This window comes from Momordica charantia (assembly GCF_013281855.1).
Source record: "Momordica charantia cultivar OHB3-1 chromosome 5 unlocalized genomic scaffold, Mcharantia_2.0 BLBB01000005.1, whole genome shotgun sequence".
Taxonomy (NCBI): Eukaryota; Viridiplantae; Streptophyta; class Magnoliopsida; order Cucurbitales; family Cucurbitaceae; genus Momordica; species Momordica charantia.
In genome coordinates this window covers 13,650,244-13,721,592 of record NW_028275163.1, presented here as the reverse complement: position 1 = coordinate 13,721,592, position 71,349 = coordinate 13,650,244, and the positions used below count along the sequence as shown (strand labels likewise).

Genomic DNA, 71,349 nt, shown 5'->3' with positions numbered 1-71,349 from the left:
ATCCTAAAACCCCCTGAATTTAAGATTTAACTAAAAATCTCCTACACAGGTCGAGAACTTAAATTATCTTAATCCAATGAAATTAAGCTTAATTCTAATTTAGCCAAAAATTAGAATTTCAAAGTTAGAAGATCCAAGAATTAAAGTTATCAACTTAGGGAAAAATTCAAAGACATTATTTATCTCTTAAAATAAACGAGTCAGAGAACGCAGGGCGTGACATGCAAATTCTAAAGACACAAGAAATTGCACAAGAAATGGGAGATAAAGCTCTCAACCAAGCTAATGAGAAAACTCACTTTTCATTAAACTTCAAATTGTATTTACAACAAGACATCTCAAGGCTATATATAGCCATCCTAGCAAGCCATATGAAAGGTCTTAAGAAAATAGAAAGACTCATAACTTACAAGAAATGAAAAGACATGTAAATGTAAAGACATAACCTACAAGAAATGAAAAAGACTTGCAAATGAAAAGTCAAAACTTAAATAAATGAAAAGGCAAGCAAATGAAAATGTTAAGAACATGGAGAGTTTAACAAAATAAATTGCAATCCCGTCCATAATGAATGATGTGAGTGTTTGACTTGGTTTTTGAATTGAATGAGTTGACTTTGACTTGTCTTGATGGAGCTGACTTTGACTTGCCTTAAAAACACTTAAACATTCATAACTTGCACCAAATTGAAGTGAATAATTCCAGCTTCTTGCACTGTAAGAGCAAAGGAAGGAAGAATACCATATAGAAAAAATATGTTGTGTCATGGAACCCGCTGCCTTGAAAGCAAAATTCGGCACGACCACAGTGCTAAATCGTCAATTGCCGGTTGCTTCCCAAGGTTAACACAACACCTGAATTCAAGCGTGCACTCGCCGGAAAACGGATTGGAATCAGCTAAGAACAAAAGTTTGAAAACAGAGAATGGATTAAGAAAAATGAGGAGGAGAAGAATTTTTGGGTGTATCTCAAATGAGAGTGGAGATGGGTTTATATAGCATATGAAATTTTAACGTTTCTTCCTAAAAATTGATTATAAAACCATTTGCATTAAAATTATTACAAACATAAATTGCAAACGGTAAAGAAACGTTCAATGTAATAATGTTAAGAAACGTTTCTGCATGGCTCAAAACCAATCAACCCACCAAATTTATATGAGTATGTTATAAGCCCAACATCATCCCACTCCAAAGCAAGACAAAATGTGGGTATGTTCTGGGCCCAACACATTTAGTAATAAACTGGTTGTTATTTATTTCCAAAAAAATTCTTTTGATAAATCTTTCCATACGAGACAATAAAGGATATTTTGTTTAAAAAACAAAACTCTCTTTTGATATTCCTAACAGTGTCCCCCACGAATGACAAAAAGATGAAAAATAAAACAAAATTCTGAGCAAATAAAGGAATAAAACTTAAGCATTAATATCCTACGATTTGAATTAATGCGTAGTGAAGTGAGGCAACAACCTAAGTAGTGAAAGTGAGTTGCCTCTTAAACTTTCAGTCGTTTTGGTTGAGACCCCCACAACACATTTTAATCCTTCATTTTTATTCTGCGATATACAACATGTGCTTTTAAATGGCCATGCACATAGAACCTTGGGTCACGTGAAAGCTCTAGAAAGAGACCCTCAACTCTTTCATAGAAGGCGCCTCACCTTCACAATCACGTCAATGCTTCATCAAGTTTATCAAAGATAAACCACTCAAAACTGAGCTATGAAGACTTTGTAACTAATCCATCAAGTCTATGAATAGACCACCCAAAGACTGGGCTATGGATTTACATTACTCATTAATGATCCATCAAGTCTACTTATTGACAACCCAACAAGGGCTATGGATTAACAATTGATGTATTAGAGTTTTAGCCCCATACATGCTGAGGACTCAAGAATTACTCTCCTTGTTAGGCCTTTCATGAAACGATCTGCCAAGTTCCTCTCAGTCCTCACATATTCCAAGGAGATTACCCCGCCTTTTAGCAATTGTTTCACAGCTCCATGTCTCAAGCGTATATGCCTCCTCTTGCCATTGTACATACTGTTTTTGCCAATCCCTATGGCAGCTTGTGAGTCATAATGTAGGGACACTGGCACAGATGCCCCCCCACAGTAGTACGTCTCAAAGAAGACTTCTAAGACATTCAGCTTCTTGCCTTGCTAGTTCGAGTGCTATGTGACTGAGGTTATGCTGAACGCACGCACTAAGCGTGGTAACAATTCTATAGATGCAAGCGCACACCTGTCAGAGTAATATAAAATGGATGGAGTATCCAAGTATCGATCCTCAAAGACTTCTAAATAATTTCCAAACTCTAAAGTTTTAATGAATAGTGAACATTGAAATGAGTGATTCTTGTACAATGGGAAGTGATCACAAATAATGGTTTTGGATTTGGGATTTGGTCTTATAATGGTAAAACCTAGCTCAAATTACTTCAAGTTAGCCAACAAAGAATCAAGGATACGCTAAGAACGATATGCATTTTACTTTAGGAACCAACGACTACGCTTTTCACCTGACTTATGTCTAACCAAGTTCAAAGTCCTAAGACATCCCTAATATGTCTATTATGAGAGATATCTTAGTTTTAGGATGGAAATAGTCGCAACCTCGGGTTAAGGTCCAATGTCTAGGCTACTTAACCGGAACCCTTATGTCTAAGGCGCTCCTCTCCTCGGTTTAACCACTCAACAATGCAAATAAGCAACCTTTTCAGTATTGACTTGTTAAGACTTACAGTGGCCTTCTCTAAATCCTAACTTTTTGGGAAAACATGTTGAGCAATGAGTGGAAAGCAAAAACACTACTTCTTAGCAACCCTTTTTAGAAATAAAAGGCTAACTATCCATAACTAGACTAGAGATAGAAATTTAGAAAGACATATTGAAGAAAATACAGCAAGTAAAATGGTTGAAATTGAAATGCATGTGTAAAAAAACAAAGTTAACTAACGGAGAGTTTTGCTCAGGATTGAGAGCTTCGCCCTTCTCTTTCAAGCAAGGGGGAGTGTCACGTGCTCTTTCCTCCAAAAACACAATTCTCTTAACTAAAAATAAAGTAAAGGCAAAGTAAAGATAAGCTAAATGCTGGATTTTTATAGATTTGAATAGGTAGAAAATAACTAAGTAACAACGGAAACAAAACAAAGCTCAATAAAGGAACGTAAAGTGCTCGGGATTAAAAAACTAAAAGCAACTAATGAAAGCAAACTCAAAAGTACTTAGAAAGCAACAAAGAAACACTAAGAATGATCAAGAGAAGGAAGCAAGGCGTGATGAATTTGGTGGAGAAGCTGCTGGAATTTATAGTTGTGCAGAATTGGTTAGGTAGGTCCTAAAACGCTGGTGGATCACCCATTTCCAACTCCTTTGACTGACCAAATCATGCTCAAACTGATAGTGGAACACTTCTTCTACACGTATGGATCGGTTGGAACCACCAAAACGCATTGGAAGACGCATTTCATTATGGGCAAAGTTGGAAGAAAACCAAGATTTCTGCAGCCTACCAGGCGCCTGGCGCCTCTAATGAAGGTTTTTCCGTCTTTTTGCTTCTTTTGATTAATTTGCACTCCCAAATGGTCCTAAAATGTCATAAATACAATATAAGCCAACTACAAACCTTCATATATGAATTTTGCATGAATTAGAACTCAAACGACCGAGAAAAAGTTCGAAACAAAGTTAAAACATAGTAAAAACAGCATCTAAAACCTTCTTTTTACGCATGTAAACAAGCGTAATCACACCCCCAAACTTAACTTTTTGCTTGTCCTCAAGCAAAACTTAGCAACTTTAATCAGCTTTCTAACACATGGACAAGGTAAAGCAAAAGTAACCGAGATGTTCAATCATAAATTGTCTCAGGGAAAAGATGTCAAAGCCTACCATTATATTGCCTTTGTAAGCTTAGTCACTATAAACCAAGTTTGAAATGATAAAAACTTTCTCTTTCAAAATCCTTTTTCCTTTCAAAAACAGAAAACGTTTTCAAATACCCCTAAGGAATCTGCACACTCCCTTTTTACATTTAGACTTTTACATCTGAAAGACCGGCTACTAGCCCTTGAGGTTTCCACACACTAACATCGGTTTCAACCACAGCTACTCGTAGAAAGACTTTGAAACTAACAGCTAGGTCATAAGACGACGACAATGAGAAACACGAAGTCACTTATCACCATCCTTACTGCTATTTTCAAAATCAACACCCAACCTAAAACTAAATGGGTGTCTACAGTAGGACTCGGAAATCATAAATACATTTTCTTTAAGATTAATGCTAGCGCCTAGATCACATAATGCCCTACCTAAGTTTTTCCCTCCTATGGAACATGGAATGGTAAAACTGTCAGGATCGTTACATTTCATGGGTAGCGGGCTGCCTACAGCTTCACTACTACATTTTGTCATGGCTACCAGTTCATGCTCTCCTATCTTTTTCTTCCTAGAAACTATATCTTTCAATAACTTAGCATAATTTGGCATCTGTTCTAGAGCATCTACTAATGGTATATTTATATGCAATTGTTTTAAAATATCTAAAAATTTTCTAAACTAGGAATCATTATTTTTCTTAACTAATCTTTGTGGAAATGGGGGAGTAGGGGTAAAAGAAGGTTGTACCTGTGGAGGAACACTAGGGGTGTCCTCATTACCTTTTCTAATATTTTCTTTTTCTGGTGTTGTTGGATTCTCTGGTATCTTTACAGTTGGTTCAGTGGACGAAATCTGTATATCTGTTGTTGGCATTGTTGGTCCATCATATGCCAGTCCACTCCTAAGGGTGACAGCTTTGCACTGTTCTTTCCCTTTTCGTTTTGGTAATTCAGTATGGCCTGGAAAAGAACCTTGTGGTCTATTCTTCAATTCATTGGCGAGCTGTCCCAATTGGGTCTCGAAATTCCTCATTGATGCCGCTTGGGATTGTATCACTGCGTCGGTTCGGGCCATGTACTCCTTCATCATATTCTCAAGCTTTGAGTTGTTATTTTGAACTGGTGGAGTCTGTGTTCTCTAATTGTACTGCTGTTGCGGTGGCGGGATGTATTGCTATGTAGGTGGAACATAGGGCTGCTTGTTCTGCTGGCTCTGCCCTTGATTAAAACCGCTCGAACCTCCTTGACCTCCCCATGAGAAATTAGGGTGGTGCCTCCAACTTGGGTTCTAGGTGTTCGAATATGGGTTAAAGTTCCTATTGTTCCCATGTCCTACATAAAAAACGGAAGCAGGATTATGTGGACAATTATCATAAATATGGTTTTCACTGCAAAATGAACAAATGAGATCGTTGACTTGGCAAACAGGGGCAGGAGTGCAATAATCTGACTACACAGGTTGTATCGGCGTGGCTAATGGATTTTTTATTCCCAACGCCATCTCTTTCAGCCTCTGGTTCATTGTAACCATCTCTTTTTGCATCGAGGTCGCAATGTCCAGAGCCAAAACTCCAGCTGGATCTTGCTTCTTTGGTGCTGCCCTAGATCTTTGCGAACACCATAGTTCGTTGTGTGAAGCTAAGTCATTTAGGATGTCGACTATCTCGTTGAATGTCTTCTTTGTAAAGGCTCCGTTGGCAGCATTGTTTAGCATCATCTTAGTAGGATGATCTAAACCTCTGAAGAAATGTTCTATCTGGATGCATGCCGGCAAGCCATGGTTCGGACATTTCCTGATTAGTTCTTTAAATCTTTCCCACGCCTCGTGAACAGGTTCACGATCATACTGTCTAAAGGAGATGATCTCCTCTCTGATATCAGCGTGGCGAGTAGGTGGGAAGAATTTTGTTAAGAACTTCTCCACTAACGACCTGATACGAATCCATTTGTGACCAATTACATATATCAAAGGAGCAATTATTACAAGAAAGGCAAGGAAGATTCAAGAGGCTTTCACACTGCACCTTCAAAAGCTTGTTAATGCACAAGAACCAACAAAGAGTTTTGAGCCCGAATTTATTCATAATATTACTTCAATGAGTCAAGAAGAGAATGGAGCAAAGATGACACGGGAAAAGTTGTCTATTTCGAGAGATGGCACGGAGGACAAAAAAAGTGTGCAGATTCGTGAACATGTGCCTTTGCAGATTGCACCTCTTTGGAGTTTGTGAAGTCAAAAGTTTTCAAACCATATCAAAATGTGAAGCGCCTCCTACAGCACATAGATAAGACCATTTGAAGCATGACTACGTTTTCTGATCCGCATTTAAGTGTCTAGAATGATGTGCAATCAAGTTTTAATTTGCATGTCTTATTTTCTACAATTTGCATTAAGTAGTATTTTGAAAAACTTTTGGTGTTCTTATTTTGAACGACCATTTGGCCTATTTAAAGGCTTCTAATGCTCTTGTTATGGAGAACTTAAGATTAAAACATATTGAAATTCAAGAACTTTTGTTCCTTAACACTTTTGGTGTTGCTTCTTTCAAATCTTGCTTTAGGTTTGATGTTAAACCGATTCATTGGATTAGTCTCGATCAAGCTAATTCTGGAGTGAGTCGTCTTAGGATCTAGGAGTGACCATCGTAGATTCTAAGTCCGATCTAAGAGTGATTCATCTTCTAACCTTACTCTTGGTTGGAATCATTCGGTAAGTTAGTCGTTTTTGTGAATGTTTGCAAGGATCCTAGAAGGACCTCTAGCTTTGTAAACACGAGCAACCTTGGTGCTTATCATTTGGTATCAGAGCATTGGTCGACATCCTTTGGCTGGCTCTAGAGGTGAAATATCTTTATTTTGTCTAATTTTATATTCTGTCATTTTTTTCTTTTTTCGAAAGTAGTTCTTACAAAGTGTAACAAGACATACTACAACTTACCTTGAAATTCTTGTATTTTTGCTCTCGGATTATTAGCAAAGAAAAAAAAATAGAAGCAAAAGAGAAAAAAAAACAGAAGCAAAAGAAACAAAAATCAGTAGCAAAAGAAAGAAAACAGTAGCACAAAAAAAAAGCATTCGAAGATCCGAGGCACATGAAAAGTTCTTTTCATTATGTTGTGTTTTGTTTAAATTATCAAGTTTTTTTATCCTAAGATTGAGTTGCTGTAGTCTTAGTTTGTGAGAGTTGATCATTGAATTAGTTATATCAAGCTTTAAGCAAGATTGCACCAAAATTTAAGCCAACCCTTACATCTTTGACCTAGTACCAAAAGCCTACCCTCGAGTGATAAACACGAGTGTCCTTGAGTGAAATCCTAGTGAGAGGAGTGGAAAGGTCCTTATTTTGTTATTTTATTTTTCTAACAAAATGTCACAGGAAGTACCGCAAGATCCTACTATGGCCATTCTTCAATCAATTCAAGGTATGGTGGAAATGATGAGGGAAGATAGGCAGGAAAGAAGGGTGCAACAACGAAGAGAAGAACGAGTCTTACAGGAAGATGAAGGTATGTTTGACTTCGATGTACAAAAAGAACAAGTTGGGAGTAGAGGAAGGAATAACTTTGCCAACATTATGCAACCGAGGAGATGGGAAAGAGTAAATGAAAAGAGAGATGGTGGAGCTAAACTCAAAATTCCACCATTTAGTGGAACGGCGGACCCCGATGCTTACTTGCGATGGGAAAGGAAGATAGAACGTGTATTTCATTGCTCTACATATAGTGAAAATAAGAAGATGAGACTTGTCATTGCCGAATTCATCAATCATGCTAATGAATGGTATCAACATCTCAAATCCGAGAAAAGAAGGAAAGATGAGGATCAAATAGAAACTTGGGAAAAACTCAAAGAAGCCATGAGAATGAGGTATAGTCCCAAACATTATAAAAATGATTTGAAAACTAAACTGCAAGCTTTGAGGCAGGGAACAAAAAGTGTTGATGAGTATTATCAAGAGATGGTGATTTTAATGGAAAAAGCACACATTCGAGAAGAAGAGGAAGAAACCATGTCTAGATTCCTTGGAGGTTTGAATCTGGAAATTGTTCATCATATTGATAGAAATCCACCACCTTACTTGGAAGATATGTATCACCATGCTATCAAAATTGAAGATCAATTGAGGAAAGAAGAGGAGCATTCCAAATGGAATGAATTCATGCAACCAAAAGGGAAGTTTGGTGCTGTCAAAAGAGTGAAGGCCGAGAGCTCCAATGCCAAAAACAATGAAGTTCCAAAGGAGGTAAGGGAGAAGACTAATTCTCTCAAATGTTGGAAGTGCAAAAGGTTTGGACACATGAGCAAAGAATGTGTCAATAAAGAAGTCATGGTAATAAGAAATGGTGTCATTGATTCAAATGATGGTTGTGAGAAATATGATGCAAAATTTGAGGAAGAATCTAAAGCACATGTTGATGAATTTATTAAACAAGATAGCAAACATTCAGATGTTGATGAAAGTGAGTTGAAAGAAAAGAGAGAAAGAGAAGAGTTAAGAGAAAGGAATTCAAAGGAGAAAGAAGAGGACAAGAGAAAGATCCAATCCATTTGCCAATATAAGCCAAATCTTATGACATTGTTGCATAAGGACCCTTACTATCAAGCTAACATACTTTATCCTAGTGTTTCTACTTTTCTAAGATTTTTGCAGGAAGTTCCAACTCTTCAAATCAAGTGTGGTCGAACACAAGTAACGATGGAAGCTATGATGGAGCCAACGAGAGTTATCCTATCATCTATTCATGATCTAAAGATTGTATTACAAGGTAAGTATAAAATAGATCTTGATTTTGAAGATACTAACTTGCTTCCTTATTGTGTAGGTAACCATGAACAAAAGAAACCTAAAGTGAAAGGCATTGTGGAAAAGTATTTGTCTAAGAAGTCGCATAAAGAATTCCATGGCCGAGAACGCAGAATTGTATGTTGGAGAATGCAAATGCAAAGTACCAAGTGGAGGAAAAATAAATCCGAGCACAATTTCAACAAACCAAGTGATTGGGTTTGGAAGCACTTTTGGAAGGAACGAAGAATTTGTCCAAGTCCAAACATAAGAAGACTAAGAAGGATGATATTACATGAAGACTTCAAGATTGCACTTCAAGGAAGTCAAAAAGTGGTGTTAACTCAAAGAAGGCAAACAAGAAAGGGCCATAGAAATTTTCAAGAAGAAAGAAGTGACATGTCCAACGAAGAAAATCATAAATCTTCAAGCTCCAATATACAACTCACAAGGTAAGGAACAAGTTGTTAAGGCTTATCATTGGACTAACTTGATTCGTTTTGATGAAGGAAATGAAAACCTTGATTTGAGGACAAATCCTTTTAAAGAAAGGGGGGATGATACGAATCCATTTGTGACCAATTACATATATCAAAGGAGCAATTATTACAAGAAAGGCAAGGAAGATTCAAGAGGCTTTCACACTGCACCTTCAAAAGCTTGTTAATGCACAAGAACCAACAAAGAGTTTTGAGCCCGAATTTATTCATAATATTACTTCAATGAGTCAAGAAGAGAATGGAGCAAAGATGACACGGGAAAAGTTGTCTATTTCGAGAGATGGCACGGAGGACAAAAAAAGTGTGCAGATTCGTGAACATGTGCCTTTGCAGATTGCACCTCTTTGGAGTTTGTGAAGTCAAAAGTTTTCAAACCATATCAAAATGTGAAGCGCCTCCTACAGCACATAGATAAGACCATTTGAAGCATGACTACGTTTTCTGATCCGCATTTAAGTGTCTAGAATGATGTGCAATCAAGTTTTAATTTGCATGTCTTATTTTCTACAATTTGCATTAAGTAGTATTTTGAAAAACTTTTGGTGTTCTTATTTTGAACGACCATTTGGCCTATTTAAAGGCTTCTAATGCTCTTGTTATGGAGAACTTAAGATTAAAACATATTGAAATTCAAGAACTTTTGTTCCTTAACACTTTTGGTGTTGCTTCTTTCAAATCTTGCTTTAGGTTTGATGTTAAACCGATTCATTGGATTAGTCTCGATCAAGCTAATTCTGGAGTGAGTCGTCTTAGGATCTAGGAGTGTCTATCGTAGATTCTAAGTCCGATCTAAGAGTGATTCATCTTCTAACCTTACTCTTGGTTGGAATCATTCGGTAAGTTAGTCGTTTTTGTGAATGTTTGCAAGGATCCTAGAAGGACCTCTAGCTTTGTAAACACGAGCAACCTTGGTGTTTATCACGACCCCCATGTGGTGATGGATTCCGGTGGAAATGCATTGAGCCATGCTCTAGCTTGGTCCTTCAAAGAAAATGGAAAAAGTGTTAGTCTAAGAGCATCGTCTGTTATACCAGGTAATCGAAATGCATTTGCAATTTGAATGAATGATTTCAGATGATCATGTGGATCCTCATGTTCCTGCCCTACAAAATGTCCAATTGTCTGCAACATTTGGAACATCATTGGCTTAAGCTCAAAGTTTGCGTGGGCTGGAATAGGGTTGACTATCCCTGAATCAAAGTTCTGAAAAGCCGTGGCGGCATATTCTCGCATTGCCACGTCTCTGTTGTCCGCCATCTGGATATGGTTGAATTCATTATTTATTGCGTGATCCCTCATATTACCGTTAACAGCAGATGGATCAATCGGATCACGAGGTGGAATATCTGCCATTGATGTGCTCGTACTCTCTACCTCACTTTCAGGACTGATTTCACCTTCTCTCTCTTTTTGCTTTTCTAGTTGTTTTCGAAGTCTTTGCTCCTTTCGAGTTTTTCGAAGGGTCTGCTCAATCTCAGGGTCAAGGGGTAGAACAAAAGATCTTGTGCTCATGCACCTTAACTTACCCTTGTGAGATAAACAACAAAAAAATATAGAACAAAAATGGTGGATGGAAATTATACCCAACAACAATTCACAAAAATAAAAACTAAAAGAATTTGAAAATAATTTTAAAACTAAAGTCCCCGGTAACGGTGCCAAAAACTTGACTGAGGTTATGCTGAACGCACGCACTAAGCGTGGTAACAATTCTATAGATGCAAGCGCACACCTGTCAGAGTAATATAAAATGGATGGAGTATCCAAGTATCGATCCTCAAAGACTTCTAAATAATTTCCAAACTCTAAAGTTTTAATGAATAGTGAACGTTGAAATGAGTGATTCTTGTAAAATGGGAAGTGATCACAAATAATGGTTTTGGATTTGGGATTTGGTCTTATAATGGTAAAACCTAGCCCGAATTACTTCAAGTTAGCCAACAAAGAATCAAGGATACGCTAAGGACGATATGCATTTTACTTTAGGAACCAACGACTACGCTTTTCACTTGACTTATGTCTAAGCAAGTTCAAAGTCCTAAGACATTCCCTAATATATCTATTATGAGAGATATCTTAGTTTTAGGATGGAAATAGTCGCAACCTCGGGTTAAGGTCCTATGTCTAGGCTACTTAACCGGAACCCTTATGTCTAAGGCGCTCCTCTCCTCAGTTTAACCACTCAACAATGCAAATAAGCAACCTTTTCAGTATTGACTTGTTAAGACTTACAGTGGCCTTCTCTAAATCCTAACTTTTTGGGAAAACATGTTGAGCAATGAGTGGAAAGCAAAAACACTACTTCTTAGCAACCCTTTTTAGAAATAAAAGGCTAACTATCCATAACTAGGCTAGAGACAGGAATTTAAAAAGACATATTGAAGAAAATACAGCAAGTAAAATGGTTGAAATTGAAATGCATGTGTGAAAAACAAAAGTTAACTAACGGAGAGTTTTGCTCGAGATTGAGAGCTTCGCCCTTCTCTTTCAAGCAAGGGGGAGTGTCACGTGCTCTTTCCTCCAAAAACACAATTCTCTTAACTAAAAATAAAGTAAAGGCAAAGTAAAGATAAGCTAAATGCTGGATTTTTATAGATTTGAATAGGTAGAAAATAAATAAGTAACAACGGAAACAAAACAAAGCTCAATAAAGGAATGTAAAGGGCTCGGGATTTAAAAACTAAAAGCAACTAATGAAAGCAAACTCAAAAGTACTTAGAAAGCAACAAAGAAACACTAAGAATGATCAAGAGAAGGAAGCAAGGCGTGATGAATTTGGTGGAGAAGCTGCTGGAATTTATAGTTGTGCAGAATTGGTTAGGTAGGTCCTAAAACGCTGGTGGATCACCCATTTCCAACTCCTTTGACTGACCAAATCATGCTCAAACTGATAGTGGAACACTTCTTCTACACGTATGCATCGGTTGGAACCACCAAAACGCATTGGAAGACGCGTTTCATTATGGGCAAAGTTGGAAGAAAACCAAGATTTCTGCAGCCTACCAGGCGCCTGGCGCCTCCAATGAAGGTTTTTCCGTCTTTTTGCTTCTTTTGATTAATTTGCACTCCCAAATGGTCCTAAAATGTCATAAATACAATATAAGCCAACTACAAACCTTCATATATGAATTTTGCATGAATTAGAACTCAAACGACCGAGAAAAAGTTCGAAACAAAGTTAAAACATAGTAAAAACAGCATCTAAAACCTTCTTTTTACGCATGTAAACAAGCGTAATCACTATGAACTCTGACTCCATGGTGGAGCGTGCTATGCAAGTCTGTTTGGCTAACTTCTATGATATAGCTCTTCCACCGAAAATGAACACATATCCATTAGTGGAGCTTACCTCGTCGTTATCTATAACCCAGTTTGCATCACAATAACCTTCTAACACAGCAGGAAATTTGTTAAAATGCAAAGAGTAATCCATTGTACCTCTCAATTATCTCAATAAACGATGAAGAGCATTCCAATGTTCTTTACAAGGACTATGTGTATATCTACTCAATCTACTTATAGCATATGCAATATCAAGTCTAGTGTAGTTCATTAAAAACATGACACTACCTATGATCTTTGCGTATTCAGATTGAGATACACTTTCACCCTTATTTTTCTTAAGACTTATGCTTGCATCATAGGGTGTTCTAACAGGTGGTTTGTCAAAGCAATCAAATTTCTTCAACATTTTCTCAATATAATGTGATTGACATAAGGAGAAACCATTATCATTTTTCCTTATTTTAACACCAAGTATTACATCAACCTCTCCTAAATCTTTCATTTCGAAATGTGAAGAAAGCAATAACTTGGTATTATTAATAACATCTATATTTGTACAAAAAATAAGCATGTCATCAACATACAAGCATATAATCACACATTTAGCTCCAAACATCTTCGAATAAACGCACGTATCACAACAATTTACTTTATAGTCATTGTTTACTAAAGTACCATTAAATTTTTCATACCACTGTTTAGGAGATTGTTTTAGATCATAGAGTGATTTTTTAAGCTTGCATACTTTATTTTCTTGACCAGCTACTACAAGACCTTCAGGCTGTGTCATATAGATCTCTTCTTTTAAATCTCCATTAAGAAAAGGTATTTTTACATTCATCTAATGTATCAGCAGGCCACGAATAGCGGCCAGAGCAATTAGAGATCTAATAGTGGCTATTTTGGTTACAGGTGAATAAGTATTGAAGTAATCAATACCAAATTTCTTTGTGTAACCAACAACTACTAATCTGGCCTTGTATTTTTCTATTGAACCATCTGGTCTAATTTTCTTTTTGAAGATCCATTTGCTCCTAATAGGTTTATTTCCTGCAGGTAGATCTACCAAGTCTCAAGTTTGATTCAAAATTATGGAGTCTAACTCACTTTTAATTGTATCTTTCCATAAGCTAGAATCTATTGAATTTATTGCTTCTTGATAAGTTTTAAGATCTTCATCTATTAGATACATGCAAGCAAAATGATCATCTATCTTATCACAATTTTCAATCAAGAAGGTAGTTAAGAAGTCAGGCCCAAAACTTTTGCTAGTCCTCTGCCTTTTACTTTTCCTAGGTTCAGGATTCATCACATCAGTCCTAGGTTTTATCATAGTATCACAGGTAGAAGGAACAGACATAGACACTTGTTCTAAATTTCCACTAGATTCACTAACAGATTTTATCATGGGAAATATATTTTCAAAGAACACAGCATCTCTATATTCACAAATTGAATGATCACTTAAGTTCATGAATCTATATCCAGAACTATTTTGAGCATACCCAATAAACACACAGTCAAAGGTTTTAGATCCTACCGTGGGTTTTTTAAATTCTGGAAACGCTACCTTTGTCAAGCACCCCCACACTCTCAGGTAGCTTAAGTTAGGTGGATATCCTTTCCAGAGTTCATATGGTGTTTTATCCAATTTTTTGTGAGAAACCCTGTTAAGAATGAAACAAGCAGAAAGTGCAGCTTCTCCCCACATACAGTCAGATAAACCAGAACTCAAAAGGATAGCATTCATCATTTCTTTTAGAGTTCTATTCTTACGTTCAGCAATTCCATTCTGTTGAGGTAAATAAGGTGCACTAGCTTCGTGTATAATACCATGCAATTCACAAAATTCTTTAAGTGAGTTGTCACTATATTCACCACCCCTATCAGATCTTAGCCTTTTTATCTTTCTATCCAATTGATTTTCTACTTCAGCTTTGAATTTAAAAAACATGCTGCTTGCTTCATCTTTAGATTTTAGAAGATAGATTTTTGTGTATCTAGAAAAATCATCTACAAATGAAATATAGTACTTTTTGCCGCCTTTACTAGTGGTGTTTTTGAAATCCGCTAAATCAGAATGAATTAATTCTAATAGTTCAGTGCTCCTAGTTAAGACAGGTTTAAACAGTTTTCTAGCAAATTTTGCTTCTACACAAACATGACATTTTCTAGTTTCATGCAATTCAGAAGCATTGATTAATTTTAAACTTTTAAGTCTTTTAATCGATGCATTATTGACATGACCTAGTCTACCATGCCATATATCAATGGATTCAACGATATAAGCAGAACGAGATACAATTTCATTTATTGTACTAGAAGCAGACATAGTGTTAAGAACAAATAGACCATCAGCCAGATACCCCTTACCAACAAAATCACCATTTAGTGATGATAACCTTGTCAGCTTCAAAGACAATCCTAAGCCCCGCCCTGTTTAGTAAACTTCCAGATACCAAGTTCCTACGTAGAGAAGGAACGTACAAAACATCACTTAAGGATAAAATTTTACCAGATGTAAGTTTTAGAAGAATCTTCCCTTTACCAAGGACTCCAGCGGTAGCTGAGTTACCTGTAAAGACGCACTCACCGTCAGTGGAGTCTTTAAACTCATGGAATAGGTCTCGGTTTGAACAAAAGTGTCTGGAAGCTCCAAGAATCCAGTCTAACTTGTTTTCCACCAAATTTGCCTCCACTACCACAGCAGCACTGACTTCGTCAGTCTCTGCAATGTTGGCTTGTGGAACATACTTTTGTTCTGGCTTTCCTTTCCTTTGGTTACACTGGTAGGATTTATGTCCAGGTTTTCCGCACACGAAACATACTATCTTTAATTTTTCAATTCTTCCACTGGAACTCTTGAATTGAAATCCTTTCTTCTTTTGGATTCTTTCCTTGGCAACCAGGTTTCCTTTACCTTTGAACCTGTCTTTATTTGCAACAGAAGATTCAATTAAGTTAGCATTAATTGAATTGACAAACTGAGAAGAGAGCTTATCCTTTTGTCTATTGGCTTTTTCTGTGTGTATATGACTGATCAATTCTTGTAATGTTAAATCTTTCTTCTTGTGCTTCAGATGATTGCGATAATCACTCCAGGAAGGGGAAATTTCTCGAGCAATACATTTGTGATAAGGCAATCCTAATTCTCAGCCCAATGATCCAAGCTTTTGTTGAGCAAGAACCCTTGAATCAAAGAAATTAACACCTCCTTAAACAAGTTAGAATCAACCAAGAGAAATGCTAGAAATTGATTACCTCTATGATCAAAGATCTAGAAGCAAGAATGGAGATCTTGTTCTAGAATGAGTCATTCCACAATCAAACTTGATCAAGGCTGGATTGAATGGCTCAAAATGCAATCTATCACAAGAATTGCAAGAAACCTTAGAAATGGCAATGGGATTTCTAAAGAAAATCTCTCTTGAGAGATCAAATTTCATTAAGCTAAAATCTGTCTTTTACATAGCTTGGATGGGGCTTTTTATAGCCATTATATGAGTGAAACCCCCAACTCTTCACTTTCCAAAATAAAATCCATAAGTAGTAATGACCACAATTGGTCTACTTAATAACTTCCCAGAATTGAACTCTAAAGTTGAAACCATAATTTGGAAGGCCAAAAACTCAAAAATTACAAACAAAATTTGATGACTTAGAAACAACAAATGAATCTTTAAAATGTTGGCACAACGTCAATCTTGCAAACGTTGACCTTCACAACATCATCCTCTCTTGGATTATTTTGCAGCATCTGAAATAAAGGTTGAACTGAGCCTATCCAATTTTGTACGTGAATAAGGAATGCTTGTTGAAGCTTCTTAGCCTTGGCTCCTGTAATAGGTCCAGTGGAGACGTGCGAAATACCATGATTCTTATCAATTTGCCTAGAATATTTCGCACATCTTCATACCCTCGGACAGAACATTAGCCACCAAGTTCTCGTATTCGTGAATTTGGTCCATGATTGGTTTGTCATCTGCCATTTGAAACTGCAGCCATTTGCCAACCACGTACTTTTTTCTCCCGGCATCATCTCCACCATATCTTGAGTCCAGGGTGTCCCAAATAACGTTTGCAGATTTTTGGGCAACAAAAAGATCAAAAAGCGAGTCATTCATATGGTTGAGGAGATGCCCGCGAACAGTCTTATTATCTTTCTCGAACTTATTTGCAGCGGTGGCGGCAACTCCGACGGAACTCCAGCGGCGGCGGTGGCTCCGGCGGGAACTCCTGCGGCAGCGGCTACATCGGCAGCGGTGGTTGTCAGGACGTAGTCTACCTCCAATTGCTTGAAAAAGATGAGTAGCTTCTGAGACCAGCGTCGGTAATTCGATCCATCCAATGATTCGAGTTTGGATAGATCTGGAAGCACTTTGCTGGATCTTAGTGAAGCCATAATTTTGCTTTCAAATTGTAAGAGCAAAGGAAGGAAGAATACGATATAGAAAAAATATGTTGTTGTGTCGTGGAACCCACTGCCTTGAAAGTAAAATTCGACACAACCATGGTGCTAAATCGTCAATTGTCGGTTGCTTCCCAAGGTTAACACAACACCCGAATTGAAGCGTGCACTCGCCGGAAAACGAATTAGAATCAGCTCAGAACAAAAGTTTGAAAATTAGGAGGAGAAGAATTTTTGGGTGTATCTCAAATGAGAGTGGAGATGGGTTTATATAGCATTTGAAATTTTAACGTTTCTTCCTAAAAATTGATTATAAAACTGTTTGCATTAAAATTATTACAAACATAAATTGCAAACGGTAAAGAAACGTTCAATGTAATAATGTTAAGAAATGTTTCTGCATGGCCCAAAACCAATCAACCCACCAAATTTATATGAGTATGTTTATAAGCCCAACATCAGCCCACTCTAAAGCAAGACGAAATGTGGGTATGTTCTGGGCCCAATACATTTAGTAATAAACTGGTTGTTATTTATTTCCAAAAAACCCTTTTGATAAATCTTTCCATACGAGACAATAAAGGATATTTTGTTAAAAAAAAAAAAAAAACTCTCTTTTGACATTCCTAACATGCACATCTTCCTTTATTTCTCTTGTCGAGTTCACGAATGCTTGGACACGAAGTAGTAATGCTTGTTGAAGTTTCCGAGGTCTCGATCTTGTAATTGGTCCATGAGGCATAACAAAGGGAGCTCCTTGGTTCATATCACGGCAGTACTTGGCAGAGAAGAGAAGAAAAGAGAATTTGGTCTGTAGAGCATCGTCGGCAGTCCATTCTCTTGAGGTTAGTGAGGTTTTTCATTCTGTATTCCGAAGTAGCTATTGTCGTAGTGCTTAGAAACTAGGTTGCCATTGTTGTGGCATCTACAAAAAGCTTTGTAGAGCGTCTATGAGACTCATTATATTTATCTCAATATCATAGTAGAACCTAGTATCACGGAAGACTAGACGTAGCCCATAGTTGGGTGAACCCGTATAAATTAAATTATTTGTGTCGTTTCTATGCTTTTCCCTATATCTCTTATTATTGTGTGTTTTTTCCTATATCTTTTATTATTGTGTGTGGTTTAGTTTTCACTAATGAATAGAAGGAGAAAATATTATCGGTAACTAAATTTTTCCAACACTATCAATAAAAAAAGAAACGATTTTGACTAACCCACCGCTTAAAGTGTTTGCCCGAAGAATGAGAAGGCAATGGCTAATTTAGGCATAATGGTGACTGATACGGACAAGCACGTGACCTGTTTTCATGACTGAAAATTCATTACTATTATAATAATTTAGACCTTTTCTAAAAGGCCACACACCCACAGGTGTTTTCCTGTTACTGCTGCTCTGTCCTATCCTCCATAGGCATATTATAAAATGTGTAACTACAAAAAATCACATCATTTTCCATTATAATTACTAAAATTAACGTCTTTTTATTTTAGATTTATTTTCAATTTATTTCTACTTCGCTGAATAAATATCTTTAACAGCTAAATTATATTTATGTTATGCTTAAATGCAAAAATTTGTTTAACAAGCTTCATAAACATAAATCATGATAGGGATCAAAACCAATTCTTATGAAAGTTCAAAAGGCTTAAAAGCCAAATAAACATAAATCATTGTAGGGATCAAACCACATAACGACATATTTGGAAATACACGAATCCAACTCTCATGCTTCAATGTACCTACAAAAGATAATGAATAATGTTCAACTTAACACCTAAGATTCTTATGGTTAAATTATGTTTTGATTGCGAGAACGGGAAAGTAGTTCAATAAGAGGAGACGCACAAAGCTTTTTTAAGATGAATTAGGTTTCATTCTGTATCATGATCATTTAAATAGATGAACTTCACAAGTAAAACTAATTACTAAATGTAGCCGGTTCAAATTTGGTGGAAAGAATTAATCCTACTATTGATTAGAATGACTAAAAAAATTGTAATGTATATGTTTGAATAGCTAATTGTAACTAATGGTTGAAATGTCTCAAAGCATCTTATTGGAAATGGTTTATATAATTGATTAATATTTAAAAGTTTTTTTTAACAGGACCAATATTTAAGAATTATATAATTAGTTAGAGGTTTTCTTTAACCTGATCTAAAAAATGATTTTAGTTGTATGGGTAAGATTAACCATGTTTTAATTTTAAAAACTATTTAACATATACGGTGCAGCAAAAAATGTATATGTCCATGTGATGATTATTATAATTATAATCCACTAATACCTAAGTGAAAAAAGCTTGTTACAATTATAGTTAATTAATATTTAGATTAATAATTCATTAGGTAAATTTATCATTTATCACATGAATAAAAATATATTGATTATTATTTAATATTTGTTGTATTAAAAAAATTTATATTTTTAGAATGAACTAAAAGGAAAAAAAGGCAGCCAAACCGGAAAAGTTTCCCAAGCCGGTACGGTGATTTTCATAATGGAATAAGAAAATAATGGGCCCTCGACCTCAAATTAGTCGAAGAAAGCCTCAGCGGTCTTCCTCCGCCACGTGGAAAGCGAAATCCGATGGGAAAACAAAACACGTGCTAGCTCTCCCCGTCGCTGCTCGCACGTGCCAACTATTATATATATACACGCGCCCACACAACCGCAGTCGCGCAGTAGACAACTGAAGAAGACGATAAAGCAGCAGTGAGGCAGCGAGTCAAAGACAGCATAATGCTCGCCGTCGTCAGAATTTCATTTTCAGGTGATCCCTTCACCCCCTCAAAATCAATTCGATGTTTGATTCACATAATACTTATAAATTCGCTGATTCCGCTGAAAACCTACATTTCTTTGCTGAATTTATTCAACAAACATACCTGATGCGTCAAATCCCGTTTGTATTATGATGTATCGAGCTGGTTAATGCTAGATTTCAGTTTGGCTGATCTCGATGAGCTCAATGATATAATGCTTTTTTCGCTCACTCTACTTTCTATAATCATTGAGGAACAATGTCTATTGTTGGATAAGTTTATGGTATGGTAAGGATTGCATATTTTTTTTTTTGGTATTATACTGAACCGATTTTTGGGTTTGTTGTTAAATTTGAATTTGAATCGAAGTAAACCGGGGGTGGGATACTATGCCTGTGGTTATCACTTGACTGAAACCAAGGAGAGAAAGTAATGGAGTTTCACTTGTGTTTACAGAAATTATATATTAGGCTTCTGCGACATCTGTTCTCGACATATTGTCATGCCTCACCTCGTACGTGAGAGTCTCTTCATTGGAAATATTGGCGATGCAGCAGAAGTTCTACAGCATGGTAGCTCCGAAATCACACATATTCTGTCGGTTCTTAGTTCAGCGTCGATATCATTTTTTTCCGAATGGCGCAGTGGATTGACAATCCCCACCACAGAAATTAAGAAGGTCTATGTAGGTGAGGCTGGCTGTGATTCAGGTTCTGAAAATGACTACGTTGATGGATCAAAGAGTTCTTTATCACCTGAGAAGCTCTTATATTCATTGGAATACGCTGGAAAGGATTTGAAGGTTGTGAGGATGGCAGTGCCGCTGAGGGATATGGAAAATGAGAATCTATTGGATTATTTGAATGTGTGCTATGATTTCATTGAGCAGGGTAGAAAAGAGGGATCTGTTCTGGTGCACTGCTTTGCTGGAGTATCTAGAAGGTATGGCTAAGTTTCCTGTTACCATTTTCATTTTCTTAACCTCCCAGCTTTTTCGATATGTGATATACTATTTCTGTTTAGTTATTGTGAAGGTACTGTAATTCATGTGTTGTTAATTAAGGATAAATTTTCTGGTAACATTTGTTATTTTGTTCTACCTGGATATGGATGTTATGATGGCTTCCATCTAGTTTTGGATGGACTCGCCTGTAATCTGAAAGTCTGTATTATAGATGTCAATGTTGTTCTTGGATTTTGTCTACTACCTTTATTGAAAAAGGAGGTGGATTTGTGATGATATGAAAAAAGGGTTGTGTAGAACAAGTAGAACTTCCCAAAGTTTGAACACAAATTATTAGACATTACCCAGGTGTGAGGTATGGAACATTTTCATACATCTAGCATAATGACCTCCCACAATTTTGAGAACAAAGATAATTACAGCCTTTCTCTGGCTATTATTTCACTCATGTTGCTGCTGAGATAACCGAAGTAGCTTGATTCCAGGAACCTAATTTATGGCAGAGGATTATTGAGTGTTAATATGGGTCTCATCCTTTTGATCGTGTCTCAGGTAGTAGTCTTAGGATTTCTGGTAAGTGCCCCGGGAAAGCTATCTCCTCTATTTTTCCCATCTTCTCCCAGTTTGTTTCTGGCTCTATCGAGGATAGTACTGAAACCTATTTTTGGGAAGATTGTTGGGTGGGTGACAAGCCCTTTGTCTTTTATTACCTTGCTTATACCACCTCTCAGGGATGAGGTTGCATTTAGTGGCCTCTGTTTTGGGGTCTTGAGGAAATTATCCTTCCATTTCTTTGTATGTATTGGTCTTTAACGGATAGGGAGACGTGCGAGGTTACTACTTTGCTTGCTTTGGTAGGGAAAGACTGTTTCGTGCAAGAGAGGAGAGACATTAGGTCTTGGGCCCCAAACTCGTGTTTGGATTTCACTTGTAGTTCCTTGTTTTAGCTTTGGAGTGTTCCACCGCTCCCTCATAACACCTCGATTTTTTTCTCCCTTTGGAGGTAAAGATTCTAAAGAAGATTAAGTTCTTTGCCTGGTAGGTTTTTACATGGGAAAGTTAATACCTTGGACCGTATTCATCGACATTCTTCCTTGTTGTTGTGGCTTCAGTGGTGTGTCCTCTGCAATATGATGATCTTAATCATATTTTGTGAAGTTGTTTGCTCTTCTTCAAGTGGTGCTATTGTTTCCGCCTTTTTGGGATTGAGGGCTCTGTTGTGGCAGGCTTGTTTTTTTGTCATTTTGTGGGGTGTCTGGGTTGGAAGGACTAACAAAATTTTCAGGGGAGTTGAGAGGTCTTGGAGGAGGATTGGGAGCTGGTTAGGTTTAATGCCTCTCTTTGCATTTCTGTATATTTAAGGCTTTTTGTAATTTAGGTATCATTTTTTTGGATTGGGGTCCTTTCTTTGTGCTTGTTTTTGAGGTCCTTTGTATATATATTTTTTTCATTTTCTCTCAATGAAAGCTTGGTTTCTCATAATTATTCATTTTCATTCATCAATGAAAAGTTCGTTTCTTATTTAAAAAAAAAAAAAAGAAAGTCTGGTTTCTCATAAGAAAAGAAAAATGATTTTGCTCGGCTGGACACATGAATCTTTTATGGAAGCTCTACCCTATATTCATGGCCTTAAAGTCAAGGTGATACTTGAGTGGCCGGTAGTGTTATGTATTAGGGTATAAATAGCATATGGGTACTTATGTGGGATGATTAGAGTTCGTTTGGATTGTTAGAAAGGTCTGTTACTGGCAAGTAATTATAAATAAAGGAAGGAACATCAGATTGAGGTAGCCAAACGTTGGGTAAATAATTGTGGGAGGTAGATGATCCTCTCGGAAGGCTAACCCTCAATCTTTTTATAAAGTAAAATTTGCCAATTCGAGCATAGCTCAAGTGAAGTGGATAAGCTTCTATTACCTTTCCCAAAGTTATATCCTCCCCCCCTACACTTGTTGAAACTTGAACTAAAGAAAAGAAACCCCTCTAGTAAAATTTAGTAGGTCATATTGGAACGACATGAAGAGACTTCTCAAACAAATGATAGAGGTCATTACAAGAAGGTTCTTCAATTGTCCATTATAGAAGAGAGAGTAATTACCAAAATCTCTTTCCAAGGAAGTCCAACACGAAGTAACATGAACAACAAGAGAGAGTAATTACCAAAATCTCTTTCCAAGGAAGTCCAACACGAAGTAGCATGAACAACAGCTCTTAGAGAAGTGTTAAAATCTCTTTCTATCCTTAAAAATGTGCCTAATCCTCTTGACCCACAAATTGAAGAAAATGACTCTAATACATTGAGCTACAGAGAACTAGCTTTTCTATACAAATGAGAATTGCTTAGAACTTGACACGAAACATCCTCATCTCCAGAGGGGGAATGCCAAGTATTGTTGAATGTCTTGAATTTCTTTCACCAACATGCTTCAGAACGTCAGCAGAGATAAAAGGATCTATGTGGTTGTTGGGACTTTCTCTACCTTCAAAAAAATTAGAGGCTCCTGCAAGTGCACACGGTCACAAGTAATACTCGGAAGTAATCCAAGGTCGAATCCTCAAGGACTTGTTGCTTTTCAAAATCAAGTAATGTCGTGAAATGGTTCAAATATGCAATTGTGATTTAGGAAGAAAAATGTGATGAAATGTTGTCGTTTGGGGTTTTAACTATCAAGAAATTTAATAAAAGTCAACCTCTTTGCTTCTTACCTTAGTTTTGATGCAAAACATGGAATATACACAATGTTGGGAAAATGCACTAGGCACAATCCTAGCTTTTCTTGGGAAATTGAGTTCTACTCTTTCACTACCGCTTTTGGTTGCTGCAGAGGCTAGGGTAATCTACAATCATATCTTTATGTGTGATTACAATCCTAGAGAATATTTATCTAACTCATATGCATTATGGGTCAGAGGGCCTATATCTAGGACCATATTTTATGCGCTTATGTCTAAGTCACATCCCATACTGGTTTCCTAATATTTTACCTAACTCTCCCTTCTCAGGGTTGGGCTTTAGTGTATAAATCAAGTTTTCGTTGGTCAAATGGAAAAAAGACGTAAAGAGAAGTTTTTAGAAACCAACCCAAAAAAGTGCCAGGCACAATTCTGGGCGAATCCCGAGCGTGTTGAAAATCAAATCATTTTGACTAAGGTATTCCACAAAGAGGTTGATGACTAATTTAGAACATTTTTAAATGAAAGAAAATGCACGAAAACATAAAGGAAGTATTTTTCATTGAATTAAAACGAATAAACGAGTTGTACCATGAGTTCTAGCTTGAACCTCTTCTCTCTCAAGTGTGAGGGGAGTGTAAACTCGCTAAAGAACGTAAGAATAACAGAATAAACGAAGAACAAATGATAGAACTTGAATTGAAAGCAATAAAGTACGAATGGAAAAAAGACGTAGAGAGAAGTTTTTAGAAACCAACCCAAAAAAGTGCCAGGCGCAATTCTGGGCGAATCCCGAGCGTGTTGAAAATCAAATCATTTTGACTAAGGTATTTCACAAAGAGGTTGATGACTAATTTAGAACGTTTTTAAAGGAAAGAAAATGCACGAAAACATAAAGGAAGTATTTTTCATTGAATTAAAACGAATAAACGAGCTGTACCATGAGTTCTAGCTTGAACCTCTTCTCTCTCAAGTGTGAGGGGAGTGTAAACTCACTAAAGAACGTAAGAATAACAGAATAAACGAAGAACAAATGATAGAACTTGAATTAAAAGCAATAAAGTACGAAAATACAAGGAAATAACAACTAAAACTTGAATCTAAGACTAAGAATGAGTTCTACAACGAAGAGAGAATGTAAATGAAGCTGTAAACGAGCTTGGAAGAAATGATTTGCAAGTGGAGGGATGACTTCCTTGTATAGCACGTTGAGTTGGTTGATTTACTCCCCACCATTTTAGGTGGAAATGGGTTGAGATTCACCTAACAAACCCTCTTGGACTTGGACTCACAGGTATACTTTGATTCAAACACATGGAAAATGTCATCCTTGCCCCCTCATTAATCAAAACGCACGTCTTGCCAAATTTGGTCTTCAAAATTGCGCCAGGCGCAATTTGTGCAGAACAGAAAACTGTTATTTTCTTCCAACTTTGACCGCATTTTTCTCTTATTTTTTCTAAAGTACCGTAGTTTGACTTTTATGTAGAAATGTTCTATGCATGTTCTACTTTAAGAATATCTAATTCTTTTTGGTAAATAATGATGAGAAAGGGGTCAAAAACGTGGTCAAACAAGTCTATCGACACATGTTCCTACAGTAAAAAGTCAACCCTAGAGTGGTCTTATCTTAAGTATCTTTAATGACCACATACTATGATGCCAGAGTTTTCTATACTAAAGAGTAAAGGCTTCTAGGAACAAGTTAAAATATGTTTTCCAACCTGACTAGATTACTCCCCGTTCAAGGGCACTATACCGAATTCTTTGAAGTTAAAAGTAGGAATGATTCATATACTTCACGCCCATGCTATAGCGGATTATCATCATCCACTGCAGGCTGCAGCTCTGTGTGATGATTTTTCCAGTTTTCTTAACATCAAGTATTTATTTCATTCTTTGCATTTATTCATTGCAGTGCTGCTATTATCACATCATATCTTATGAGAAAGGAACAGCTATCTCTTGAAGGTGTGAATAAGCATCATTTGCTTGAATATTATGAACCAGTGTATAAGTAGGTTCTTATGGTCCCCACCAATGGTAGTTTTTCTTTCTTGACTATACATTTATGCAGATGCACTTGGTTCCTTGCGACAAAGCAGTGAGTTTGTCAGCCCCAATGATGGGTTTATGGAGCAGGTGCTCTTGGAAATATTGTTAATTCATTTTAAGACAACGAGAACATTTGTGCAGACTTTCAATGCACTAGAAAGCTATCCTAGTTTGCTAAATTACTAATTTGTATCCTTTCCAGTTAAAACTGTTCGAGGAAATGGGTTTCAAGGTTGATTATGCCAGTCCCATATACAAGCGATTTCGGCTGAAAATATTGGGTATGTTATGGTTCTTTCACCGCCCCGTCTTGTATTGTCACAATCTAGTTCATTTGTTTGAATGAGTACTGCTGCTATACAATTCATTCAGTTCCTTTTTGAAAATTTTGTTTTTGAATATAATGGTCTTTTTTTAAAGAAAATTTAAATTTTAAGCTTTTGAAGGGAAAATTTCAAAAATCACCCAGGACTAAATAGGCTGTTTACAATCATACCCTCAAATTTTCAATTTGATCAATCACCCGTAAACTTTCAAATTGTTGCAAGTTAACCCTTGAATATTGCAAAATTCTTATACTACCTCTGTACTATAAGGATTGTTACAATTTAACCTAAATTTTTTAATTCTATAAAATTCGTAACATTAACCATGAAAAATTTTAGTTTTTAGATCGGTGTTGATCAAACATCTTGATTTAAGAAAACAAAAAACCCTTTAATATTTGCACAAACTACCTCTTTGCTATAAGGATTGTTACAATTTAACCTAAATTTTTTAATCTACAACATTAACCATGAAAAAAATTTAGTTTTTAGATTCAGTTGTTGATCAACGATCTCGATTTAAGAAAACAAAAGAATTAATTTAAAAAATTTGGACTTTATGGTACCAAAATATATATATATATATATATATATATTGTCAAAAGAAACAATTTCATTGATGTATGAAATTACAAAAGCCTGAAAAGAGGATTACATGAAGTACTTCCCATTAGAAAGAAGGGAAGTGTAGCTATAGTGATGAAATATGGGGGAAGATTTACACCAAGTAATGACAGTAAAGACTATAGCATCAAAATAACTATCAAAAGGGAGAGTTTTGTCATTAAAGATGCGATAGTTTCGCTCTCTCCAAATAATCCAAAAATAAGCTCGCATAAAGTTCTACCAAAGAATCGCCTTCTTCTTTCTAAAAGGTGTTCTGTTATGGTAAATTCGAGAAAGAGAGGAGGGTCGGTTGGTAATGTAGTGGACCAGCCATAGAGGATGTGGTTCCAAAAGCTGGTAGCAAAAGAGCAAGTGACAAAGAGGTGTTGCTGAGATTCTTTATTATCTTGACACATCACACACCAGTGGGGGGAAAGAGCCATATAGGGCATCCTTCTTTGTAGCTTGTCGCCAGTGTTGATAGCATGGTGGCTGAGTTCCCAAAGGAAGAATTTCACCTTTTTTTGGATATGTGTCTCTCCAAATGCCTTCATATAGACGTTGAGGAGGATTCTGGCGAGGTTGAGATAGGTCCTTGATGAGGGAATGAGCGGAGAAAATGCCGTTTGGCTGAAGCCTCCAGGATAGGGAGTCCCATTCTGTGGACAGTTGAATCGTGGAGAGCTTGTGTGTAAGGGCTGCCCATTCTACAATTTCTGCATCCTTTAAGTTTCTTCTAAAACTCAGGTTCCAGCAAAGATTTTCAACAGACCAAAGGTCTCAAACAGCTGCTTCCTTTCTCAAAGATAGGGCGAAGAGAAGGGGGGAATGTTGCTTCAGAGGTTCATTAACCAGCCGGGGGGTAGTCCAGAAAGGGGTGTTTCTGCCATCTCCAACCTTATATGCTAATCTACCAAAAACCAGCATCTGTGTTTTGAGGATCGCTTTTCATGGTCCTTTTTCTGTTGGGAGGGTGGATGAGAAAGGTTTATGGGGCCAAGAAGCATAATCGTACTAACTTTCGATCACTCTATGCCAGAGAGCTGTTCTCTCTTTCAAATATCTCCAAATCCATTTTGCCAAGAGGGCCTTGTTTTTCAATTTCATATCAGGCAGGCTCAAACCCCCTCCAAAAGTGGCTGCTGGGCAATGTCCCATTTACAAGGTTCATCCCCTTGGCTTCTATGTTACCTTTCCAAAGGAAAAGCTTCTAAAGAGACTATTTATGGTGTTGGCAACCTTAGAAGGCATATGGAATAGAGAGAGATAATAGGTAGGGAGGTTTGTATGAAATTACAAGAAATAATTTTATTGATGTATGAAATTACAAGAGAGGCCCATAGGTGGGATTACAAAAGAGCATGTGTGGGCTATAGAAGCTTCTCCAGCTGTATAAAAGAGTTGAGAAGTTATGGTTGTGAAAGAGAGGAGAGTATTTACACCGTGAAATAACAACTAAAACTATGGTGTCAAAAAACCGTTCAAATGACTGTTCTTTGTCTTTGAAGATGCGCTGATTCCTTTCCCTCCATAATTGCCAAATAAAGGCCCTAATAAAGAGCTTCCAGAGAAGCTGTTTTTCTCTTTTTGAAGGGGTGACCGATAAGAGTGGCTTCCAAAAATAGAGGGGGTCATCCGGTAGGGCAGTGTTCCATCCAAAATAGGTGAGGATACGGCTCCAAAATATTCTAGCAAAGACAATTGATAAAAAGATGTGGCTGTGTTTCTGCACTTTCCTTACGGAAAATGCACCAATGTGGAGAGATAGATGAAGTAGGGGACCTTCTCATAGTTTATAATAGTGTACCAATATTATAATTCTAGTGTTTGATTATAACAATACTCATAGTTTAGAGGTGATTTGTGCACTTTGCCATATTTGAGGTTTCGACTGTAACAATCCGTAAGTTAAGTTTAAGGTTGTGATTGATCAAATTGAAGATTTGAGGATGAGATTGTAACAACTCCTATAGTTGAGTGGTGGTTTTACTTTTTGCAATTTTTCTTTTTCTCATCCTCTCTTCAGATTTTAACTATTCTATATTATTTGTTTGGTCCAGTTGTTATCTAGATTCTGTGTATTAGTTGTCTCGAGTCAAGGGATATATGGTGAAAGTCTATGAATTTAAGAAGTGGATAGAGGAATGTCATTGCCGCATGTAGATAATATACCGTATCAGTAGATTTGGACTATACTGCAGTTAGTACTGTTGCAAACCAGTTTTAGGATTTTGCAGGATTGGTCATCCCAATCATTTGGTTTGGAGGTGGAGGGTATGTCTAGGCAATGGTTGGATTAGAGATTGGTCACGTATTGAACCTAGTATAATCATTATTTAAACAACATACGATCTCCAGCACCATGGTATGCATGCTGCAAACTTGAGAAGTAGGCAGGGTTATTATTTCCAGAAACAATAAACTGGCAACGCTCTTGACACATTAGTTAAGAACTGAAATTCTTCCAAACTTATCCTTTTTCTATTAAAAAATCTGAAACATGGAGAAGAGAATTTTCTTCTTCAATGCTTCATCTTCTCCTTTAAACCTGGTGAACTACAAAGAATGTAGATTGGGATTATCTTGGATTGTTCCCCCTTTGCTTGCCTTTTTTCTGGGTATACCAGTTTTATCTATAAGTTATAAGTTATTTCTAAACATTGAAACTCGATAGCATTGCTTGGGTATGAAATCATTATATGTCATGAATAAAACCTCTGACAATAATTAATCCCGAAAAAGAACTAACAACACATGTACAGCTGTTAATATTTACTGAACCGATTGTTATGTTCCTTTATATTCATGTAGTTTTAAGATGGATGCCGTAGACCACTTTATGTAAATTGTTTATTAGACTCTTCTCTAAGATTGCTTACTTAGTAACTGCATATAGAATTTCTCTTGCTGCCTGTGTACACTTTTGCTAGGATAGGTGGCCACGCATCACAGATTCTGCCTGCTAAAAAATTGACATGTTTTACCACTGAAGTTCACTTACAAGTAAAAAGATTTGAAAAGAAAAAAGAAATAGTCACTGACATGTCAAAGGGCTTGCAAATAATTATGTATCATCATCAACAGGGGTATAAAAAGTATTGGAGCATCCCAGACTTCATCCTTGACCTGTTCAAGATAGGGCTCTATTGACCTAGCATGGGAATTATATTATTTCAAAATAATGAATATTAGTTTTAAATTTCACATATGTTCTTACTTAACTCCAGCCATTCTCTCATAATTTCAACTTCCAATCTCCTAATTACAAGTCTTCTGATCTCAATCTCAACTATAGTTTCTCCCAATTTTACTTAGGTAATCACCCATAATTTTTCAGTCATACATAAATACGAGTCATGTGTGTCCTTGGTCTTTACTTCGAGTTTGGGATGCTGGCCTGGCTCTACCTCATACCTTTACACCTCTAGGTGGTTGATATTTTTTTCCTCTTTCTGATTTTATTTTGTTAACATTTAGAGGTGAATTTCCTTGTTGCTTATTCTTTTGAATTATTGCCTCTCCATACCTTCAGGTGAGTCCTATAACCGTGGGGAGAAAATCAACATTTCTAAACTTGCAGAAGATCCAGGGATCTTGTCCCATGAAATTGCTTCAGAGGCACATTCATCCCAACAAGTGGATAATTTTTATGCACGTGCATACCGCTGCAAGAAATGTCGAAGGCTGGTCGCCTTGCAGGAAAATGTGGTGGATCACATTCCTGGGGAAGGTGAGACATCCTTTGATTGGCGTAAGAGAAAAAGCGGAAACCCATTTAACAAGTCAGAGGAGGCTGAGTGCTCATCTGTTTTTGTTGAGCCCCTCCGGTGGATGACAGGAGGTAAATCCTTCCTTTGCGACCTCTGTTGTGTCTTCTTTATACGTGATGATTCAGTTCTGCTCCTTTACTAGCTGTATCTAATTAACAGCCTTGTTGGAGCACATAGTGATATATTACTTAAATTGGAGCTAGTTAAATACATTTTCGTAGTGCATTATTTACTATGGCTTTTGATATTTGATAGCCATAGTGAAAAGTATATATACTGTTGAAGGGTTCTCGAGTTGCATGTTTTCAGTGTAGCTCTAATGGTAGCCATTTCTTAGATTTGAAAATCACATATGCATGAGCTATTGGCGTGTAAAGAACCGGCGACCTTTTTTTTTTTTTTTCCTTCTTCATCCCCTCGGGGGTTTGTATATTTGAACAATTTTTGTTCCTTTTCATTTATCAATGAGAAGTTTGTTTCTTGTTCAGAAAAAAAAAAAAAAAAAAGAACCAGCAACTTTTTCTAGAAGAGAATGGTCGACCATGGAAATGAGAAACTCCTTGATAATTAATTTCACGCTGGTAATTATCTTTTCTTTTTTTTAATACAACATCTGGGGATGGAGATTTGAACTCATGACCTTTTGGTCGGAAATAAGTGTTTTAACCCGTTGAACTAAGTTTACATTGACAATACATGCAGGCAATTATCTTTCATAGAAAATTAGGACATTTTTTTTTAGGGAGGGAAAGAGAATAGTTTGATGGAAAAGAAAATATGCTGTGTAGTAGTAGAGATAAGACTTATAACATATACTTTTGACCCAAAACTAGAGGTAGAATTTTTGGTACCATGAATGAAAAACTATGATTTCTGTTTGACATGACAAAGTGAGGTTTACATTCGGGAGCAAGTGATCCATATTGGTTTAAGTTGTAGAAAATAAGAATCATTTGGAAGTTTTTATTGGATTGACAACTATGAACAATGGAACGTTGAATTTTTGTTCTTTTGTTGCCCAGTTGAAGAAGGTGCATTGGAAGGCAAGTTATCGTGTGCTCATTGTGAAGCTCGTTTGGGATACTTCAACTGGTCAGGCATCCAATGCAGTTGCGGAAGCTGGATCACCCCAGCATTTCAGCTCCATAAAAGCCGAGTCGATATCTGCACTATCTAATACTTTCTCGGTACAGAGGTCGAGAAAGAGGTTTCCTAATTTCAAACAGGGGATGCCTATTATCTCCCTGTTCTCATCTGCATAATTCAGATTCTTGATGCTGTGTTCTGTTGTAGGGAAAGTAATTACACACAGGTTTGCAAATCCTGGTTCATATATACTTCTGTGCTGCTGGATGAGATGGAGATCAATGGAGATCGACGGGAACACATATTGTTCTCTTTGGAATGGATCTCATGTGATTCAAGTTTCTTTATCTATCAACTAGTTTACTTGATCGTTTCAAAATCGTGTTTAGATGGAAATCTGCTCATGTGCTTTTTTTGCTTTTTTTTTTTTTTTTCTCAACGCATCCTATTGTCTATTTATGGAGTAATAATTTTTTCTGGTTGTTTTAAACATTTAGCATTTGGTCCGCTCTCCAAGTTTTTTGGTCTCGTGGATTGATAAATGTTAAATTTGGCATTGTACACCCCTTTTTCGTATATCATTAATTTTATTGGTATTACTATCAAACAATAAATATAAATAAGTATAAAAAAATGATCTAGGATAAAAAAACATTCCAAGCAAAGGTAAATCATCAAAATATTTATTAAACTTTTCTTTCATTCTAAATCACATATTTAAATAAATGTACATTAGAATAATTCTTAAACATAAAGCAAATATGCAGTAAATTTGGTATAACTTGACAAATACTAGAAGGATATACTGAACAAAAAAATTTTGTCGAAGTATAAAAACATTTATAAAATCTCGAACAATTGATGCATATTTTGTTTGGGATTTTGGATTAAAATAAATGATAGAGCGTAAGTGAACACCGGTCACAATTAGTAAAACAGAATTCCAGGTATCAATCCTCAGGGACAAATGAAGCCAATGTTGGTTTTGGTATTTTAAGACTCAATGCAAGAAATCCCGTCCAGCTATTTCGAATTAGTTAAAAATACGACAATTTTTTTTCAACTAGGTGCCAGGTGCCTCTCAATACTTTTCATTGGTTTTGCTTTACCATCTTCTTATGCCAAAGTGATTTTGAAGGTATAAATTCATCCCTAATATGTCTATAGAAAATTGAACTTAATTAAATAAGGACCAATTATAACCTTAGGTCAAAGTCCTATGTCTAGGCTACCCGAGCGAAGTATTTCTCTCCAAAGTTTATGAAAATGTATCAACTCTTTCAGTATTGATGTTTGGTTAAAACATTAATTGGCCAAATCAAATTTTAACTTTAGAAAACAATTATAAATGATAGAAGAAGAGAAAAACATCTCTTGCCTTGTTGGATTTTAAAAACTTTAGCTAACCATCTATAATCGGGCTTGGGAAAATAAATTTAGTTCATAAATTTAGAGGAAAAACAGAATTTAACATTGATGTAAACAAGAGACATGATTAAAAGATGAATATAATTAAAACAAATTGAAAATGGGTGAGTTGTAACTCGAATGACCCTAACCCCTTCTCTTTCAAGATTGGGGAGCAATAGTCAGTCAATTCCACAAGGTCGTGTGATTACAACTTCGAAGATAGAGAGAGATAGAGAGATAGAGAGACAGAGATGAATGAACTTGCTGGAATTTTAATTGAATAAGATCAAATTTACAATTGAAGAATAACAAGCTGGAAAATAAAGGACACTTGGAAATAAACTAAGTTGAAAACAACAACAACTAAAAACTTAAAAGGGAAAACATAAACAAGCTGAGAGTAAAGTGTCTAAAGCTGAAAATGATCACTTGAGGATGATGATTGAAGTGAGAGAGCGTATTTATAGGGACTTCAAAGCGGTTATGAGATTGAGACTTTCATGGGGAGTCATCCCTTTACAACATCTTTTAGTTGGTTTGTTGTTGAATTGACCATCATCAATGCATGGAAGACACATGGAAAGGCTTGGGGAAGCTTCAAAACACACAAAAATTTGGACAAAATTGTAATTTCCGTTAGAAATCAACTCTAAATGATGTAAAAATGTCCTATATGCATGTATAACCTAAGATACCTCCAAATGGAAGGTTTTGGAAACTAAACTAAGCTTAAAACACGGTTTATGAGTGTAAAACGGTAAATAACAGCATCAATTTAGTTCCTTTTTACCCTTGTAAATAAGGGAAATCAATATCTCCAATCAAGCTCAGTAAGTTGTACAATATTAACATGACGAGAACTATTATGCTATTCAATAATACAATACAAATATAAAACCTATTTATATGCTACTGTCACTTGCCAAAGTGAGCATAACTCAGCGGTAATTGGCATATATCTCCAACCAAGAGATTGTGAGTTCGATCTCTACTCCCATATGTTGTACTAAAAAAATTATATGCTACTAAATCAACAATATTTCATTCTTTAAGGAATTCTAATATGTCATTTCCTATTATATAACCAGTATGAGGAGACTCGACAATTTTAAATGAAATAATTTGTTTGCATAATTTTCAATCAACATAAATATAATGTGCTTTTAAACAAAGATAGCCTTGTTGATGATAAGAAGTCCACATATCATAGTAGAAGCCGAAAAACCTTAATATTGTGGATTAAACAATCTCTGAATAGTACCAGTAAAATCATGATTATCTATGAAAGTAAAATGAAATTATGCACTAATCATGTAATCTACTAATTCAGATCTAACATATTCTTTATTATAAGAAAACTTTGTAAATTACCTAATTGCATATATTTTCCAATATCTACATTGTACTATTTTTTTAATACAAGATCTCATGTGCCTAATAAGATGACTAGTACCATCTTTTTTTAAAAAAATTACCTTTTGCACTCTGGTCTTAGTTCTATTTTTACATATCTAAATTTTTCTACCTTTTCAAAATAGTCCCTGCTACTCTCTTACATGTATTTTATTGAACAATTTCAACAATAGACGTACTTACACTTGCAGTAGTTGCTTCTATATTTCTAGAACTTTGAAATTGAGATTGTGAGCCGACAACTTCAATAAATTTAACTTCATCCTCACTGGCAATGGTGAGATGAAGATTATTTGTGACTGCGAATATGAGCCATTTAAAAAAAGAAATTACTATTGAATGAGAGAAGATTTAGGAAATAGTTGAAACAAACAAGTTTGGAAGATGTGAAATTTATTTATTTTAACTGAAACAGTTAATTAGGAATACTGGAAGATTTGAAAAATTTTGAGATGAACACAGGTTAAATACGAGAAAAGTTGAAAACTTAAACCCTTTGAATTGAAACTTGAGAGAAATTGAGATTGAGAATTAGAGAGAAATTGAGATCGAGAATTAGAGAGAAAATGAGATTCAGAAATAGAATTTGAGTGGAGGAAAAGAAAATGATGTTGATATTTATAAAGAAAATTTTGTATTAAAAAAATTACAACCTAAATATTATTAGATATGTTTAAAATAATTTAAATTTTAAACATATTTAAGATATTTAAAAGGGAATTGGAATGTTTCAATTCTTTTTGTAGTTTTTAAAACAAAAATAGATTTAAAAGAAATAATGGGAAGGTAGAAGTTTCCTTGAAAGATGTTGCCTATTTAATTGGACTAAATACCATGGCCTACAGTTTTGACCTAAGTTAAAAAATGAAGATTCATATCCGATCTCATTAATGGAAGGACTAATTAATGGAAGGACTGGGTCACTCAAACGTTGACCCTAGATCGAACTTGAGTTGGGCTTGGGCCACCCTTTGAGCCTCGAACCCAATGATGCTGAACGATCAACGGTGGTTCATTAGGCCGACAACAAGTACTAGTTGGAGGTGGAGGAGAAGAAAGAGAGATGAATAAATTTACTTTTTTATAAAACTAAGAATAAAATAAGAATAAGAGCATTAAAAGCATAAAATGGAGAAGAGACGAAGAGTGCAGAACAATGTCGTTTCTCATTCAACTTGTATAAGATGCGTGTACAAAGGCTCCATTAAAATAGTGGGATTTGTAATTCATAAGAGTATAAGAGTATGAGAGTTAATGGTATTGTTATTAACTCAAGAACAATCCCAATATTTTTCCAACAATTATTTAGTGAAAATAGTAAATATACAAGCAATTTTCAACAATTTATAATGCGGGACAGAATTGAAATAGAACCAAAAATTAGTATAGGCGAGAGATAACATGAGATTTATAGTGGTTCAGTCCATTAAGACCTAGATCCACTTGCAAGGAGGACACCCTTGCGAGTCAAATATAGTCAAATATTATTAAGGATCGAAATAAGGATCGAAATGTACAATATTACACACAACAGTATATTCGTAAGAGATTATTTTGTAAAGAAAATAAAGAGAATGAAGAAATACAACCTTTGTAGATCTCCCTTTCACGCTCAGTCTTCGAATCCAACGAAGAACACCCAATGACACGAACTCGGAATCCTTTTTCGATCAAGATCTCGTCGGATCTTGAACACCCACTTCTCTGGTCACTACGGACAGCCCATCACAGATCGACTACCCACCAAAAAAACGACGTCGACGGTTGTAGAACGAATGAATTGCACCTCCAATCTACCCAATGTCAAACCCATAACCCAATCAACTCCTTTGTCGAACGATCACGACGCCGGGCCGATCTATAGCTCCTTAACAACGGCAGGATCTGCTCGACGGGCGGCAGACTCTTTGTGCATGTCGGCGGCGGTTCACAACGACGATGGTGGTGGTGGGTATGGACTCCTCTCTTTCAAGATTTCCTGCTTCAAGTTTGGTGGCTAGGGTTTTTTTGAATATTTTTTAAGAAGAGCTCATCTCTTTTTATTTATATGGCCACTTAACAAAACATAATATTAGGTAAAAAATAAAAACAAACCTAATATGTAAAAGGTGAATGGGTAAATAGGATTTGGGCTTACCTTGTTTGGCCCAACAAAATGAAATTTGGTAGTAAGGATATTAAGCAAATTAATTTAGTAAAAGAGATTAGTACATTGATCGTCTATTTTAAGATTCTAATTACATAAAAGGATGAAATGTATAGAATTTACACATTTGTCATGAAACAACGAAGGTACCCATCACATAAATTACTTCAATATCCTCTTGTATCTACAAATTAATTTTAAATTCTTTTTAAAATGCAAAATTGATTAATTGGAAGGTATAATTTGGATCCCATAATTTTTGCTTAATGATACTTTCCAAAAGTAATTAAAACCCCAAAACATCCAAAAAAAACCTATTTTCCGTCTTCATACGTTTCAGACCTTCATTATCCGTTGGCGAACAACGTTTCAGGCAGCATCTTCTTGTTGTACAACTTCTCCTTTCTGGCGTCGAGCAGTGGGTTCCTTGTCTACGGTCCCCCTTCCGCTTACACCAATAGTAAGGTAATAGTCTTCTCGTTCAGTTTTGTATATATGGGTATATATTGTATATATGTGTATATCTTTTATAGTTATTAGTACATAAGATATGGTACTAATCTTTGGCTGGATGGTCAAGTAGTTCTGTAGAAAGGGTCTTGAAAATTGTCAATGTACTAATCCAAGTTCTAAATGTGTCATGGTCTGTGTAATTTCTTATTGGTAAGGTCTCGTTTCGTACCAATATTTATGTGTTTAGAGTTTTCATTCGAATTTCTTAGTTCTTGGGGTTCTGGAACTTCTAAAATGATTTTTTGTTTTGGTAATTGCTTGAAGGTGTGCCAATGGTGCTTCTTTTCATATGCTTTATGAAGGTGTCAAGTTGTTGTTATAAAGTGGTTCATTTGGTGATTGTTATTCTTTGTTGTAGGTTAAATTGTAAACCTAAATGATTTTGAAGTCTTTGTTTGTATATATGGTATAAATTGTATACTTAATTGAAGATCTTTTATTTGACTTTGAGACCATCATGGATTTGTTAAAGGAAACCCCTATAGTTGAGAGTTAGGATGGAGCTTAAATGACTTTGGAATGTACTTATTCATCCTCATTGATTTACTTTCTTCAAAGATTAGGTTGTGTAGACTGCATTGTTTTCATTTGTTTTCTGATTTATGATTTCGTTAATTGAAGCAGCGTATATTGAATATATAGGGATATATTATATATATTAATATATATCTTATATATCTTACTGATTAGTTAAGAGATTTGTTCCTATTTTTATTCCCACATTCTTTCAAAAGAATAGTTTATCAACTATGATTGAAGTTTAAATATGAATCAATCTTTAATTGGATAATTCTTAGACCTGAAATGAGCATTTAGTATTTTCCATTGTTTATGTAGGTATATATTTGTTGGATTACATTAACCTGGTCAAGTGCAAAGGGCTACCAAAACAGAAAGAAAGAAGAAGAAGTAATAGGTTAATGAACCAATCTTGCAGCAAGTCGAACAAAAAACCTTTATATGTTAATCTTCGCTCAGAGGTACGCAATACTTTGATTATATTATTTAGAAGAATTATATAGGTTGTAATATTTTGAAAATTTTCAATCGGTGTGCTCTTAGGAGAGTGCTGAGGAAGAAAAGAAAAGAAAGGATGCTCAAACATCAAAGCCCTCATTTTACAATAATTCGTTCGGTAATATGCCACGTTATAAGAAGTACTCGCCAATAGTAATTTCACCTAAACAAGAGGACATAATCGAGACTGAAGTTACTAGATGTGAACCTACAGTTGAGTGTCCAAATGAAGATGAAGTCGTTGGAACTCAAATAGTTCCTCTTATGGTAATACATATAGATATTATTTATATTCATTCTTTGAAAAGATACACAATCACTTAACCATTATATGCATATAAATATGATATTTTCAGGTACGTGCCGATCAACCTCGTATTGAGGAAATAACAGACGAAAAAGTAATACTCGATAATGTGGACGATAGAAAAGGGAAAAGGAAGGAAAGAGAAGAATCTGAGGTATTGAAGCCTTTATTAGTCTTATCTCTTCAAATGATATTCTAATTTGAATTAGGAAAAATGCTAGAGAACGAAATCCCAATAATTGAAAGATTGGAAAAATTGAAAAGGGGTGTGGGAAGAGTAAAGAATGTGTCGGGAATTAAGGGGAAGAAGAAAAATGATGATACGATCAAAGAAACGATGATTATGGTAATTCCCGTTTTCTTTTAGGTAGAATTTTTTTTAAGGGATATTGATTATATTAATCTTTATTGAATTACAGAATGTTTAGAAATTTGGACGCAAGGAAAAAGGAAAAAAAGGAATTATGATAAAGGTAATTTTATTGGTCAAAATCGGGCAGATGCGTATGAGGTATGTATTATATATCCATGTACTATATTGTAAGTAACCAATTATATTTATATGCATATATTTACATTTAGGTTTATATTATGTTCAGGCGGCCCTATTGTTACTTCCGAGGGATAAGTGGTTAAATAGCATGAAACTTCAAATATACTCAAAGTTAGAAGTGTTGGAGAATATTAAGGACGTACTGTCAAGAAAACATCTAATAAAATTTAGAAATACATGTTGTGGTAGTTTCTTAGACGTTAAGATTAAAAAATATCATCTCCAACTGGTTAGCCACATAACTAGAAGACAATGTAGCACTTTCCCTAGAGATTGAATTAATTTCAACTTTGAGGGCAAGGTGGTTCATTTTGGATTACGAGAGTTTGAGGCTATAACTTGTCTATAATGTGAAGAACTACTTTCTGTGGACTTCAAAAAACTGAGTGGGAGATTCCTGAATAAATATTTCAACAACTCAACAATTTCTGTGAAGAGGGCAACAATAAACACTTTGTTTAATTCAAGGGATGTAGTGAAGAAGAAGGACAAAGTTAAGATGACACAATTACTTTTGTTGTCAAATTTCTTGTTGGGTAAACAAAGAGCAGTAGGAATTGAAGTTGAATATATCAAGCTTCTTGATGACACTGAACAATTTGAGACCTATCCGTGGGGACGGGTTAGCTATAACTCAACAATAGATTCTATAAAGAAAGCAATCAAAAACCCACATGCATCTGTTGTGGGATTCTCTGGAATGCCGTTAGCATTGCTTATTTGGGCATATGAATGCATACCATTGCTTTCTTCGGGGAAAACAGAATATGCCAAACACGTATCTATTGATATACCAAAGATGGTAAATTGGGAGGCGAACGCACAATCGGAATGGCGGGATCTAGCAATTAGAGTTTTTGAGATTGAAGAGGTATTATAAATGCATAATTTTTAAACTTTTAGTTTTGTTTTCTTTATGTACATATATTGATGACTATAATAATTATATGTTAATTTTAATGCAGTTTGAGTTTCCAAATATGTTCGAAGAAGAAGATGATGCACACACAAGAGTTTTTGAGGAAGGTGAACCATCAAATATGAATTCATCACGTTTTGGATCGAAAGAAAGCTATATTCCTCCATTTTTTGAAGAGTTTAAAGAGATGGTATTAAGTAGTCTCGAGAACATGAATTGTAAAATCAATACACTGTTTTCTGAGATTGAGAGTGTTAAACGAATAGTGAATGAGAATATAGCCGTTATCAGAAAGGATGATAGGAACGGAGATGGGGGTGAGGGTGGAAGGGATGATAACAATGGTGGTAGTGAGGGTGGTGGACAACATGTTGAAAATTCATAAGAAGATCAACAAAAAGACAATGGATCAAGGGATAGTGCAGCTACACTACAACAAATCTAGCTTTTAATGACAGTCAAAAATAAAAACATGGAGTAAACAATGACGGACAAGGAAAAAACGTGCTTAAATTTATAAAGAAAAAATAATTAAGTTTTAATGGCGATTGAAAACCGACATTATATTAGACATTTTTAATGTCGGTCAATAACCGACATTAAAGTCTAGCCCCTTTTCACCCTAATTTCCATTTGTAACCCAACATTTTTCACACTTATTCCCTCTCTTGCTATTCTGCCTCCCTCGCCAAAGAGCAACCCATGATTTTGCACCTCTCCCTTACCAAACGAACGACGGCGACTCCAGCTTTGCAAACGGCCGCGACCCTTGACCCCAGGACTTGAAACAACAGCAACTGGCGGCGATTTTGCGAGCAGCAGCAGCGTCTGGTGGTGATTTAGCGAGCAGTGCAAGGCAACTCTCGACCCGTCAACCCCACAACGTGAAGCAGTGGCGAGCGACCTCTGAAAGTGCGAACGACAGGAATCCACGACGCTAAGCAGCAATAGGTTCTTCAATGGCAGATCTGAAGGCCGATTTCGAAATTCTTCAGGCCGGATAATTTTGTTTTTGGTCAATCTTGTGCTGGAAACAGTTGGGCCAAAAGGCACCACACTGAAGGCACTGAGCTTATTGAGCTTTTGTTTCTCTAAACATTTGTGTGATTTTGGGTTTTTGTAGGGTTTCAAGTGTGCCATTCTCTAGGAGGTGGAACTGGATCTGGGATTGGTGCTCTTCTGATTTCGAAGATGAAGAATATCCATGAAATCTAAAATCTAGAAGTGTTTGGGTTATTGATTCCTTGTCTCATTTTGGATCCTGTGGTAAGTTACTCTGAAACGTTTTCGTTGTAACTATCGTTACGAAATACACCTGATAATATCTACATTATATGAACCGATAACATAATTAGATTTTGTGTTAACATGTCGATTTTTAAGTTCCACCAGGAGATCCATGTTGTAATAATAATTGTTGACACCTCAAGAATTTTCAAAGGCTTAAAAGTGACAATAAAAACTTGATTCATTTCCTTCTGATCATTCTACAAAGAAATGAAATTCGGTTTTGGGAATTTATAGCTTCGTCACGGCTGCATTTGAGTTGTTACATTGCGAAATCATACTAAATTTCTGCAAGAGATTCTATCCCCTTACGGGGTATTTGATTTATAGTGGACTAAAGTCAGTTCTATTGGATTTTTGTGGCAGGGGTCTGGAGGGATTACTATTATAAAGTAGACTGGTCAAGCACTAGTTCATGGAATTTATGAAGAACTTATTAATTCAGGACAGTGCAATATGGTCTCCGTAGGCTTTTAATTAAGTCGATCAGGTTTCCAGTATCAAATTTTGGCTTATAATTATTCTTTTCTAGATTTTTTTATTTTTATTTTTATTTTTATTTTTTTTGTTTGTTTGGTTCCAAGTTTGCATATGCTTTCATTCTAGAGCCTCAAAATTGGCAGAGTAGTTGTTTTGCACACAATAACCTTCTGAAAGATATTAACAGTTGTTTGATGCTTGGCTTTTGATTAATTTTCATAAAATATCTGAATTCTTCCAAGTATTTTCTCCCACTCTAATTTGTAAGAACGTTTGTTTGAGCCCCGAAATTGAATGAACTCGGACATGATTTAGATCGGTATGCTCAGGACGAGCTATGGCCAACGGTCCCGCACCTTTCCCTGAACACTTATTGAAACCTGCAAAACAAAGTTAGCACTCCGACGAGCAAGTTAGTTCTAGTACGAGCTAACTTACCGAGTTTACTTAGGATTGCGTACCTTGCATTTAAGGCAAAGGTTTCTATTTATAGAAACTGGGCCCGACAGGGGTTCTCACAAACCCTAAAACCGCGGCGTGTTGTCGGGTACGGGAGGAACACTGTTACGGACTTTGTATTAGCTCAGCTCGGCACTATAGGTCCTACCCTGACTACCGACCTAAGTATTTTGGAGCTGCTTTCTCCATTTCACTCGCGTGTTTAACCAACTCACCTTTTCGATCATGACACGTGGCAGGCCAGGATTCGCCTCCAACATTGGCCCTCACTTCGGCGGGGCGGAGGTCGGCTCGGCGAAGTCCTCCGAGCTAATTGGGGACGGGTCTAATCCACGCGTGCATGTGTGACGTCATGGATGTCGTCAGCCCTAGCTTCTGCTTCGGGTACCCAAACGTCGTCGTGGGGACAGCTTGGCGTGGGTGGATCTTGTCCGTTGATCCCTTCTTGATCGAACGGCTCTCGTGCCTCCGGGCTGTCCTATAAAAGGCGAAAGTCTTTCACTTTTCACTTTTTACTTTTCACTTTTGAGTTTTCGTGTACCTCGGCCGTTTCCAAGTCAGGTACTCTCTCCCTCTTTCTTTAGATCGTTCTTTTAAATCCTCCCAGTCAGGTCTGGCGATGAGTAGCTCGTTTAGGGATTCGTCGTCTGGGTCTTCTAGTTCCTCTAGTTCAGACGACGTTTTAGGAGATCCGACTTTAGCTCCTACCTCAAGGAACCCTTACGCCGAGGATAGCTCGGCAAACCCCAACATAGCTTTAACCTCGGGAAACCCTGACCTCGGCCCTGTAGTTGAACTTCCTCGTTCATCTTGCTCGGTAGGTAGGCTGGCCGAGCTCCGCAAAACTTACTCGATCCCCAACTCCATAGAGCTTAGGGTTTCTAACATCGGGGAACACCTCGACGACCCTCCCCCGGGCTTCGTCAGTTTCTACCCCCAGATGTTCCATAGGGGGGTTAGACTCCCACTCCACCCTTTTATACAAAGGTTTCTTAGCGCAGTCAACCTCGCCCCAGCTCAGCTCTCCCCTAATGGATGGTCTACCGTGCTCGGAGCCTACGTCCTGTGGTGGGTCCTCCGAGACGAGGATGAGGACAGGCTCACGGTGGACCAGCTCTTAGCGACCCACACCGTCAAAGCCTCCAACGAGGGAGAGGGTCGGTACTACCTCTCGGCTCGGCGGAACATAGGTCAGCTGATCAGGAACCCCTCCTCTAACAAAAATTGGAAACAGTGTTGGTTTCTCGTCTCTGGTGAGTGGCTTCTGAGGGACAAAAGGGGTGAGCCGACCTGCCAAGTCCCAGTAGAGTTCGGGGACGTAGGTGAGTGTCTTAGGCGCGAGCTAGGGGGTGTGTTTTTTGTCTTCTTAACTCGAGCGACCTCGTTGCTAACGTCGGCTTGTTTTGCAGCTTTTCCATCCCCCGTTCCGAGGATCAATAACAAGTCTTGGGAGATCATCAAACGAGCCCAAGGTCGGAGACTAAAGTACGCGCTGTGGCGTGAAGCACTCGTCTCAAACTCCCACCTCTTCTCCAGCGGCCTCAGTCCTCACGATCAACCAGACGAGCTCAAGAAGCTCCCCAAACCTCGGCAACGCAGCTCGCAGAAACGCAAAGCTCCTGAAGGTAACTTCTTCTCGGCACCTCAACTCATTCAACGGAAGTCTCTGAATTAACCTCGTCTTTTTTGCAGGAATGGCTTCCAAATTCCTCACACTCAGCAGTACAAAGCAGCAGCGAGCCTCGGCCTCGGTTGCTCCGCCGGCGCCCCCCCAAGTTCGTCATCGCACAAGCAGCGTCGACGTCCCGGCTCCAGGGCTGGCCAACTTGGCGAAGCTTCAGGCCCTCCAAGCTCAGCCTCTACAGACTGTCGCTGGGGGTGAGGGATCGTCCACCCCTCTGGTGAGGAAGAAGCGAGCGAGGGATACGCTTCCCTCCGAGGAGGTCAACTCCCGATCTCCGCCTCCCCCCATCGTGGTCGACTCAGAGGAGGGGTCGCTACATGGTCGGGGTCATGGCGCCGAGCTCCCACTCCTTTCAAGCTCGCTTTCTCCCGCCTCAGTATTCACGAGGCCGCGACGAAAGTGAGGTCCTCGAGCTCTCACTTGGCGAAACGAGCTATTCAGGCGCCCAAGGATGCTGCGGAGGCGGTGAGAAAGACCATAGCTCTTGCTGCGGAGGTAAGCTCGTGCCTACTCTTCGCGCCTTGAAATTTTTTCTCTTTCCCGATCTAACCTTGAACTTTTGCAGCTGCATTATCATGCCTGCCTCTCGGCCTCGATGATGAGCTTAGAGCTCGGCGGACGGGACTTGAAGTAGGAGGAGACAACGCCTCCTATGAGCGGAAAATCTCTGAGCTCCAGGCCGAGGTTGAAAAGGCGCGAGCTGAGAAAGAGGTCGAGGCCGATAGGTCGAAAGCCTTGATAGCCCAAGCACGCACCGACCTGAAGAATGCCCGGGGCCGAGCCGAGACTGCAGAGAAGGGCTGGAATGAGGCTCGACAGAACTTGGCGAGCTGGGCCTACTTGGAGAAGAGAATCAAAGAATTCCCCGAGTTCGACGGCCTAGCTCGCGATATGGCAAACAAGGGCTTCTACTACGCCATCAACAAGCTTGACATTGCCTGCTCGGAGGACGCCATCGCTGCCGTCAAGCAAGAATACGAGTCCATCTGGGTGGAGCGACCTGCTGAGGCCGATAAAGAGGCTGAAGTTGCTGGTGCCAGCAAGCCCGTCGACCCTCCCCAGGAGTAGATCGTCTCGGCCTTCTGTTGCTTCTCGCTTTTCCTCTCTCTCTCTTTTTTTAATCAAATCTGTACTGAGCCGAGGCATATATACCTCGGCTCTCCATTAAACTTTAGTTTAAATGAAATGACGTTGTTTTGCTTAGATCCGAGTTATTCTTTCCGAGGTCCTTATACTTGTTGAAATTTAATTAAACCTTAATAATACCTCGGCTCTTCATCAAACTTTAAATTCAATGAAAACAAACTTCGTCCGAACTTGAGTTGTTCTCTCCGAGGTCCCTATACTTAGAGAAATTTAATTAAACTCAAACTTCAATTTTAGTTTTGGCCTCGTTGTCTGAGTTTCTCAAGTCTTAGTAATTTCTTACTTACACAACGGCTTACGAGCCAAACACTTCAGCTCGGCGGTGTGCATTTGGGATAACCAGGTCCCTACGAGTTGACCATTGCTTCGCGCGTTTGTATTATTGTAGGTCGTTTAGCATAGGTCATACCACGTAGTCTTCCTTGGCCCCCATTTGACGTAGCTCGGTAGTAGTAGGCGACGCTAATGGATAAAGTCAAATTTTGCACAAGTCATTGGAGATCAGCTTTCATTAATGAATGAAATTTTACACGTCGGATTACGCACATTTCACTGATAATAAACTCGCAAATGCTCGGCATTCCATGGGTGAGGGAGTTGTCTCCCGTTTAGGTCGGACAGCAAATACGCTCCAGGTCGGAGTATTTTTAAGACTCTGTACGGGCCTTCCCAGTTCGGCTCGAGTGCTCCGAAATATGGCATTGCCTTCTTGAGGACGAGGTCGCCAGGCTTGAACGTTCTGACTTTTACTCTGGCGTTGTAGTACCGAGCCATACGGTTCTGATATTCTACTAGCTGAAGTTGGGAGTGAGATCTTTTCTCCTCGAGGAGGTCAAGATTCACGAGTAGGGCTTCACTGTTGGCTTGCTCATCGAAATTCTCAACTCGGGGCGTTGGCATGCCGACTTCCGCAAGGACAACAGCCTCCGACCTGAAGGCTAGGCCATATGGCGTCTCACCAGTAGATCGGCGGGGTGTAGTTCGGTAAGACCACAATACCTCTGGTAACTCTTCTGCCCACCGACCTTTCAGAGACTCCAGCCTCGTCTTCAAACCACACTTGATGATCTTGTTGATGGCTTCAACTTGCCCATTAGACTGTGGATGGGCAGGCGACGAGCTGAGGTGACGTATGCCGAGCTGTTGACAGAATTGATTAAAACGAGCACCGTCAAACTGCTTTCCATTGTCAGTAATGATAGCGTTCGGTATACCGAACCGACATATTATGCTCTTCCATACAAAGCTGACGACCTTTGCCTCAATATTGGATGCCAGAGGTTCCGCTTCCACCCACTTGGTGAAGTAATCTACAGCTACTATGGTGAATTTCAACTGTCCCTTCCCCGTCGGTAGCGGGCCGATCAGATCTATTCCCCATTGAGCGAAAGGCCAAGGGTTTGAGATCGGCGTCAGCATCTTCGGGGGTTGCCTCAAAATGCTCGCGAAGCATTGGCATTTGTCGCATGTTTTGGCGAACTCCTTGGTGTCGCGCTCAATCGTCGGCCAGTAGTAGCCCTGGCGGACGACCTTCGCGGCCATGGACCGAGCTTCTCCATGGTTTCCGCAAACCCATTCATGAATCTTGCGCATGACATACCTTGCCTCTTCCGGGTCAAGGCATCGCAGTAGTGGTAGGGAATATCCTCTCTTGAAGAGCTTGCCTTCTTGCATCAAGTAGTGAGTAGCTTGGCGTCAGAGCTTCCTGGCCTGTCTCGGATCGACGGGGACAGAGCCATTGACCAGGAAGTCCTTAATTGGGTCCATCCATGTAGGCTGAGCTGACTGGATCTCCAATACCTCAGGCTGGTCGATGGACGACTCAGCAAGTATTTCAACTGGAATCGTTCTCGGTAGATCGGTCTCGTATGCCGAGGCCAGGCGAGCGAGTGCGTCGGCGTTGGAGTTTTCGGACCTCGGCACCTGTCGAATGACATAGTCCTCAAACTGGGCGAGGAGCCCTCGAGCTTTGGCTAGATACCTCTCCATACGAGCTTCCTTTACCTGGTACTCCTCGGTGACCTAATTGACAATCAGCTGGGAGTCGTTGAGAATCAAAAGTCGCTTCACGCCCATCCCCCTGGCGACCTTCAGTCCATTTATCAGTGCCTCGTACTCGGCTTCGTTGTTGGAAGCTCGGAAGCTAAACCAGAGTGCGTACTCAAACCGAAGGCCACCGGGGCCGAGGAGCAGCATGCCTGCGCCACAACCTTTCTCATTGGACGAACCATCCACGTAGAGTGTCCACTGGTCACGGACATCGTCCCCTTACCTGGGTGGGGTTAGCTCGGCAACAAAGTCTGCGGCGGCCTGACCTTTCAACGCCGTTCTCGGCTCGAAGGCGATGTCGTGCTCACTGAGCTCTAGCGCCCACTTCATCACGCGACTCGACGTTTCGGGCTTGTAGAAAATCTGCCTCAAGGGGAAGTTTGTCGGAACGATTATTTTGTGTGCCTGGAAGTATGGTCGTAGGCGTCGCGCCGAGGTTACCAAGGCTAGGGCCAGCTTCTCAACATAGGGGTAACGTGCCTCGGCCTCGGTCAATGATTTGCTCGTGTAGTAAACAGGGCTCTGCCGCCCTTCCGCCTCCCTGACAAGTACTGAGCTCACTGCATTCTCCGACACTGCTAGGTACAGGTAGAGTACATCGCCAGGCAGCGACTTTGACAACAAGGGAGCCGAGCTGAGGTATTGATTCAACTGCCGAAGCGCAACTTCGCAATCGTCGGTCAATTCAAACCGACTCTTTTTCCTTAGTATTTGGAAGAAAGGGTGGCACTTGTCCGTGGAACGAGACACAAAGCGATTCAAGGCTGCCAGTCGGCCGTTCAACCTTTGCAGCTGTTTAACATTCCTCGGTGCTTCCATCTCGAGGACTGCCTTTATCTTGTCCGAATTTGCTTCAATTCCGCGTTCGTGGACCATGAACCCGAAGAACTTTCCTGACGAGACCCCAAAGGCGCACTTGCTCGGGTTGAGCTTCATCTGATACATCCGAAGCACGTCGAAGGCCTCTGCCAGGTCGGCTAAGTGGGAGCTCGTCTGCTTACTTTTTACCAACATGTCGTCTACATATACCTCCATGTTGCGTCCAATCTGCTTGGCGAACATCATGTTGACCATCCGCTGGTAGGTCGCCCCGGTATTGTTTAGACCGAAGAGCATGACGTTGTAGCAATACAGCTCTTCGTCAGTGACAAAGGCGGTATGTTCTTGGTCAGGCACATGCATCTGAATCTGATTGTACCCGGAGTAGGCATCCATGAAGGAGAGGAGCTCATGCCTTGCCGTTGCGTCGACGAGCTGATCTATTCGAGGTAGGGGAAAACTGTCTTTCGGGCACGCTAGGCTCGTAAAGTCAATACAGACGCGCCACTTGCCGTTGAGCTTTTTAACTAAAACTACATTAGATAGCCACGCGGGGTAATGAACTTCTCTTATGAATTTAGCTCGTAGCAATTGCTCGACTTCTTTACAAATTACATTGCTTCGCTCAGCGTCGACAGGCCGACGTTTTTGCTTCACAGGCCTATAGCTAGGATCTACATTAAGTTTATGCACCATTATACTTGGGTCTATGCCCGGCATGTCGTCATGAGACCATGCGAAAACGTCGGCATTTGCTTTCAGAAAACCGACGAGCTCTTCTTTCACCTCGGCCCCCAGTCTGCTGCCGATGCTGACCTGCTTTTCTGGCCCCAGCAGCGGGACAAGTTCTAGCTCTTTAGCCGGGGTTCCGTGGCTCAACTCTGACTCCTCGGCATATGGCTTGGGCGCGCTCGTGACCACCGCACAAATGGCTGTTCCCTTCATCGCAGCGGCGTAGCATTCTCTGGACGTCTTCTGCTCACCCCGGACTGTCGCAACTCCGGCCGAGGTGGGATACTTCAAGACCTGGTGGTAAGTAGATGGAACTGCCCCGAGATCATGAATTAAGGGCCGACCAATTATGGCGTTGTATGCAGAGCTCCGATCTATCACGACAAATTCCGCAACTTTAGTCACTTGTTGATCTCCCTCGCCAATGGTAACAGGGAGCAAGACACATCCTTCCGCGCTGACTGACTCCCCTGCAAAACCGACCAAAGGTGTCAGGCTAAGCTTCAAGTGCTTCCTCTCCCACCCTAGGGCCGCGTAGGTTGAAAACGATAAGATGTTGGCCGATGCTCCACCGTCGATAAGAACTCTTCTCACCTTCACGTGATCTATGAGTGGGGCGATTACTAAGGCGTCGTTATGGGGCATGTGCACTCCTTCGCCGTCTTGGTCGTCGAATAAGATCGGCATCACAGGCTCCTTGGGGTACAAGGTACAGACCTCGTGTGCTGCTTCCCGAGCCAGAGCTTCTCTTCTGCCCCGACTGTCCCCCACTCGGGCCCCCATGGATGGTATTTATAACGGCGGGACGATCTTCCTTCCGTCTCGGCGGGGGCGATTTCTCTCGCTTGTCCTCCTGAACCGACCCCTCTGGCTCCGCCCTTTCACGCCTGCCGACGTATTTTTTCAGGTAACCCCTCCGGATCAGATCCTCGACCTACTCCTTCAAGTGGAAACAGCGTGAGGTGTCGTGGCCATGATCCTTGTAGAATCGGCAGTAGAGCCGCTTGTCTCGTTTCCCTGGAGGTCGCTTCTGGGGCTGCGAAAAGCGCCTCCAGGTCGGTGTCTTCGGCCGCCGCGTAGATCTCCGCAATTGTGGCATTCAACGGAGTGAACTTGTCGAACTTCGGCCCTCGACGGTCTGAAGGGGCTTTCTCGTCTCGACGACCTCTATTCTTACTGTCGTCGGTCTGCCGAGACGAGCTCCAACCATTGCTGCGCGGCTTCTTGAGAGGAGGGGACCTTTGGTCTCGATCATTACCACGGTTGCTCCGCCGAGCTCCATTGGCCTTCCACAATTCCAAGTCGTCGATGTACTGGCGAGCTCTAGCGAGTATCTCGTTCAGGGAGGCCGGCGGTCGACTTTCGAACTCTATCGTCAGGTTCCTGTCGTTCAGACCCGTGGTGAAGTACATCATGGCGATGTCATCAGTGCAACTTACCACTTTGACATGCTCGTCCATGAACTGAGCGATGTACTCCGTCAAGGATTCATTGTCCCGTTACTTCACTGTTCCAAGGTGAGAGGGTGGCAACTTCAACAACTGCCGAGCTGAGAACTGGTTGATGAACAACCTTCTCAGCTGTTGATAACTGTCGATGGATCGTGGCTTCAACTGTCGGTACCACAATCTTGCTGAGCCTTCCAAGGCTATTTGAAATGCTCGACACTTCATGGCGTCGCTCGCGGCAAGGAAATCCATCTTCCCCTCGAACACCTCTACGTAGGAGATCGGATCTCCGACCCGTCGTAAGAACTCATGACCGGAGCCTTGAACCTCGGTGGAATAGGTGCGTCCAGGATCGCTTGGGAGAAAGGTGGTTCCTCTTGCTCGGCCACGCGATGTGGGTCTACAGGCCTGCACCACTGCTTAAGATCTTCTATCTCTTCTGAAACTGATCCCGGAGGAGGTCTACTTCAGACCGAAACGAATGGTCGGCGTGGGAGGACCTCTCTTGAACGTCGACCATTGGGCTTTCCTCCTCATCGTCAACCAAATACTCCCGATCTTCGGGTGCCACTACTCGTCGCCTCGGTGTCTCGGCACCTCGGCCCTGATGGGCATTGGAGTTATCGAAAGATGCCAAGGGAGTCCGGATTGGTCGGATCCTCGGGCGTCGGCCCTCGACCCGATCGTCCTGCCGAGGGTTGTCGTGCACCTGTGCTCCCACGGCACTGCCTGTCCTCACCCGTTGTGGCTTTCGAGAGGGTGTTCCAGCTCGTGCCTCCCTGCGAGGTCGAAACTGATACTCCGTTCTTTGGGTCGGATGCATCGGTCCCTTTCCTCGGATGAGATCCCTGGAGACGGAAGAGCTGGACACCTCGCTGCCTTTCTCGATCGCCTCGAGCCTCGCCTTGACTTCCGTGAGCTCGGCGATCAGATTGGCTACCATGACGGGGTCCACGCCTGCCCCGGCACTTGCCCCGGAGGGCGCACCTGTGTTTCCCCAACCGTGGAGGCGAGGTGCACGGGGCGGCAACCTGTTCCTCTGAGGTTGCAGTGGCGGGCACTGATCTGAGGCGAGGTGGAAGTCCCGGACTGCTATTGGATCGGATGTGGCCGGCCGACCTCCATTCTCCTTGACCTCCCCCGCCTGGGGTCGTTGTTTGATGACAGGAGTCCCACGTGAGTCGAGGATGGGCTCGGGAAGTGATTGTAACGCCCCGCGTTCTCTGACTCGTTTATTCTAAGAGATAAACAGTGTCTTTGGATTTTTCCCTAAGCTGATAACTTTAATTCTTCGATCTTCTAACTTTGAAATTCTATTTTTTGGCTAAATTATAATTAAGCTTAATTTCATTGGATTAAGATAATTTAAGTTCTCGACCTGTGTAGGAGATTTTTTTTAGTTAAATCTTAAATTCAGGGGTTTTAGGATTTTCCTTCATAAATTATACTTTTCTTTGAATGATTATTCTTGGGTCTTAGAGTTGAAGTTAATTATTTTATCTCGAATTATTGTGAGTTTTATTTTAACAACTAACGTGAGATTTCGGGTTTCTTGTTTTGGGCCGTTAGAACTATTTGAAAATATAATTCTAGTTTCCTCTAGCCCATGGGCTTTCCATTGGAATTGGGAGTTGGGCTTTTCTTTTTTAAAACTAATTAAGAGGATTCTTTAGAAAAAAAAATTGGGAATGTGGGTTTTTTTTTTTGGTTTAAATGTAAAATAAATAAAACAAACAAAAGAAAAGGAGATTAAAACAAACCCTAGGTCTTCTTCTTCTTCTTCTTCATCCCCACCCAAGCTGACAGCCCCCCCCCCCCCCCCCCCCCAAACTTCTTCTTCTTCTTCTTGGAGCATTCCAGCCGGCGGCTCCTTCTTCTCCAGCGAAGCAGCACAGCAGCAGCAGTGAGCTCCACGCTGGCGTCCTCCCGCAGCAGCTCGCGGCGGCGCACGAACGACGGTGTCCGATTTCCCATGGCGGCCGCGTTCCTCAGATCCGCGACGACCCACGCGATTTCAGCCCCATCTGAACGGGTCTGTTGGAGTTCGACGGTCGGTGACAAGCTCGGGTCGGATCCGGCAGCGCAACAACATCTCCACGGCGGTCCCGACGACCTGCTGCTACAACCTCAACCCCGGCGACGTGCGCAACTCCCAACGGCTGCCTTCGACGAACAGCAGCTCCGGCGACTCGTTCTTTTTGCAATCCGACGCGAACAGTAGCAGATTCACGAAGACGTCTTCATTCCGATACATTTTGGCATTGACCCACACCCAAACGAAGCTTGATTTGAGTTACCCATCCCCTCCGACACTGTTTTGACGTCGACCCACTCCTTACCCAAGAGGTTTTATGGTGAGATAGTAGGTATCAGATCATCTAAACTCACTTTCGATGCAAACTAAGTGTTTCTAACATGATTTCTAATCAAGTTTGGTTTGCTTTTGGATTTAGGAACCCTTCGGTGAACTTGGTAGCGCATTAGAACTTTGTTGTAAGTAGTTTCTTACTGGAGGGATTGGTTGTTGTGTGCTGATATGATATGGTTGTTTGCTCGTGTGCCCATGTGTGATACTTGCATGTCGCTTGTCGTTGTTATCATTTAGTAAACGTCATTGTTGATAAAACCGTTGATATATCTTGGGAAAAGTATGTGGTTGTGTGAATAAATTGTAGCCAGGTAATCCTGGATGACTATGATTGAAGTGCTATTATGTTCTAATTGGTTTTCATGATGAAATTTGTATACTGGTACTATAATATGTTGTTTCGAAAGCGTATTGAATATTTATGAGAAATCGGTTGTGTTTGATATATGCTGGGTATTTATCAATTATATTTTGGTTAAGTTGTGGATTGTGCTTTTTCTGTGAACGATGCCTGCTGGAGCTGTTGGATCATGTTGGACTATTTTAGATTGATTGGCTTTTACATCTGATCATTTTGGTGTATCGCATATTGGACTGTTATGAGATTGTTGATGCATGAGGCATGACGTAGTAGCAAGTAGGACTCTTATGAGAATTTTGGGACATAACAAAGTAAGTAGCACGGGGGTGGGTGTGTGCGTTGATGTGTGTTAATAGAAATTGTTCTTGCTGATTTTACATTATAAACATGTTTCTCTTATTATTTTAATTGTTGGACAGGTTTGTGAGGTCGATGCTGTTATTGTAACTTGCGGTTATTTTATGTATTGGATATGTATATGACTGGTATTCATGTTTGTTGTCCGCAACTTTAGGAACTTGTTGATATTGTATGGTTGGTTGGAAGTGATTAGGATTTGTTATGTTGTGAAAAGCATGTTATGTGAAGAATGTCATAGGGTTGTTTATTGAAGCTTTGTGTGCGCTATGCTGTGAGCAGGTTGGTTGTTGTCAAACTTTGTGTTATTGAAACCCGTGATGCATTGAAATCTTACTAGTGGTTGTGTTGTTGTTGGGCTTTGTGGTGGTTGGTGTTATTGGGGAAGTAGTACTGAAATCCTGGTTGGAGGCTAGAAATGATATGTGGAGTTATGAAAGTTACGAAGTGAATGGGTGAGTGTCAGGGCCTCGGGTATAAATGGTCGAGGGCTGATACGTCACTAATTGGGTATCGAGGCCTCGGGTATAAATGGTCGGGGGTTGATACGCCAATATTGGACAAAGATGAGCGTCGAGGCCTCGGGTATAAATGGTCGGGGGTCGATGCGATGAGTCTTTTGAAAGGAGAACTATTGGGGCCTTGGGTATAAATGGTCAAGGGCCAATAGATTGTAAGACATCGAGGCCTCGGGTATAAATGGTCGAGGGCCGATGCTGCAGGGTCGGGGCTCTGGGTATAAATGGTCAGGGGCCGACTCTGCTCGAAGGAGTTAACTGTGGAAGGCTAGAGTAGCTGTGATAAGCGTAGAGGTACTTGAGATGTTAGGGAGACTAGAGGTTGGTAGTTAATGTGTTACTGGTTGTGGTTGTCACCGAAGTTTATAGAATGTGTCTATGTTTGAATGCATAATGTGATGAAAGGCATGACTGTGAATGTTTCATGATTTGGTTGAGCATGATGTGTGTGTGTTGATTCTTTAATAAGCATGACACGTTGTTCCTTGATAAGTATGCTGTTTGTGCGTGACCCTTCAAATAAGGGTTGCTTACTGAGTACTGTGGTTGTACTCATCCCTCTTTTTCCCCTCCAGTTCGCAGGTATCGAGCTAGCTCCTGGGATGGTGATGGCAAAAAGGAGGCTTGATCGGAAAGACCATTAGCTATGCTGTGTGCAATTAATTTCTTTTACTTAGGATAGTTGTGGCCATTTAATGTTGTAGTTGAGTTGGTAGTGGTTGGTTTTGTTTAGTTTGATTGTCTAAAGGATGTCGTAAGGTTGCCGATTCATTGTTCTTTTAGAGTATTAATTTTGTTAGCCTCTTGAACTACGGGATTGTAATCCACTGAGGATATTTATGAATACATTTGTTTAAGTTGATCGTACTTGAATTAGCTTTTGCTTCATTGCCTTTCGAGATGTTAATATTCATTTAGTGGATGGTTTATAGTTAGTAAGGTTTCCTTGAAGGGTTTGGTTAATGTGAAGTCGGTATTAAATGGTTTATCTGTATAGGATGTGAGTTTCTCTTAAAACATTGGTGTTGTTGTTCTAATTGTTCAAGCTCTCGTGAGTGTTGGAAATCAGAGTAGCGCAGCAGAAGCGCAGTAGTTTTATTGCTTAGTGTTGTTGTGAAGAAAATTCTCTTGTTTATGTGAAAATTTTAGGTAGGCTTAGTAACGGTCCCTGTTTTGAAATGGTGAAATTCCTGGGGCGTTACAGTGACAGCATCCCTCATCGGAGAGCGAATAGGCGAAAGTTGAGATCGTGACTGCTGGGAGCGGGTTTGGGCCATTGGCTCAGATTGCGAAAGGCGAGGCCGACTTCTAGATATGTCGATCCCCACAGACGGCGCCAGATGTTTGAGCCCCGGAATTGAATGAGCTCGGACACGATTTAGATCGGTATGCTCAGGACGAGCTATGGCCAACGGTCCTGCACCTTTCCCTAAACACTTCTTGAAACCTGCAAAACAAAGTTAGCACTCCGACGAGCAAGTTAGTTCTAGTCCGAGCTAACTTGCCGAGTCTACTTAGGATTGCGTACCTTGCATTTAAGGCAAAGGTTTCTATTTATAGAAACTGGGCCCGACAGGGGTTCTGACAAACCCTAAAATCGCGGTGTGTTGTCGGGTACGGAAGGGACACTGTTACGGACTTTGTATTAGCTCAGCTCGGCACTATAGGTCGTACCCTGACTGAATTGGTTAGATGTTGTTTTTACTATGTTTTAACTTTGTTTCGGACTTTTTCTCGGTCGTTTGAGTTCTAATTCATGCAAAATTCATATATGATGGTTTATGGTTAGCTTATATTGTATTTATGACATTTTAGGACCATTTGGGAGTGCAAATTAATCAAAAGAAGCAAAAAGTCGGAAAAACCTACATGGGAGGCGCCAGGCGCCTGGGAAGGCTGTAGAAAACAGTTTTTCTTCCAACTTTGCCCTGAATGAAACGCATCTTCCAATGCGTTTTGGTGGTTCCAACCGATGCATACGTGTAGAAGAAGTGTTCCACTATCAGTTTGAGCATGATTTGGTCAGTCAAAAGAGTTGGAAATGGGTGATTCACCATCGTTTTAGGATCTACCTAACCAATTCTGCACAGCTATAAATTCCAGCAGCTTCTCCACCAAATTCATCAAGCCTTGCTTCCTTCTCTTGATCATTTTTAGTGTTTCTTTGTTGCTTTCTAAGTACTTTTGAGTTGCTTTCATTAGTTGCTTTTGGTTTTTAAATCCCGAGCACTTTACATTCCTTTATTGAGCTTTGTTTTGTTTCCATTTGTACTTAGTTATTTTCTACTTATTCAAATATATAAAAATCCAGCACTTTGCTTATCTTCCCTTTGCCTTTATTTTATTTTTAGTTAAGAGAGTCGTGTTTTTGGAGGAAAGAGCACGTGACACTCCCCCTTGCTTGAAAGAGAAGGGCGAAGCTCTCAATCCCGATAAAAACTCTCCGTTAGTTAACTTTTGTTGTTCACACATGCATTCCAATTTCAACCATTTTACTTGCTGACCACTTCCCATTTTACAAAAATCACTCATTTCAACGTTCACTATTCATTAAAACTTTAGAGTTTGGAAATTATTTAGAAGTCCTTGAGGATCGATACTTGGATACTCCATCCATTTTATATTACTCTGACAGGTGTGCGCTTGCATCTATAGAATTGTTACCACGCTTAGTACGTGCGTTCAGCATAACGCCAGCCAAATTCTATAATGTTTTAGATCTGCAATAGTTGCTGTAAATTATTCATATGTATGGTACACAAATTATCTGTCTAGTGATTTTGACCTAAGTTCTTAAAATCATGGTGTTGCGCTATATTTTAAAAACAATTTGGTTTATACATACTCATATGTACCACTCATTCAATCGTGGGAATTGTCTCATCTAGACCAGAAGGTATTACATTTCCTAGCAATTTGCTTGTATGTATTTTTTAGTTTGTAACTTGATTTGAGTCGTAATTTTCTAATAATTGCATTTATTGGAGGAATGCAGTATTGAAGTGAAACATTTCTACAATGTGGAAATATATAACGGATTGAATGACCGTTTCTTATAAGAAAATACTATAGCGTTAGTGTAAAATATAGTTTTGTTGAAGGAGGTATACGTTATATCCTAACGCGAAACATGAAGATTCTTCATGTATCTGCATGTACATAGCTATCATCGATGCACCAATGAACTTTGTAAGACCTATTCAAAACATCTTATCTTATCTTTTCCATGGGATATTTAGTGGTTGACATATATTTCGATACTTTTGTTAGCTTTGTTCATGAAAAGTTTGACTGATTATTACTGATATTTTTGTCATCTTTGTTCAGCTAATGAATTCTTTAATTCCAAGATGAATCATCAAAATTCATGTAACGACTCAAGATTTCCCCCACACTTCTAGGTCACGTTAACTACCCAACTGATTAAACTTAACCCCAAACGCATGATGCCAACTCCCTATGCAACAATTATATAAAATCAAGTTCCACCTCTGGTCAATTCAATAATAAATCAATTTCATAGAATATCAATCAACAACATCCGTGGACAACCTCACGGGGCAATTTTTATTATTCAAGCTAGGCAAAACTCAATGAATGGTAGAGAACTAAGATAGACACCTATCCTGAAATAAAATCAATAACAAGTGGGAACCTCCCAATTATTCAAATACGAACAAATAGTTTATTGACCATAACATAAGGTCTTAACTAATAACTTAAGCTAAGCAAGAGTGACTAAGCAGCCTATGGTCCTCGCTCGTCATGTCTCCTCCGTCTCATCACCATGGTCGCCCACGAGTCCTTCACCTGAAACAATCATTGTAGGGGGGGGGGGTAAGTATATAAAATATACTCCATAAGTAGCCCTCACCAACAACACACACACATCATGCTCAACTAAATCATGAAACATTCATAGTCATGCCTTTCATCACATTATGCATTCAAACATAGACACGTTCCATAAAATTTGGTGACAACCACAACCAGGAACACGTTAACTACCAACCTCCAGTCTCCCTAACATCTCAAGTACCTCTACGCTTATCATAGCTATCCTAGCCTTCCACAGTTAACTCCTTCGAGTAGAGTCGGCCCCTGACCATTTTTACCCAGAGCCCCGACACTGCTGCATCGACCCTCAACCATTTTTACCCGAGGCCCCGATGACTTCACCATCTATTGGCCCTTGACCATTTTTACCCAAGGCCCCAATAGCCTTATTTCCCAAAGGACTCATCGTATCGACCCTCGACCGTTTTTACCCGAGGCCTCGATACTCAATTAGTGACGTATCAGCCCCCGACCATTTATACCCGAGGCCCTGACACTCACTCATTCATTTTCTCCAAGAATCCAACTCTCACCAGAGTCTTACTGTATACTTTCTTAAGCCGTTACCCCTGCATCTTTCAACTCACAAACACAATTCAGCATGCTTCCACAACATAAACAACATTCTAATAATGAAATAATAAACCAATCATGCTCTCATAATATAACTTTTCTTAACAACGGCTCCACAATGAGTTTCGTCGCAACAAAGCATAACCAAACAAATTTTAAACCATTGGAGTCCGACATAGTTCACCCAAAACACTTAATATCCAGCATCAATATTCACTAAGCATCACTAAGTATAATAACACACAAGGCACGCCGAACAACTCATGCATATTCAGACAACAAACATTTCCACAGCAATACTCAGCAGTTTAGCAAAGCATTAACATAACGAGAGTTATTTAGCACAATGACGTAACAAAATTAATATTAAACGCCACAAAACCAGCACATTAGAGACCATTTAACATACATTAACGCACGCACACGCCCCTTGTCTACTTACTCACAACCGCGCCCTTAAGTTTTGCGTCGACCTCACACCTAAGCACTCAAACAGAAAAATACAGCAAGTTACGTACACTATTTAGCCTTCGAAATCAATTCTAAAAGGGTTCAAATGACTCATTACCACCAAAACCGACTTCGTATAGGTGTGGGTCACCTAGATCTAGCTCGCCAAGGTGTGGGTAGCCTAAATCGAGCTTCGAACGGATGTGGGTCACCGCCAAACGTCCTAAACGCTGCTGTAACGCACAAATCCCGCCGCTGGAGTTGCTGTTCGTCGGATCGTAGCAGCAGGTCGTCGAGGTTCGCCGCGGATTTGACCCGTTCGCCGTACGCCACCGGTTCGCCCCGGATCTGACCCGTTCGCCGTGCGCCGCCGCAAGGAACGCTGTAGCGAGCGGTGCTGGTTCGTTGCAGACCGCTGGGGTTCGTGGAGGACGCTGGGTCGTTCGCCGGAGAACACGTCGCCGAAGGAAATCGCGTAGCCGCTGCTGTTCCGGTCGAAGTCGCGCCGCTGCTGCTGCTGCTGCTACGGACGTGGTCGCCGGCCGCCGCTGCTGCTGTTTCGAGGAGGCCCCGCCGCTTCCGTCGCCGCCGTGAGGTGTGGTCGCCGGTGTACAAGAAGAAGAAGAGGGGTGGGTGACGGCTAGGGCAACAAGGGAGGAGAGAAGAAGAAGATGAAGTCCTTTTTGTTTTCTTTTTCCTCTTTTCCTTTGTTTTAAAACCAACTTAACCCAATAAAGGCCCAACAAGTCCAAGCCCAAGAGAAAAGAAATCCATTCCATCTAAAAACAAGACCCACTACACGAAGTCCGGTAAATATAAATTTAATTAGAGTTTAGAGCCCGATAAATATGTATAAATTTAATTAACAATTAATTTAAAAATTAAATGAAAAATCTCCTGATTCGAGACTAACTAACCTGAGGGACTCGGGGCGTTACAATTCAAAAGACTACATACTGTGTCTTCTTACTGTAGAGATTTGGATTTTTTCCTAGATGAGCATGTCATTATGAAAAAGAAACTTCAAGTTTGTGTCATAAACCTCTATTTCCATTATTTGTCCATCCTCGAAGTGAACAATTTAAGAGCTCAGGTTTAAGCCATTGTGTGACACCTCTTTATATTAGCTATTAGTGAAGGGATGTGAATTACGGAGCGGAAACGGATTTTCGTTGCTGTTTTTCGGGATACAAAATCGAATTTTACAGAAGAAAAATACAGGGGAAATTCTACCTTTGAAGAATGTTTCTTCAACGAGTTTCTCTCGAACACCACCACTATGTCGTCCTCGCTATCCTCTTGGGTCTCGGGATCGTGCTGGTGGGAGCAACTTGTTTTGAATGTTAGGGAGAGTTAAGGGAGAGCTTGATTGAGAGAAAACTGGGAGGAGACCTTGCTATGTTCTGTATTCTGTCTTTTTTTTTCAGAACTGCAAAGAAAACAAAACAGTGACGTGGGGTAACTCCCCACGTCACACTAACCTCCCACTCCCCTGCAATTTTGCAGGGGAGTTTAATATTACTAATATTACTAATATTAATAATATATATATATTTATATAAATAATTAATATATATATATATATAATATATATATATAATAATTAAAATATAAAATTAATTTATTAATTAATCATATTAATTAATAAATAATTATTAATTATTGATTGGATCAATAATTAATATATATATATATATATATAAATCAAATAAATAATTAACACTTAATTATTTATCATAAAAATAGAATCATATTCTATAACATTTCTCACGTATAACCTATAGTTCTAATGTACATCTTATGCATATTATTTTTAACCTATAGTTTTAATATAATCTTATTCATATTAATTTTATTTGAATCTCATTCAAATAATTTCTCTCATAATATATAGTTTTAATTTATAATTAACTATATATATTATAATGTATCAATATACATATAATCCCTTATGTAATTTGAACATTTCAAATTCTTCCAAAACCTTGATCCTCGTTGTACCCGTTATGAGCTAGCAAGGGGACTTAATGGACCTACAGATCAGAAGCTCTAACGATGCGAGATTAATCGGTCAAACTCATTGACCGAGTTAATCAAGATTCGTTAACTACGGGTCATTCCACTAAAGAACCGCAGTTGCACTCTTCTCACAGCAGAACGTTTTCGTGTCCACGGATATACGACCATAAATGATGAGTCAATCCTTCACGATTGTTCGTAACTCAAGTTGGGTCAAATTACCGTTTTACCCCTGAGTTACATCTTACTCCTTAAACACCACTGCTCCTCTAATGAACAACCCGGTTATGGTCCAACCAATAACCGGAAGTCCCTCTCGACCAATGAGAGGGTGGGGTCCCTTGTTCAAGTCCCGGAGTCAGCATTTAAGGGAACACTCATCTACTCCCCTAAAGTCGGGGAGGAGTGAATTCACTCTTGTGAAGTTATGTTCCCAACTCCCCACTCGGTCTCGTCCCCAAAATGGTAGGAATGTTGAGTCGGCGACTCGAGCCACTCTTACCCATACAGATCAAAGGACGAGCCCTCACGGGCAGGAGTCCATAACTCACTCAGGATTGAGAATGAGTTGCTTGGTCATCCTAAGAAATTGCAATCTATTAGTTAACGGTGTTACACCTAAAGATTGCCTATTTCGCGGTCCGGTCTTATACAAACTCATCGTACAGGATACCCCCACTCGCATGTCTCCACACGAACGACCTGGATCGAGTCGTCTGTAACCTTTACAGAGTAGGCCGTATTCATAGTGTTGCCAAGATAAGGTACCCAGCCTTATCCATAAACTGTAACGACCCAGAATTTCCCGCACACCTCTAGGTCACATTCAACTAATTAAATTTAACCCCGACTACACCCTGCCAACTTCCTATGCAAACAAATATATAAAATCAAGTTCCAATCCTCATTAATTTAGCGATAAATCAATCTCATAGAATAACATTCAACAACATTCGTGAACCACTTCACGAGGCAAGTTTATTTCTCAATCTATATGAATCTAAATAAATGGAATAAAACTCAAATAGGCACCTATCCCGAAGTGAAAACTAACAACAAGGGAAAAATCCCACAATTATTCAAATACGAATAAACCGTCCATAACACAAGGCCTTAACAAATGACTTAAACTAAACAGGAGTAACTAAGCAGCCTATGGTCCTCACTCGTTATGTCTCCTCCGTCCCATCACCATGGTCACCCACGAGTCCTTCACCTGAAACAATCTTTGTAGAGGGGGGGTGAGCATATAAAATATACTCCGTAAGTAGCCCGCACCAACACACACACACGTCATGCTCAACTATATCAAGAAACATTCATAATCATGCTTTTCAATACATTATACATTTAAACATATACACATTTCGTAACATATTAGTGAGAACCACAACCAGGAAACATGTTAACATCCAACCCCCAGTCTCCCTCACATCACCCGTACCTCTATGCTTATCATAGTTATCCTACCTTTCCACAGCTATCTCCTTCGAGTAGAGTCGGCCCCTGACCATTTATACCCAGAGCCCGACCCTGCAGCATCGGCCCTCGACCATTTATACCCGAGGCCCCGATGACTTCACCATCTATTGGCCCTTGACCATTTATACCCAAGGCCCCAATAGTCTTTCCTCCAAAGGACTCCTCGTATCGACCCTCGACCATTTATACCTGAGGCCTCGATACTTCGTTAGTGACGTATCAGCCCCCGACCATTTATACCCGAGGCCCTGACACCCACTCTTTCATTCCTTTCAAAAATCCAACCTTCACTAGAGTCTTACTATATACTTTCTTTTACCACTAACCCTGCATCTTTCAACTCACAAGTACAGTTCAGCATGCTTTCACAACTTTATCAACTTTTTAATAACGAAATGATAACCCAATCGTGCTCAATATCCAACATCAGTATTTAACAAGTATTACTAAGGTTAATAGCTCACTAAACACGCCGAATAAAACATACATATCCAGGCAACAAACATTACCACCGCAATACTCACAGTTTAGCAAAGCAGAAAACTCACTATTTTTCATCGACCAATACCCAACACCATTCCAAGTATATCGACTACCACAACGAAAATTATTTAGCACAATGACATCACAGAATTAGCATTAATTATCACAAAAATCAGCACGTTAGAGACCATTGAGCATACATTAACACACGCACACGCCCCTTGTCTACTTACCCACAACCTCGCCCTTAAGTTTTGTGTCGACCTCACCCTAAGCACACCAAAACAGAAAATACAGCACGTTAATACGCTATTTATCCTTCAAAATTAACTCTAAAAGGGTTCGAATGACGCATTACCACCAAAACCGACTTCGTATATATGTGGATCACCTAGATCTAACTCGCCAAGGTGTGGGTAGACTAAATCGAGCTTCGAACGGATATGGGTCACCGCCAAACGTCCTAAACGCCGCTGTAACGTACCAATCCTGCCGCCGTTTCGCTGCTGTACCGCCGTCCATCGTGCACCGCTGCGAGGAGGGGCCGCGCCGCCGCTGTACTTGTCACGGAGCGCAGCCGCTGGAGCGCTGGGAGTCGCCGGCCGCCGCTGTTCGAACGCCGCCCAAGGAATCGCGCCCGGCCGTCGCTGCTGCTCGTGGAATCCGTGCGCAGAACCGCCGCGACGTCGCACAACGCCGGAGGAGGGAGGCTGGGTCTCGCGCCGCCGTTCGGAGTTGCCGCGTCGCCCTTCGGTGTTGCCGCGCCGCTGTTCGGAGTTGCAAGAAAAAGGAGCGGCTGGGTTGGGAAGAAGGAGAAGAAGAAATCGGGGGGGGGGGGGACTGCTGGGTTGAAGAAAGAAGAAGAAAAAATAGGTTTTCTTTATTTTGTTTATATTATTTTTTTTTATTCTTTCCTTTTGTTTTGTTTTAAAACCAATTTTCCCTCCATGAAAGCCGAACCATCCAAGCCCAAAGAAGAAGGAGTCCATTCCCTTAAAACAAGACCCAACATACAAAGTTCGATAAATATTAATTTAATTGAATTTTTTTTAGAGCTTGATAAATATAGATAAATTTAATTAACAATCAATTCAATATTAAATGAAAGATCTCCTGATTCAAGACCAACTAACCTGAGGGAGTCGAAGCGTTACATATACTATAGACCTTTTAGGTTATTCACGGGATGTTATCCAGTCATATATCAGGGGTATATCAAATATATACCCCGTATATCAACTATATACCCACTATATATACTGTCCCGATTACATAAAAAATAACCTTGGATGTTTAGTTTATTGGATTTTGGACAATGTAAAGTTATGATTCAACAACAAATTTATTGAATAAAACTTTATTAAATAGATATTTGTTTTTACAAAAATACAAACTACGAGTTTAGGGCAACACACCAAACAAACTCCCACTTCAACTAAACTCGAGTGGGGTGTACATTATCATAAAGCAAAGGGAAAATACAATAAACTAGGGCATACACTATACCCAATGACATTTCTCCCAGTTGCCCTAGACTAACTGTACAAAGCTCGTAAACCTAGACTTTCTAGATGGCCCTCAAACACTTTAGCCGTGAGTGCCTTTGTAAAAGGATCAGCAATATTGTGCTCTGTAGCGATCTTCGTGACAATCACATCTCCTCGCTGCACTATCTCCCCTATAAGGTGGTACTTCCTTTCGATGTGTTTGCCTCTCTTATGGCTTCGAGGTTCTTTAGAATCTGCCACAGCACCACTGTTATCACAATAAAGTGTGATGGGCAAGTTCATGTTTGGAACGACGTCCAAATCTGTCAAGAACTTTCTAAGCCAAACCGCCTCTTTTGCTGCTTCACAAGCTGCAACATACTCAGCCTCCATCGTGGAGTCTGCGATGCATCCTTGTTTGATGCTTCGCCAAACTACCGCTCCTCCGTTAAGAGTGAATACTGACCCCGACGTGGATTTCCTTGAATCCTTGTCTGTTTGGAAGTCGGAGTCAGTGTATCCTGTAAGGATCAAATCCTTAGCGCCATACACGAGCTTGTAGTCCCTCGTTCTCCTAAGATACTTGAGGATTCCCTTAACAGCAGTCTAGTGATCATATCCTGGGTTGGATTGGTACCTACTGACCATCCCTACCGCAAAGCAAATGTCAGGCCTCGTGCACAACATAGCGTACATCAGGCTGCCTACTGCTGAAACATAGGGTATACGTCTCATATCCTCAACTTCTTGAGGTGTCTTAGGACATTGTTCCTTAGACAGATGAATTCCATGCCTGAAGGGTAACAAACTTTTCTTGGAATTCTGCATCGAATATCGAACAAGCATCTTGTCGATATAAGTTGCTTGAGACAAGGCTAACGTTCTGTTCTTGCGATCCCTTAGAATTTGGATGCCAAGAACATACTGAGCTTCTCCCAAATCTTTTATTTGGAACTCAGTCGCTAGCCACTTCTTTATGTCAGTGAGGTATCCTACATCATTCCCAATGAGTAGGATATCATCCACGTACCACACTAAGAAGGCTACGGTGTTGTTGACGATCTTCTTGTATACACAAGGCTCATCAACGTATTGGTCAAAACCATAAGATTTGATCGCAGTATCGAACCTTATGTGATTACGCTTGTTTACATGCGTAAAAAGAAGGTTTTAGATGCTGTTTTTACTATGTTTTAACTTTGTTCCGGACTTTTTCTCGGTCGTTTGAGTTCCAATTCATGCAAAATTCATATATGATGGTTTGTGGTTGGCTTATATTGTATTTATGATATTTTAGGACCATTTGGGAGTGCAAATTAATCAAAAAAAGCAACAAGACGGAAAAACCTTCATTGGAGGCGCTAGACGCCTGGTATGCTGCAGAAATCCTGGTTTTCTTCCAACTTTGCCCTTAATGAAACGCATCTTCCGATGCGTTTTGGTGGTTCCAACCGATGCATACGTGTAGAAGAAGTGTTCCACTATCAGTTTGAGCATGATTTGGTCAGTCAAAGGAGTTGGAAATGGGTGATCCACCAGCGTTTTAGGATCTACCTAACCAATTCTGCACAACTATAAATTCCAGTAGCTTATCCACCAAATTCATCAAGTCGTGCTTCCTTCTCTTGATCATTCTTAGTGTTTCTTTATTGCTTTCTAAGTACTTTTGAGTTGCTTTCATTAGTTGCTTTTAGTTTTTAAATCCCGAGCACTTTTCATTCCTTTATTGAGCTTTGTTTTGTTTCCGTTGTTACTTAGTTATTTTCTATCTATTCAAATTTATAAAAATCCAGCACTTAGCTTATCTTTACTTTGCCTTTACTTTATTTTTAGTTAAGAGAATTGTGTTTTTGGAGGAAAGAGCGCGTGACACTCCCCCTTGCTTGAAAGAGAAGGGCGAAGCTCTCAATCCCGAGCAAAACTCTCCGTTAGTTAACTTTTATTTTTCACACATGCATTTCAATTTCAACCATTTTACTTGCTATATTTTCTTCAATGTCTTTCTAAATTCCTGTCTCTAGCCCGGTTATAGATAGTTAGCCTTTTATTTCTAAAAAGGGTTGCTAAGAAGTAGTGTTTTTGCTTTCCACTCATTGCTCAACATGTTTTCCCAAAAAGTTAGGGTTTAGAGAAGGCCACTGTAAGTCTTAACAAATCAATACTGAAAAGGTTGCTTATTTGCATTGTTGAGTGGTTAAACCGAGGAGAGGAGCGCCTTAGACATAAGGGTTCCGCTTAAGTAGCCTAGACATAGGACCTTAACCCGAGGTTGCGACTATTTCCATCCTAAAACTAAGATATCTCTCATAATAGACATATTAGGGAATGTCTTAGGACTTTGAACTTGCTTAGACATAAGTAAAGTGAGAAGCGTAGTCGTTAGTTTCTAAAGTAAAATGCATATTATCCTTAGCATGTCCTTGATTCTTTGTTGGCTAACTTGAAGTAAATCGGGCTAGGTTTTATTATTATAAGTCCAAATCCCAAATCCAAAACCATTATTTGTGACCACTTCCCATTTTACAAGAATCACTCATTTCAACATTCATTATTCTTTAAAACTTCAGAGTTTGGAAATTATTTAGAAGTCCTTGAGGATCGATACTTGGATACTCCATCCATTTTATATTACTCTGACAGGTGTACGCTTGCATCTATAGAATTGTTACCACGCTTAGTGCGTGCGTTCAGCATAAACACCCAGTCAAGTTTTTGGCGCCGTTGCCGGGGACTTTAGTTTTAAAATTTATTTTCAAATTCTTTTAGTTTTTATTTTTGTGAATTGTTGTTGGGTGTAAGTTCCATCCACCGTTTTTGTTCTATATTTTTGGTCGTTTATCTCACAAGGGTAAGTTAAAGTGCATGAGCACAAGATCTTTTCTTCTACCCCTTGACCATGAGATTGAGCGGACCCTTCGAAAAACTCGAAAGGAGCAAAGACTTCGAAAACAACTAGAAAAGCAAAAAGAGAGAGAAGGTGAAATTAGTCCTGAAAGTGAGGTAGAGAGTACGAGCACATCAATGGCAGATATTCCACCTCGTGATCCGGTTGATCCACCTGCTGTTAACGGTAATATGAGGGATCATGCAAGAAATGATGAATTCAACCATATCCAGATGGCGGACAACAGAGACGTGGCAATGCGAGAATATGCCGCCACGGCTTTTCAGAACTTTGATTCAGGGATAGTCAACCCTATTCCAGCCCACGCAAACTTTGAGCTTAAACCAATGATGTTCCAAATGTTGCAGACAATTCGACATTTTGGAGGGCAGGAACATGAGGATCCACATGATCATCTGAAATCATTCATTCAAATTGCAAATGCATTTCGATTAACTGGTATAACAGACGATGCTCTGAGACTAACACTTTTTCCATTTTCTTTGAAGGACCAAGCTAGAGCATGGCTCAATGCATTTCCACCGGGATCTATCACCACATGGGGGTCGTTAGTGGAGAAGTTCTTAACAAAATTCTTCCCACCTACTCGCCACGCTGATATCAGAGAGGAGATCATCTCCTTTAGACAGTATGATCGTGAACCTGTTCACGAGGCGTGGGAGAGATTTAAAGAACTAATCAGGAAATGTCCGAACCATGGCTTGCCGGCATGCATCCAGATAGAACATTTCTTTAGAGGCTTAGATCATCCTACTAAGATGATGCTAAACAATGCTGCCAACGGAGCCTTTACAAAGAAGACATTCAACGAGATAGTTGACATCCTAAATGACTTAGCTTCACATAACGAACTATGGTGTTCGCAAAGATCTAGGGCAGCACCAAAGAAGCAAGATCCAGCTGGAGTTTTGGCTCTAGAAATTGCGACCTCGATGCAAAAAGAGATGGTTACAATGAACCAGAGGCTGAAAGAGATGGCATTGGGAATAAAAAATCCATTAGCCACGCCGATACAACCTGTGCAGTCGGATTATTGCACTCCTGCCCCTGTTTGCCAAGTCAACGATCTCATTTGTTCATTTTGCAGTGAAAACCATATTTATGATAATTGTCCACATAACCCTGCTTCTGTTTTTTATGTAGGACATGGGAACAATAGAAACTTTAACCCATATTCGAACACCTACAACCCAGGTTGGAGGCACCACCCTAATTTCTCATGGGGAGGACAAGGAGGTTCGAGCGGTTTTAATCAAGGGCAAAGCCAACAGAACAAGCAGCCCTATGTTCCACCTACACAGCAATACATCCCACCACCGCAACAGCAGTACAATCAGAGAACACAGACTCCACCAGTTCAAAATAACAACTCAAATCTTGAGAATATGATGAAGGAGTACATGGCCCGAACCGACGCAGTGATACAATCCCAAGCGGCATCAATGAGGAATTTCGAGACCCAATTGGGACAGCTCGCCAATGAATTGAAGAATAGACCACAAGGTTCTTTTCCAGGCCATACTGAATTACCAAGACGAGAAGGGAAAGAACAGTGCAAAGCTGTCACCCTCAGGAGTGGACTGGCATATGATGGACCAACAATGCCAACAACAGATGTACAGATTCCGTCCACTGAACCAATTGTAAAGATACCAGAAAATCCAACAACACCAGAAAAAGAAAATATTAGAAAAGGTAATGAGGACACCCCGAGTGTTCCTCCACAGGTACAGCCTTCTTTTACCCCTACTCCCCCGTTTCCACAAAGATTAGTTAAGAAAAATAATGATTCCCAGTTTAGAAAATTTTTAGATATTTTAAAACAACTGCATATAAATATACCATTAGTAGATGCTCTAGAACAGATGCCAAATTATGCTAAGTTTTTGAAAGATATAGTTTCTAGGAAGAAAAAAATAGGAGAGCATGAACTGGTAGCCATGACAAAATGTAGTAGTGAAGCTGTAGGCAGCCCGCTACCCATGAAATGTAATGATCCTGGCAGTTTTACCATTCCATGTTCCATAGGAGGAAAAAACTTAGGTAGGGCATTATGTGATCTAGGCGCTAGCATTAATCTTATGCCATTATCAGTTTTCAAATCTTTAGGCATAGGAGAAGCTAGACCTACTACGGTTACCCTCCAACTAGCAGATAGATCTATCATAAGACCTGAGGGAATGATAGAAGATGTTTTAGTCCAGGTGGACAAATTCATTTTCCCTGCGGACTTTATCATTCTAGATTGCGAGGCAGACTTAGACGTTCCCATTATTTTGGGAAGACCATTTCTAGCCACTGGGGATATAGTTTTTAATGTGAGGAAGGGAGAAATTACAATGAGGGTAAATAATGAAGAAGTTAAATTTAACGTTCTAGACGCCATGAAATTACCAGGAGACTTTGAAGAGTGCTCTGCTATAAATAGCTTGAATCCTATTATGTTTGATGAGTTTTATGACTAATTAGTTACAGAGATTGAAGAAGAGCTTGATAAGATAGCAGAAGGACCAGAAGATATGGCTAATCCTATTGAAAAAATACAAAAAGAAGAATGCAAGTCGTTACTTCCGTCCATAGTGGAACCACCCACGTTGGAGCAGAAGCCATTGCCGTCGCATTTGAAATATGCGTATCTAGGGGATAACGACACTTTACCAGTTATTATAGCTTCCAATTTATCACCTACTAATGAATATTCTTTATTGCAGATTTTGGAGAAGCACAAAAAGGCCTTTGGATGGACGATAGCAGATATCCGAGGGATAAGCCCGGCCTTTTGCATGCACAAAATTCTATTGGAAGAAGATGCTAAGAACTCTATTGAGAGTCAAAGGCGGTTGAACCCGAAGATGAAAGAGGTTGTAAGGAAAGAAATTCTTAAATGGCTTGACGCCGGTGTTATATACCCAATATCCGACAGCAGCTGGGTAAGCCCAGTACAGTGTGTACCAAAGAAAGGGGGTATAACCGTGGTGGCCAACGAGGAGAATGAGCTCATCTCAACCCGAACTGTGAGCGGGTGGAGAGTTTGCATTGATTATCGCAAACTCAACAAGGTAACAAAGAAAGACCATTTTCCTCTCCCGTTTATTGACCAGATGCTCGACCGTCTGGCAGGTAAGGATTTCTATTGTTTTTTAGATGGATATTCGGGTTATAATCAAATTACTATTGCTCCAGAAGACCAAGAGAAGACAACATTTACGTGTCCGTATGGTACGTTCGCTTTTAGGCGAATGCCCTTTGGACTATGCAATGCACCCGCGACTTTTCAGAGGTGTATGATGGCCATCTTCTCTGACATGGTAGAAAATATTCTAGAAGTTTTTATGGATGACTTTTCTGTTTTTGGAAATTCTTTCGACGCTTGTTTAGTTAATTTGGAGAGAGTATTGGAGAGATGTGAACAAACAAACCTAGTCCTAAATTGGGAGAAGTGTCATTTCATGGTACAAGAGGGTATTGTTTTGGGTCACAAAATTTCCAAGCAAGGAATAGAGGTAGACCACGCTAAGATAGACATCATTTCAAAGCTACCTCCTCCTACAAATGTCAAAGGGATTAGAAGTTTTTTTAGGGCATGGGGGATTTTACCGCCGCTTTATAAAAGACTTTGCTAAAATTTCTAAACCCTTGTGTCAATTGCTAGAACATGATAGACCATTTGTTTTTGATGATGATTGTTTAAAATCATTTGAAATGTTGAAAGTTGCTCTAAGTTCAGCTCCTATAATTATCGAACCTAATTGGGATTTACCTTTTGAGCTCATGTGTGATGCTAGTGATTATGCAATAGGAGCTATGTTAGGACAACGTAAAAACAAGATCTTGCATCCTGTGTATTATGCTAGTAAGACTCTGACCGGTGCACAACTCAATTACACTACTACTGAAAAGGAACTGTTAGCAGTTGTGTTCGCCTTTGATAAGTTTAGGTCTTACTTGATAGGCACAAAAGTCATTGTTTTTACTGACCATTCTGCTTTAAAATATTTATTTGCTAAAAAAGATGCTAAACCACGTTTGATACGGTGGATTTTGTTACTTCAAGAGTTTGATATTGAAGTTAGGGACAGGAAGGGTACTGAAAACCAAGTTGCTGATCGCCTGTCTAGATTGGAATCCCCGCTCTGTGATGATGGAACTGTTATACGTGAACAGTTTATTGACGAGCAACTCTTGCGAGTTGATTCAGTTCCGTGGTATGCCGATATAGCAAATTATTTGGTAAGTCGAATAGTTCCTTATGAGTTCAACAAGCAACAGGTAAATAAATTTCTAAATGAAGTTCGATGTTATCGTTGGGATGAGCCTTTTTTATATAAGCTAGGACCTGACAATATCTTACGCAGGTGTGTCGCAGAAGAAGAGCACGAGGCGATATTAGACGCTTGTCATATGTCTCCAGATGGAGGACATTTTGCAGGACACAAAACCGCAGCCAAAGTTTTGCAAAGTGGGTTCTTTTGGCCCACTCTGTTCAAAGATGCAGATCAGTTTGCCCAGGTTTGTGACAAATGCCAACGGACAGGTAATATATCTAAACGCCACGAAATGCCTCAAACCCCGATCCTGGAGATTGAAATATTTGATGTGTGGGGTATAGATTTTATGGGTCCATTTCCATCTTCTAATGGTAAGCTTTATATATTGTTAGCAGTAGATTATGTTTCGAAATGGATAGAAGCCATTGCAACTGCTACCAATGATTCCAAAGTTGTCATTCGTTTTCTGCAAAAGCACATTTTTACGCGTTATGGAACCCCGCGTTGTCTGATAAGCGATGGGGGGGCTCATTTTGTGAATAGGTCTATGCAAAAGTTGCTGACTAAATACAATGTGCGTCATAGGGTTGCAACAGCATATCATCCTCAGTCGAATGGGCTAGCCGAAATATCTAATAGGGAGATAAAAAACATTTTAGAAAAAACTGTAAATCTTAACCGTAGGGATTGGTCTTTTAAGCTTGATGATTCACTTTGGGCATATAGGACAGCATTTAAGACT

The 71,349-nt window shown here is 39.6% G+C and overlaps 3 protein-coding genes, 2 long non-coding RNA genes and 2 other non-coding genes across 9 annotated transcripts; 3 read left to right on the top strand and 4 right to left on the bottom strand.

Annotated features, from left to right (window-relative positions):
* Nucleotides 1-5,661: 5,661 nt before the first annotated feature.
* LOC148211372 (small nucleolar RNA R71) lies at nt 5,662-5,768 on the top strand. The gene has a single exon (XR_015791103.1). It is a non-coding gene; the product is annotated as a small nucleolar RNA R71 (small nucleolar RNA).
* A 7,761-nt stretch (nt 5,769-13,529) lies between these two features.
* LOC148211371 (uncharacterized) lies at nt 13,530-16,859 on the bottom strand. The gene is made up of 4 exons (XM_088124394.1): nt 16,606-16,859; nt 16,374-16,507; nt 14,860-15,602; nt 13,530-14,249 (listed from the first exon to the last, which is right to left on the bottom strand). Exons 1-4 carry the CDS (start codon nt 16,857-16,859, stop codon nt 13,530-13,532), a joined length of 1,851 nt encoding a protein of 616 aa, XP_087980520.1.
* A 2,673-nt stretch (nt 16,860-19,532) lies between these two features.
* LOC111025580 (uncharacterized) lies at nt 19,533-31,680 on the top strand. The gene is made up of 7 exons (XM_022303464.2): nt 19,533-19,645; nt 20,094-20,579; nt 25,193-25,245; nt 25,352-25,416; nt 25,532-25,610; nt 29,794-30,102; nt 31,054-31,680. The coding sequence occupies exons 2-7, from the start codon at nt 20,140-20,142 to the stop codon at nt 31,206-31,208; spliced, it is 1,101 nt and encodes a 366-aa protein (XP_022159156.1). The 5' UTR covers nt 19,533-19,645; nt 20,094-20,139; the 3' UTR covers nt 31,209-31,680.
* A 1,099-nt stretch (nt 31,681-32,779) lies between these two features.
* Nucleotides 32,780-36,114, bottom strand: LOC148211370 (uncharacterized). Its single transcript, XR_015790660.1, has 2 exons — nt 35,530-36,114; nt 32,780-33,122 (listed from the first exon to the last, which is right to left on the bottom strand). It is a non-coding gene; the product is annotated as an uncharacterized LOC148211370 (long non-coding RNA).
* A 3,703-nt stretch (nt 36,115-39,817) lies between these two features.
* LOC148211369 (uncharacterized) lies at nt 39,818-46,134 on the top strand. Of its 3 annotated transcripts, XM_088124141.1 has the most exons (5): nt 39,818-40,661; nt 41,049-41,172; nt 43,031-43,246; nt 43,314-43,800; nt 43,871-46,134. In XM_088124141.1, exons 4-5 carry the CDS (start codon nt 43,623-43,625, stop codon nt 44,371-44,373), a joined length of 681 nt encoding a protein of 226 aa, XP_087980267.1. In that variant the 5' UTR covers nt 39,818-40,661; nt 41,049-41,172; nt 43,031-43,246; nt 43,314-43,622; the 3' UTR covers nt 44,374-46,134. The 3 variants fall into 3 exon arrangements, with proteins under 3 accessions (XP_087980267.1, XP_087980266.1, XP_087980265.1); XM_088124140.1 differs by lacking the exons at nt 39,818-40,661; nt 41,049-41,172; nt 43,871-46,134 and adding an exon at nt 42,241-42,943 and having other exon boundaries at nt 43,314-43,708; XM_088124139.1 differs by lacking the exons at nt 39,818-40,661; nt 41,049-41,172; nt 43,871-46,134 and having other exon boundaries at nt 42,241-43,246; nt 43,314-43,708.
* Nucleotides 46,135-56,688: 10,554 nt separating this feature from the next.
* On the bottom strand, nt 56,689-58,738 carry LOC148211368 (uncharacterized). Its single transcript, XR_015791039.1, has 3 exons — nt 58,082-58,738; nt 57,956-58,000; nt 56,689-56,913 (listed from the first exon to the last, which is right to left on the bottom strand). It is a non-coding gene; the product is annotated as an uncharacterized LOC148211368 (long non-coding RNA).
* An 8,197-nt stretch (nt 58,739-66,935) lies between these two features.
* LOC148211367 (small nucleolar RNA R71) lies at nt 66,936-67,042 on the bottom strand. The gene has a single exon (XR_015791159.1). It is a non-coding gene; the product is annotated as a small nucleolar RNA R71 (small nucleolar RNA).
* Between the last annotated feature and the right edge of the window lie 4,307 nt (nt 67,043-71,349).

Bases quoted from the DNA above. Each gene is read 5' to 3' on its own strand.
- LOC148211371 (XM_088124394.1), bottom strand. From the start codon at position 16,859: ATGGCTTCACTAAGATCCAGCAAAGTGCTTCCAGATCTATCCAAACTC. The intron at 16,508-16,605 runs GTTCGCGGGCAT...CCTGGACTCAAG, and splicing joins TCGAGAAAGATAATAAGACT to ATATGGTGGAGATGATGCCG. The intron at 15,603-16,373 runs GTATGAAGATGT...GCTGAGAATTAG, and splicing joins GGCTAATGTTCTGTCCGAGG to GATTGCCTTATCACAAATGT.
- LOC111025580 (XM_022303464.2), top strand. From the start codon at position 20,140: ATGCCTCACCTCGTACGTGAGAGTCTCTTCATTGGAAATATTGGCGAT. The intron at 25,246-25,351 runs GTGTGAATAAGC...ACATTTATGCAG, and splicing joins GGAACAGCTATCTCTTGAAG to ATGCACTTGGTTCCTTGCGA. The intron at 25,611-29,793 runs GTATGTTATGGT...CCATACCTTCAG, and splicing joins ATTTCGGCTGAAAATATTGG to GTGAGTCCTATAACCGTGGG.
- LOC148211369 (XM_088124139.1), top strand. From the start codon at position 42,241: ATGAGTAGCTCGTTTAGGGATTCGTCGTCTGGGTCTTCTAGTTCCTCT. The intron at 43,247-43,313 runs GTAACTTCTTCT...TCTTTTTTGCAG, and splicing joins GAAACGCAAAGCTCCTGAAG to GAATGGCTTCCAAATTCCTC.